Source organism: Oryx dammah, unplaced genomic scaffold (assembly GCF_014754425.2).
Source record: "Oryx dammah isolate SB20612 unplaced genomic scaffold, SCBI_Odam_1.1 HiC_scaffold_18, whole genome shotgun sequence".
Lineage (NCBI taxonomy): Eukaryota > Metazoa > Chordata > Mammalia > Artiodactyla > Bovidae > Oryx > Oryx dammah.
In genome coordinates, this window is record NW_024070202.1 from 94,202,502 (window position 1) to 94,263,449 (window position 60,948).

At 38.7% G+C, this 60,948-nt stretch overlaps 2 protein-coding genes across 4 annotated transcripts; one reads left to right on the forward strand and one right to left on the reverse strand.

Moving 5' to 3' along the window:
• Positions 1–9,179: 9,179 nt before the first annotated feature.
• Positions 9,180–37,382, reverse strand: TMEM209 (transmembrane protein 209). Of its 3 annotated transcripts, none has more exons than XM_040259630.1 (16): positions 37,308–37,358; positions 36,659–36,718; positions 36,202–36,338; positions 36,002–36,060; positions 35,039–35,170; positions 34,144–34,382; positions 32,884–33,085; positions 25,667–25,842; positions 24,779–24,850; positions 22,544–22,640; positions 19,740–19,865; positions 17,473–17,570; positions 16,312–16,426; positions 16,112–16,209; positions 14,415–14,488; positions 9,180–10,915 (listed from the first exon to the last, which is right to left on the reverse strand). In XM_040259630.1, the coding sequence occupies exons 3-16, from the start codon at positions 36,336–36,338 to the stop codon at positions 10,861–10,863; spliced, it is 1,680 nt and encodes a 559-aa protein (XP_040115564.1). In that variant the 5' UTR covers positions 36,659–36,718; positions 37,308–37,358; the 3' UTR covers positions 9,180–10,860. The 3 variants fall into 3 exon arrangements, with proteins under 3 accessions (XP_040115564.1, XP_040115565.1, XP_040115566.1); XM_040259631.1 differs by lacking the exon at positions 37,308–37,358 and adding an exon at positions 37,144–37,292; XM_040259632.1 differs by lacking the exon at positions 36,659–36,718 and having other exon boundaries at positions 37,308–37,382.
• A 2,524-nt stretch (positions 37,383–39,906) lies between these two features.
• SSMEM1 (serine rich single-pass membrane protein 1) lies at positions 39,907–47,179 on the forward strand. Its single transcript, XM_040259633.1, has 3 exons — positions 39,907–40,089; positions 44,373–44,427; positions 46,692–47,179. The coding sequence occupies exons 1-3, from the start codon at positions 39,907–39,909 to the stop codon at positions 47,177–47,179; spliced, it is 726 nt and encodes a 241-aa protein (XP_040115567.1).
• Positions 47,180–60,948: the final 13,769 nt, after the last annotated feature.

A 60,948-nucleotide genomic window follows, 5' to 3' on the forward strand; every position in this document is an offset into this window, starting at 1 on the left:
CTGTGCCCTGTGTATTGGAAGGACGGAGTCCCAACCACTGGGCCTCCAGGGAAGTCCTGTCCATGTGATTAAGTGCTGGTCAGTGGGATGTGTGTGCAACCACCCCACTGGTATGTGTTTTTACTTTTGTAACATCGCAGAAAAGTTTGAAACTTTTAGACTAGGATCTGAAGAAAAAACACATGCTATTAGTTGTTATCATTTCACAGTAGAAATTTATTTAGGAGTGAATTGATAAATGTGGTGTGTGCTCAGTTGCTCAGTCATGTCTAAATCTTCTCAACTCCAAGGACTGTAGTCTGTCAGACTCCTCTGTCCATGGGATTTCCCAGAGAAGAATACTGGAGTGGGTTGCCATTTCCTACTCCAGGGGATCTTCCTGACCCAGAGATCCAACTTGCATCTCCTGCATTGGCAGGCAGATTCTTTACCACTGTGCCACCTGGGAAGCCTAATTGATACATAGGTGCCCTTTAGTGTATAGTTCCTCAAACAGGAAGATGAGACTAGCATTCCATCTCTAAGAGGATGTTAGCCGGGGGAGCAGATAATAAGTAAAATCTCAGGTATATGCAATGAAGAAGAACTGAGCATGTGGGGTATGGGGATGGTAAGTGCCAGGGATGTAATTTCAAGGGTAACATGAAAGGGTCTGAGGAGGTGATTTTTGAGGAGAGGGCTTAGTGAAGACAGGGAGGAGCTGTTACAGATAGCTGGGGTAAGAACATTTGAGGGAAAGAGATACAGTCAAATTGTTCTGCCAAACGTGGAAGTCTCTTGAGAATCAGACTTGTATTTCCAACTATCGGTTGTCATCTCCATCTCGGTGTCCCATTAGCATCTCAAACTCAACATGTTTAAGATTTCTCTTCTGCTCCAAACCGGTTCCTCTTCCTCTGTTTCTGTTAGTGCCACTATCTCCATATCATAATAACCTAAACTGAAATGTTGGCATTGTGTGCATCAGATTACCAAGTTGTGACCATTTTTCTTCTACAAATGCTCTCCAGTCTTTTCTGCCACCCCTGTTATCCAGACCCTGGATTACTGTAGCAGCCTCCTCACAGGTCTCCATGCCTGTAGCTGCTCCAGCTTCTGTCCATCTTCAAGACTGTGTTCAGTCATCTTCCTGCAGTACCACTTTGCCTTCCTCTGCTCAGAAAGCTTCAGAGTCTCTACAAATAAAGTCTGCCATCCTTAGCCTAGTAACTAAGGTCCACCTTTCCTTCTGGTCCCATCTTCCCATGCTCTTCTAAGTACATCTTTATTTGGAGTCTTTGCAGTTTTCCAAAGACAGCTCTTCCTCTCCTGTCTTCATGTCTTGATTCCTTCTGCTTCTTCCTCCTCCTGGAATTCGATTGCCACCTTTCTCATGAAGCCTTTCCTCAGCTCCTTGCTCAGCAGAGCTTTTTCATCCTTTGACCTGCAGGATCCTTTTCGTGTCACTTTTTTTTTCAGGACTTTTGTGATTGTAAAAGGAATACAATATTGAGAAAAGTTCTGAAAATGGAAAAACAATCATCCATATTCCTATTTTGACAAGTTGATTTCACATTTGGCTATTTTTTCTAGTTCTGGTGATCTGCATGCATATTTTTACAAAATTGTAATCATAGTAGACATACAATTCTGATTTGTTTTCACTTCCATCCAGCATTCCCCCCATCTTTCCACAGTCTTTCCAAAGTTGTAGGAGTTTTAAAAAGAGGTCAAAATAAGTCTGTAAGTGTCTTGGAGAAGGGAATCGCAACCTACTCCAGTATTCTTGCCTGGAAAACCCCATGCCTGGTGGGCTACAGTCCATGGGGTTGCAAAAGTTGGACACAACTTAGTGACTAAACTACCATCTCCAAGTGTCTTACAGAGTTGATGTACTATAATTTGTAAGACCATCTATCACTGACGTTTGATGGGTTTTGTTATAGCCTAGCTAGTAATAGACTAGAAAGCTATTTCAAAGTAAAAAGGAAATCTTAAGGCTTCTATTCCTAGCACCTAGCTAACTACTTCAATCAGTATTTATTGGGTGGATGGATAAATAAACAAATGCACACAGTGAACATCCTTAGACATAACTTTTTTTCTGTTGAATATTTTCCCAGCCAAAGAGTGCTAAAAGAGCATTAACATCTTATATAAAATATTTTAATACAAAATTAACATTTTGGGGGGCTTTGCACATTGTGAAGTGAAAGTATTAGTTGCTCAGTCATGTTCAACTCTTTGCGACCCCATGGACTATAGCCCACCAGGCTTCTCTGTCCTTGGGATTTTCCAGGCAAGAATACTGGAGTGGGTTGCTATTCCCCTCTCCAGGGGATCTTCCTGACCCAGGTATCCTGCATTGCAGGCAGATTCTTTACCATTTGAGCTACCTGGGAAGCCCTTGCACATTGTGGCAGATTGTATTTTTCAAAAATGGTCACATCAATATATGTCCCATCCCACATGCTATGATGTGGGATATCCCTCCATTGAGAGGTAGAATCTATGTTCTCGCCCTTTAAAACCATTCATTTTTTTTTATATACCTGTGTTGATTAACAGAATCAGTTCATTTCAGTTGCTCAGTTATGTCAGACTCTTTGCAACCCCATGGACTACAGCACTCCAGACTTCCCTGTCCATCACCAACTCCTGGAGCCTACTCAAACTCATGTTCATCACGTCAGTGATGCCATCCAACCATCTCATCAACAGAATACAGTGGAAGAAACATGGAACTTTCAAGCCCAGGTTATAATGATAGGCTCTGTCTCTATCTCCCCCTCTTTCTTAAGACACTTGCTCTAGGAATTCAGCCAGTATGTTATAAGGAAGCCCAAGCCACATGTAGAGGCCACATGTGGGCTTTGTGCCTGCATTCCCAGTGATGTCCCCAGTCAATACCCAGAATCAACCACTGAACATGGGAGTGAACAGCCTTCAGATGATTCAGTCATCCAGCCCCATACACTGTGGAGAAGAGAGAAGCCATCCCCATTGTACCCTATCTGAATTCCTGATCCACAGAGAGAGATACCAATGATTATTGTTTGGGGGTAATTTGTTATGCAGCAGAAGTGGCTGAAACACACACATAGTTAATCCCATGTTGTGTTCCGAAAGATTTGTAGTAATTTGCATGTTCACCACAACCTCATGAGCCCCGATGTGTGGCCTCTTTGTGGGCATTGATCTTGAAGTCTGCAAATCTCATCTCTGTTTCTCATCTTTAGGCTCCTTGAGGGGATACCTCACTGCATTTTTATTCTCAGTTCTTAGCAGGCACTTGGTAAATGTTTATCCATTTGTACATTTGTTAGAAATATACGTAACTAGGGTATGCATTGTCCTGGCCAGGAAGCACAGAGTCTGACCGTGTAGTAGACTGAAGCTATCTTGGTTTCCTCATTAGAGAAAGCAGATTCCAGAGAAGCGGCTCAGAGAACACATGCTCTGGTCCAATTACACACAGGCTTGGAGGAAACTATACAGTGTGTCAGGGAACGGGAGAATGGTATCCACTCTGATAATGGATTGGAGTGTTCCCAGCCCTGAAACCTTACAGCCACTCCCAATACAGCTCCAGCTGTAAGAGATTGCACCATGCCACCAATTTTGCTTTCTAGTGAGAAACTACTATCTGTGTAACTAGATACATATCTAGATGGTATTTCTCCCACTGCCATGCCTACTCTTTACTACTGAATCAATTTTCATAGAGCCCAGCACGAAGGAATGCATGGAAATGTAGAGCAGGCCCTCCGCCTTTCCTTCTACAAGTTTAGATCCACTGCCAGTTGCCAGCTTTTTGCTTCCTTTCTTCTCTGCCACACTTCAACTCTCTGGCCAGAGAGCTCTCCCTACGTCCTCTCCCTTTGAAACTGTTCAGTTGTACCTATGTTGATCGACAGAATGCAGTGGAAGAAACACAGAACTTTCAAGCCCAGACTGTAAAAAGTAATATGCTCTGCCTCTACCTACTCCCCTTTTTCTCAGGATACTTGCCCTTGGAATTCAGCCACTGTGTTATGAGGAAGCCCAGGTCACATGTAGAGGCCACATGTGGGCCTTCTGCCTGCATTCCCAATGATGGTCTTTAGCATAGAAAGCACACTTATAAAAAAAATTCCAGTTAAAAAAAAAGAGATTGCTTTTCAAGTGAATTCTGTCTACTTAACCCAATTGTTAATTCAACAAATATTTACTGAACACCTGACATGCACCTGCCCTCAAGAATGATAAGAAAGTCACAGTCTAACAGAAGTTTCATCATTCATGAGTTCTGTCCAATCAACATTTTCCTTGGATACTTGTTCTAGCATAGCCCCACTATTACGGAGCCAGGTCAGGGTCAAGAGGTCAAGTCAGCCTGGGGTTGGTTGAGTGGAGAGGTAGGATGTGTGGGAAAATAAGAGTTGTGAGGTGGGAAAAAGAGGACAGTGAAAAAAACTGGATTAAAACTCAACATTCAAAAAGCTAAGATGGCATCTGGTCCCATCACTTCATTGCGAATAGACGGGGAAACAATGGAAACTGACAGGCTATTTTCTTGGGCTCCAAGATCTCTGTGGATGGGTGACTAGTCATGAGATTAAAAGACGCTTGCTCCTTGGAAGAAAAACAATGACAGACCTAGACAATGTATTAAAAAGCAGAGACATTACTTTGCCTACAAAGGTCCATATAGTCAAAGTTATGATTTTTTTCCAGTAGTCATGTATGGATATGAAAGCTGGAAATGAGCTCTTTGACGCATATGAGCAGCAAATAATTGATGCCTTCAAACTGTGGTGCTGGAGAAAACTGTTGAGAGTCCCTTGGACAGTGCAGAGATCAAACCAGTCAACCCTAAAGAAAATCAACCCTGAATATTCACTGGAAGGACTGATGATGAAGCCGAAGCTCTAGTACTTTGGCCACCTGATGCAAAGAGCTAACTCATTGGAAAAGACCCTGATGCTGGGAAAGATTGAAGGCAGGAGGAGAAGGGGAAAACAGAGGATGAGATGGCTGGATGGCATCACCGACTCAATGGACATGAGTTTGAGCAAGCTCCGGGAGATGGTGATGGACAGGGAAGCCAGGTGTGCTGGAGTCCCTGGGGTCACAAAGAGTTGGACACAACTGAGAGACTGAACAACAGTGAGGTGGGAAAAAGTAGCAACTTAGATACAGTAGTTTAAATGAAAAATCATTTCTCTGGCTACACAGAAAAAAAACCCTAGTGTTTTATTGAAGAGACACTGTATTTTAGGATGTGGACTTTGCCTCCAGGTTCTATCCAAGGCACTTGGTCTAAGTGGAGTCTAACCACCACTTTAAGGCAGTGAACTCCAGGAATTCTCAAGATGGCATAAAAAAACTTTAAAGAATTCATGCAGAGCATTTAACTGGAAGCAGAGCATTGTAGTGAATTTATTTTTAATGTTGGCTAACTAACTTGAGATGGAAGCCGTAAAACACCTTTTCAAACCACCAGGTCTGGGGACTGATGGCTTTAGTACAGACTCCCTTCTGCCAAGTCTCACTTTGACAAGTTAACGGGACTACTCCTCTGCCCCTCAGGGTGTCCAGTGGATGATACCCTCCCCATTAGGAACAAAAGGGGTCTTTCTTTGGAGTTGCAGCTCAGCCAGTTAATGCTTGTATTCCCGGCCAAAACTATCACAGAGCTCCTGGTTCCAGTCTACACTCCATGTATTTGAGGAAGAATCATGCCTGGCTTTGACTCCTGAAAAAACAAATTTTACCCCCAACAGAGCAGATTGCCACCTTCTGACTTTCCTCCTGTGGGATGCAGTTCATGAAAGCAGAGTCTGATTCAGGGTTGTTATTTTTTCCTTCTAGTTTAGAAATGGTAAAGGAGGGAGACAGTGTTTCCTTGGTAGACCAGAAACCCCAGCCTTCAAGATACAAGGGCAGTACTGTCTCTGATTGGGGAATGGCCAGGTCTGGGGTCAGGGAAGAAAATAGGAAGTGGGAGGCAGATATGGCTGGGCTAGGAGAGTAGGGGTGGTTGTGAGTGTGTCAAGGCATGAAGATCTATATACATCTCAGCACAGTCCAAGAATGAGAGGGTTGCTTTACAATGCCAAAGAGCCATTTCCTAGTTTTATATTAACGTTATTCTCTAAGACTTTTATAAAAAAAAAAAAAACTTATTTGGCCATGCCAGGTCTTAGTTGAGGAATGTGGGATCTTCTATCTTCATTGCAGCATGTGGGATCTAGTGCCCTGACTAGGGGCTGAACTCAGGTTCCCTGCATTGGGAACATGGAGTCTCAGCCACTGGACCACCAGGAAGTCCCCTGAAAGACTTTTTAAGTCCATTTCTTCCCTTACCCTAAAGCACACTGTCATCCATTATTTTAATTCAGCTTCTCAGTGATCACTGAGGTATGAATATCTTTCTTATGCCCAGAAATCAGTGTAAAAGGTGACAGTGACAGAGCTCAGTCCTCCCAAGTCTCAGCTGGTCAAGCCAGTGGCTCTTCTAGCCAGATGGACTGTGGAATATTCAATTTGCTTTGGGGGCATGAAAGGATTTAGTTATAACTACATTTCATCCTTAGCAGTGGCTGAGATTGTTTGCATGTTGATTTTGCTGTGGAATATCTCTGGGGTCACTGCTGTCTGGGGTAAACAGGATTCTGGGCACACATGAGGTTGTTCTCCATACCTATACTGCCATACTGGACTGTTCTTCCTAAGGCCGACTGAGGTGCCACCCTGCATAGAATCCATAACCTATTCCCCAGGCCAGTGCAGTTCATTCAGTGTGGAAATGGAATTACTGATAACCATTCAGGGATCAAATTAGAGACATGGCTCAGAGCTAATGCCTAACAATCCTGCAGTCTCAGCACAAAGCCACTGGCATACACAGTGAGACGTGGCAATGTCACTGGGGCCTAAGAAGCACAGGTGCTGATTGTGCAAACTGCTCTCACTCCAAGTGGCCAGACAACCACTGGTTCCCTCCGCCCCCTCCCAGATCCTTCCCAAAAGGCTTTTGGCTAGAGATCCCAGCCCTCTGCTGCTTGGCCGTCTCTATAACCTGAGGAGTGCTGTGACTGAAGCCACCTGGACAGATAGATGGTTGGGCCAGCTGACCTCTCCCAGCTCCTCACAGTGAACCCTTTAGCATCTGGTCCAATGTGCTGCTGTAAGCGCACTGACCTTGCCCCAGGTCGTTAAGGAAGATCCCCAAGAGTACAAGGAATTGGCTGTGTATTTTCCTAACGCCTACACTTTTTAGGCAGTGTCCCCACTGCAGCTCTTCAGGCCTGGGAAATGTTTCCTCCTTCTTAGTGTTACAGGCTTCCCTGGTGGCTGAAATGGTAAGAGTCCACCTGCAATGCAGGAGACTGTGGGTTTGACCCCTGGGTCAGGAAGATCCCTTGGAGAAGAAAATGGCAACTCACTCCAGTATTCTTGCCTGGAGAATTCCATGGACAAGAAGAGCCTAGCAGGCTACAGTCTAGCTGCAAAAGGAAAGCCAGTGATCCTTGCTGCTCAAAAGACATCCTTTAAAAAGAACTCAAGCCTTTCCCAAAAGGTAGCTTTAGCCATCGTCAAACTCTTCCTGAACAGCAGCACAGCTCAGACTAGTAGAACACTAGTCTTTCATGAGAATGAGACAAGCTATGAGAACCCACCAAGACTATAAGTCACTTCTGGATTCACTTACACGGCTGCTGAGTGCCAAAAAAGGGGGGGAAGACCTAATCACTTTGGAGGAGAAATTAATGCCAGCTGCAGTGGTCAGGATCAACTCCCCAAAATAGTGGGTTTAATTAGAGCAAAGTTTCAAGGGAAGGGCAGAGAGGGAGGAGACATCCCCAGAGATCAGGAAGAGGAGGTACATGTGCAGAGAGCCTAGCAAGGAGCAGCCTACGCTGGCTAAAGCCAAGGATCCAGGTGGATAAGGCTAGCCTGGGGCCATATTGTGGAGGGCTTTAAATGTCAGGCCAAACAATTTACCAGAACGAAACCGATCAAACAAGTGTTTTAGGAAGATGAATTTGAAGAGGGTGTACAGGATAAATTGGAAAATCTGGAAGCATGGCAACAATTAGGAAGCTGTGAGATTAATTAGGCTGTTGTAGTAGTCCTATGCGAGTTGATAAGGATATAAATGAGCATAGTGGCAGCAGAGATGGAAAGGGACAGCTACAAGAGACATTGTTAAGAAAGAATGGATGAGATTGCTGCCTGATTGGACCGGGGACCCAGGGAGCTCAAGGAATCAAGATGAAAGCAGAGTGTTGAGCATGGGCGACTGGTAGGACAATGACCAGAGAAAGGGATGTGAGAAGAGGGAGCTGTTTCAGTACATAGGAATTCAGTGCCACACATGAAGAATGCGCAGGATATCCAAGTGGAAATGTCTGACAGGTCACAGGAAATTTAACACGAGCTCAGGAGAGACAGTTATGGTTGGTGATGAACTTGGGAATCAAGTGCAGAGTAAGTCATAGAATGAATGAGACCTTTAAGGAAAAGCATAAACAGTGAGACAGAGGACCAAAGCCTGACCTTTAGGAATGCCCGCATTCAAAGGATTTATATATATATTTTACAAAGCTGAGTTTAGAAGTGTCAACTATATACATGCTGCTTGTCTTCACCACTAAAATATCAGCTCAAAGTGTGTATCCGTTTGAGAAAGCCAAGCAACACAGTATTTTTATGTCACAGTAGGAACTAAATTATAAACACCTAAACAAGCTTCTAAAACAAATCTGGCTGAAGAAAAGGCTGATATTCATAAAGAAGAAAGAATGATACAGTGGACATAATCTAAAAGATTAGTGTATTTGACCCCATAAGGATGCATCAAGTGAAGAAAAATGTGTGAGAAATATACTATAAATAACCATTAGAGAAAAGATTATTTAATCATTTTAACAGAAGTACCAAAAAATTTACCACATTTGCAGTGCAGTGTCTTCTTGAAATATGAAGTCAAACTAATTCATTAAAGTATTTTTAATAAAAGCTATAGTAAGTATATGTTGGCTGAAACATCTGTGAAGACAAATTAATATATGAAAGCTACCCAGAGTATAGTAACTCATACCACCCTTAGTAGGCAAACAAAATCTTTCCTTTTTTAACATGTACCGTTAAGACTTTATGTGAAATATTTACTGTATGTTGCATTTTTGACACATAAACTTTAATATAAGAAATGACATATTATCTTTTATTTTTTATAACTGTGAAGTAGATACACAAATTTTTGAAATGGTAGGCTTAGACTGTAAAATGTTCTTATATTTAACATGTTTAATTGGTATTTTATCCTAACAAATTTAGCACATATCAAAAGCAGTTATAAGATAGAAACCTCCTTTCTTTTGGACATCTGACTTTTTAAAAACAGGAACAAGATTTACAAATTATACAAAAGCAGCAGCATATATAACACCGACATGGAGTTTTTGAGAAGACACTGGTTTCCCAGGTAAAGCAGTCTCTAATAATACGTCAACCCAGAAAACATATACAGATGCTTCTAGCCTTAGATATACTACTTATACATTTAAAAAAATAGATGGAGAGTCAAGCAAAACTTACAAATTTGGTAATTTCCTACTTTTCAGATATTTTGAACACATCTAAGAAATTTAAACAGATAAGAGAGAATATGATCTTAAAGAAGGGAACTCAATATTAGGGAATAGTGAAACTGAGTTATTAAAACCAAGGCAATTGTTTTCTTGTCTTCAGTCTCTTGACTAAGACCTAAATAGTTTAATTCTATCAGCTAAATGTAACCCAAGTTGACTTTTTATTTTTCTGTTTAGTTTACGGTCTTTTATTCACATCAAGTCTTTGATGTAATTTTACACTCACAGCACATTACAATTCAGACAAGGTGTGTTTCAAGTGCTTAATAGCCTTAGGTGGCTGCTGTAATTGAACAGCTCAGGTGTAAAGAGACATAAAGAGATACACGTGCACACGTGATTTCAAACCACTTCTTGGTGATAAGAAGCTATAAGTTGAAAAGTACCAGGAGAGTTAACAGTCAGAGGGTGTGGGGGATTTGGGTGGCGGTGGTGGGAATGGAAAGGGGATGGGGAGGGGATAGTCCCCTGGGAAAGCAACGTTTAGGCAGAACTTAGAAGGGTGCTGAGGAGGGTCAGAAAGACCAAGAGTGGGGCAGGAATGTCTCAGGCAGTGGGAGTGCGTGGGGGCCACTGAGAGGGCCAGTCTGGCTGGGGCAGGGAAGGAGAGAGGCAAGGCAAGACTGGAGTGGAAGGGGTGAGGGCATCACAGAGAAGACCATGCAGCATTTTTCAAACCATGTTCAAAAACTGTGAACTTCATAGAGAGCTGACTTTTTAAACATTAATACCATCAAATCCCTTTCAATAATATTTTTAAAATACACATGAATTAACATTATTTAGAAGTTTATCTCATTTCTTTAAATCTGGGCCTTGGGCTGATTTGCCAAACATTGGGGAAATATAAGACATTTAAAAAAATGAGCAATTTGCTTGTTTCTTTTTAATTATTTATACTACATAACTCAATTGAAAAAACAATTTTGTGGGGAACAATACGGTGAATGATTCTTATTTGGCAGTTACAATGAAGAAGGACTCGAATTAATTAAGGGCTACCACACTGTTTTGTGTCAACAAAAATCTGAAGGGTTGTAGTTTTTTCTGAAATGATAAAAAATTGAAGGTAATTTTTCTTGGTGTAGAATATGTTTCACACTAGCTATTTTCTGTTACATCTAAAGAGTTTGTAACATACACATAGTATCTTATTTCAGAAGAGGCAGTGACTCAAATGCTTAGATTCAACTTCTGATTCAGTCAAATTAAGTCCAAATGTTTGGAATTAAATTATCCACTACTCTCCAAAAATCCACAAAATATTCACACCAGAGAGGCCAAGATTAACTCTCCTAAAAAAAGAAAAAAAAAAAAAAATTAGTGAAATTGATTGCCAAGCATTTAAGGTCTTCCCCACCCCCCACCCCCAAATAACAGGAGTCTTTACAAGGAATACAAGTTTAATTGACATTTAGTGCTTTTCTGCAATCAGTTATGTTATACATGGTTTATCAGATGAATTCTAGTAACAGTTATTACTTTCTTACCTGTGCTTAAAACCCAAATTTAGAACAAATTGTTTATGGAGTGTTGAAAATTAATTTTTCAGTGGAACTCAAGTACTACTACAACAGATGGAGTTAACAGGACAATTTTAGCAAGTAAGTAAAAGGGTCAATTAAATTTTTTTAAATGGAGATTTAGAGATGCTAGGCCTTTTAGAGAACTTTACATATTTGATTTCAATTAGGAGTTTTCTAATTATTTGGGATGCTTCAGTAAATACAGGTATTACTAATATAGCTTAAATTAAGCCTTACTGCACATAATATAAAGAAAAATCTACTCCCTAGAGTAATACAACTGTATTCAAAGTAAGAGGGAAGGAGAAGAGGGCCAAAAGAGAACAATGACTCATCTAACAGGATGACAGTCAAAGGAGAACTACACATCTCTACTATCTGGAGCTAGAAGAGTTTTAAGTGGTTGCTTTTGGGAAGTGGGCTTGGGGAATACTGGGAATGCCTTATTTCTGTCATGAAATTTTAGCACAGTGACTTTTAAAAGTATGAGTTTGTATTACTTTTAATAAAAAAATTTTAATATACCAAAAATGCTCTTCAAAAAGGGTAATTTCATCAACTGTGTTTTTTCTCCATACCCTCAACAACATGGCAAATGAGAAATTTCAGTATGATAGGGAAAAAAATTTTTTTTTAATTTTGGCTTGAGACTCAGCCTTTTTTCATGTTTGTTAACCATTGCACAACACTCTTCTATGAAAAAGTCTTTTGTTCATGTTTTTGACCATTTTTTTTTCTAATGTACATGCTCTTTATATATGATGGATATTACCTTAGCTTTGCTCTAAGCATTACAATTATAATGCTTTGTCTCAGTTTGTCACTTAAGTTTCAAACTTTATTTAGGACACTTTACTGTGCAGTCAATTCTGTCTAGATTTTTTTCCTTCTTGGAAGTAAAACATTCATATCATTCTAGTAACTGCACAAATACGTGGCACTGAATTGGTAATGTATTTGTATCAATCTGCTGTATTATGGGCATGATTCCAAGTGGACTATATTTGAGCCACTTGCTTATTTCCTTTATGACACAGGAGGGCAGTTTTTAACATTTGGTTGTTCTACAATGTATTAAAAAGATCAATCATATTTTAAAAGCTAGTAATTTCAGTTTTCTTCCCCTGGATTAAAAAAAATCAAATAAAAAACAGATTAATTTTAGTCTAAAATGTTTCACTTATGTTTCCACATATAAGGGGCTCATTCAGAGAAAATAAGCACTTTAAGAACTGTATCAATTCTTTTGGGCCTCTGAGTAAATCACTGTCCCACTAAGTACTTTAAACTATGGCACTCAATACAAGCTTGTATCAGTTATCAATTTAGATTTTTAGAGGAAAAGATAAATTTTCAATTAAAATATTCACTATTTAAAATACTGCTAAATTAATTCCCCACTTCAAAAGAGCCTTCCAGAAACACTTTTAAATGAAGAATTACAAAGCCATAGCACATTCCATCTTTCTAATATATGTGTATCTATAACCAAATGCTACTAGAAAATTTAGGGAAAAAAGTCTATTTATTGACACAGAAAAATATCCAAACTACACCATAAGATTAAAAGGCAGCTCACAAGGTAATATGTTTGGGTACAATATATTTTTAAACAATATGAAAAAGAAAAACAGAATCAACTTTCCCCATAAAGTAACTGGAAAAACATACACCTCAAACTGATAACCCAGTGGATACCTTGAAGGAGTGGCACTGAGAGAGAGTTGATCAGAGGGGAGTTTTCAATTTCTAGTTTATACACTGCTGTACTGTTTAAATATTTCTATATTGAGCATGCATTATTTTTGTAATTAAAAAATAAAAAAGAACCATGGTAGCAGAGATGCCTGACAAAAGTGAGTTTCCTATTTAATCTTTCTTACATTAAAAAAATACATGCTATAGGAAGCTGATAAATTTCTTAAAAAGCTGTTTATAAATTTCAGTTTATGTCCTAAAATCTTTGCATCTAATATGTTTAATTAAAGACAGAAAAAAAACCCAAAAAGATAGGAGTTTGTCTTTCTCCAGTGCAGTGCTGTCCAACAGAAAGATTAATATATAACCTTAAAAACTAAACAGTAAAAAGAAACAGGTGAGAATAATTTTATACTTCATTTAACTCAGTATATCCAACATATTATTTCAACATGTAACCAATACACAAAATTATTAAAGAGATATTTCACTTTATTATTTGATACTAGGTCTTTAAATGCTAGTCTACGTATTTCACACTCTAGTGGGTGTGTGCATGCTCAGTTGTGTCTGACTCTTCGCAACCCCATGGACTGCTGCCCTCCAGGCACTTCTGTCCATGAAATTTCCCAGCCAAGAATACTGGAATGGGTTGCCATTTCCTCCTCCAGGGGACCTTTTACATTGACAGCCCATCTCAGTCTAGACTAGTCATGTTTCAAATGCTCAATGCCACACACATGTGGCTGGTGGCTGCTGTGTGGGACAGTGCTGTTCTAAACCTGTTATTAAATAGGACACGTAAATAGAACTGAACAGAAACATGCAGATCAGAGCTGAACAGACTGATGCTTTCTACTCAGCTCTTTCCTTTTCATTTTTTTAGCCTCAGGTTACTTAGTGCAGGCAGAGATGCACCCAGAACCCAGATTCTCAGACTTCCAGCCAGTGCATTACTGGATTTACCCAGCATTAGCTGGGGTCCATTTACTTCACATACTGTTTTGAAGCACTGAAATTTCAAATCACCAAAATGACAAGACAGCTATTTTGAGTTTACTGTAACAGTATGTGAGCTTCATTACTAAGTATTTAAAAGACACAAAGTAAATAATTTCAACTGACCATTTTTCCATTCCGATTAACAGTATTATGGAATGGGTGCTGACTCAGTCTCTTTGGAAGTGTAAATATTTTGCAGAAGGCTCTGTGTCTGAAATGGGATAGCCTGAACAAACAGCACTCCAGTTGGTTTGTTTGTTCTTTTAATTTTAAAGTGGCGAGAGCCTGATATATCTGAATTGTCCCTCTGGGGAACACCACTGTAAAAGCCAATAATGTGGTCAAATTGCCTTTTTATCAATAGGGAAATGGAGGTTTTAAGGAATTAATGGACTTGCTCAAGATGGCAGAAATGGTTAGTGAAAGCGCTGAGCCAGTACTAGAAGCCATATCTGGTATTGTTTAGTCCACAAATCTTTTCACTATACGATGCTGCCTTCTGCAGAATCCGAACATAAGAAAAAGTGTATAAAATAAGTACTTGTATTTTTAAAGCATTAATACCTACCCAAGCATTCCTGACTCTTTGGTTTTTATAATGTAGAGGAACATCAACAGTGTGTGAAACATATTATTTCGGCCCTGGAACAAAGACAAAAAAACCCAGCAAGATTTAAACCAAACCAAGACAAAAATTCAGTCTGAGTGGTAAGTGTGGATCCTATCAATTTATATTCTACTAATTCAGAATTCCATGTAATTCAGGCTTTCATTCATTCATTAAACAAAGTACCTACTTTTGTGCTATAAGTGGGACTTCTGTGGTGAATAAAACAGAGAGGATCCATGTAATCAAGGAGTTTAAAGTCTAGCAGAAGGAAAAGGCAGACAGGAAACTCAGAACTAACGTGTAATGAATGTTACGAGAGAGGAGGAGGTGCAGGGTGCCATGGGAACAAACACATAAAAACTAGAGCAGTGAAGCAATGCCTCCCTGAGAAGAGATATTTTTAAGTTGAGACCTGAAAGATAAGCAGAAATAAACACACTGGGAAATTCCCACACAAGGGGAGCAGCATTTACGAAGGACTGGATGGGAGATACTCTGAAGCTGGTACCTCTATATCCTACACACAAAACACTACCCCCAAAATCAACAGTTTAAACAAAAGTGTTGAGATTAAAAAATCTTTAATCACACTTTAAAATACATTATGATATATAACAGTATAAGTAATATATTAAATGTAAATTTATTTTATCTACAAGGGACAAGGCAGTATTTTGCTAGCACTAAACTCAAACTATTGATAGCTCCTGATTGAGATTTTCAGTTTACTGATTAACTTATACCTGTCCACTCTGATTTAAGTGTTTTGTCTAAAATATCTTTAGGATATACGATTTTTAAAGACAGTGTTTCTTTAAATGGCCCAAATTATTTACACTTACAAAGCTGAAATATTAAACTAAAAAAAAAAAGAAATATTCTCTCCTGGGTATCTGACAGAATGAAGAATATAATTTATGATTTAGTCTATGTAAAATTTCTTTAGTAAAGATGCTGGTAACAAAATAACCACAAAGGTCATCAACAGAACTGATGTTTATAATTAAGAGTAAAATGCCTGGATAGAAGTATAAACTGGTACAATAAATTTTTTCATATAGTAATTTGATAATATATTTTAACAGCCTTGAAAATATTCTATTACCTAGAATTCCACTTTTTGACTTTGAGCTAAAAAATTACCCAAAATACAGACAGTTATATGCATAAAGGTATTTATGACAATGAAGAATTAGAAACATCCAAAATGTCCAACTGTAGGGAGTGGTTGCATAAATTATATCTTTATTATGAAGTTTTTAAATAGTCATTAAAAAGTGTTTTTATGAAGACTTTTAAAGTCATGGAAAATTATGTTATAATGTTAATTTTTTAAAGGATATAGAACTATACATAATATGATTTCAACCCATAAAAAAGTACAGAGAAAACCAAAAAGAAAAAAAAAAAAACAACCACCAAATAGTAACAGCTTCCTCTAAATAATGGAATGAATTTTTCTTCCTTTTCTTCATACTTTTCCAAATTAAGTATATATTACTTTCAGAATTTTAAAAAAAAAGGGATATAAAAATAGCACTTTCCCCCTAACTTAAGAAGTCTACCTATTTCATAAAGAGAATCTAATTTTAAAAGAAATATCAAAGTAAGTCATCCATGACATTAGTAACAGCAACTGCTATATTTAGAAGTACCTTTGGAAGATTGTGGACATGACGCTGGTAGATGAGCTCATAATGGGGAGGGTTGATAGCACTCTGATAAATGCAGAAAACGTTCTCATTTGTCACATCTGTAAAGGAAACAGGCTACATTAAAAAACAAACAAAAAGCCCCCACTACATTATTTTACATGAAAAGCTCAACTCATTCTTTTAGGAGAGGTTGTTTATACCTGGTTTATTTGGTGTCTGAACAAAGTGCTGAGAAGTAAATGTTTTTCCATCAGGATATTTAGGATGTGGAGGTAATCTGGAATCAAGGTAGGTGCAAAATACATGCATGACGATCTGAAGACAAGGAAATAATTTTTCAAAGTCAGCATGAAAACCTATGTGTGGTACTTTTCAAACATCTGTTTGTAACGATTGCAATTTTTAAACTGTTCCCCAGAGAAAGAATTAGCAAAAATGCTTTTAAGTGGTTATATTTGTAAGATGAAATCTATAAAATGAAAAGATAAAAGACATTCCTAATTTTGTGTTAAGTGGATTATTCACCCTCATATAGTTAATTAACAGCAAAATCAAGATAAAATACACATATATTTAATTCTTAAATATCAGCATTTAAAACTTCATTTTCACATGCAACAGTCATTTTAAAAAAACAAACATAATTCTGAGAAACTTTTAAATGCTCAAAACTTTACAGTCTTTGATCTCATAAATCTAATTCTAGGAATGTTTCTTAAAGTCATAACCCCAAATTAGAAGGAAACATGTATTATGTTACTCCTGACGGTATTTAAGATAGAAAAACAAAAATCCCGACCCCTGCCCCCGCCACTACATATTTCCAAAACTTTTAGGTCAGTTAAATGACAGTGAGTAATAATGCAAATACTTAAATGCTGAAAAGTGAAAGAAAGCAGGACACAAATTTTACAATTACATCTATGATAAAAAAAAACAAACATTAAAAATAGCACAATCTAAGTAAAGAAAAAAATAAGAAAGTACACCAAAATATTAACAGTGGTTGGGTTAAGATGCCAGTACAATTTTAATTTTTTATTTCTACTTAATTTCTAAAGTTTTTTTTATTTAAAAACGTTTTTTTTTTCTTTCTTTTTTTCTTTTTCAGCCATGGCATGCAGCTTGCAGGATCTTAGTTCCTTGACCAGGGATTGAACCTGGGCTTACAGCAGTGAAAGCAGTGAGTCCTAACCACTGGACCACCAGGGAATTCCCTCTATGTTCTTTTAATGCTTATTTTATAAGGGAAAAATAAACCCATAACAAAAATGTCAAACTGAGAAAAATAAAAATAAATAAAATAATAAAACAAAAATAAAATAAAATAAGTAGAAATAAAAATAAAACTGAGGACTTACAGCAGAATCCGTGGGCAGGTCTGTATCCCACTTGCGACCTTTAAAGTCTCCACCTCTATTCCATCGAAACGAGCTCATACAGCCTCCCTGAGAAAGTTCTGTAGCAACATAGGTGAAATTTAAAAAGCTAAGAATGTATAAGAAAGAAGGAGAAACAGGCTAAGGAGTTACAACAAGGAAAGTATGTCATCTTAAAAACCCAATCAAAACATTCCAACAAAGAAATACACGATATAAAAAATTAATTTAAATAGCACCATGAAGAAAGAATAAGATAAATCCAATGTAAGATGAGATTACTGTTCTGGATTCTTAAAAAAGGCAATGTCACATGGGGGAAAAAAAGTTGACAGAACTGTTTTAGACAGAAAAAAAAAAAGAAAGCAACACAATGTAATGTGTGAGCATAAACTATTCCACTCAGGGAGAAAAAGGGTATATAAGAGTCTCTGGACAAACGGGAAATCTGAATATAAACTGGATTATCAGATATAGAAATACTCATTCTTAAGGTCTGCTAATTGTATTACAGGTAGGTTACAGTCCATGGGGTCGCAGAGTCGGACACGACTGAGCGACTTCGCTTTCACTTTTCAGAATGTTCTTTCTTACTTTTAGGAACTCATGTGCTGAGAAGTAATGATGTCCACAATGTTAAGAGCAAAAAAATGTGTGTGTGTATATATAAAATGCATGTGTGTATGTATATAGAGAGATAATCAAATATGGTAAAAGGATGGTAATTGTTCAATCTAGAAGCCCCATATAAATGTTCACTGTGTTTTTTAAACATTTTTATACTTGACATATAAAACTTTATACATATATGTATACACACTCTGTATATATGTGCACACACACATCTTTTTTTTGATGTATAAATATCCTGTTAACTATGAGGCAAAGTGAAGAGTTAGTCACTCAGTTGTACCCAGCTCTTTGCAACCCCATGGACTGTAGCCTGTCAGACTTCATCCATGGGATTTTCCAGACAAGAATACTGGAGTGGGTTGCCATTTTCTCCTCCAGGGGATCTTCCCCTGAGGTGTGATCACTGTGTTTGTGGTTCTCTTTTTAAAAGGCCTTATCCTCTTCTACAGATACATATCAAGATCCTTGCAGATAATCTGATGATGACATACAGAACTGGCCTCAAAGAATGCAGGAAGGGAGGAGGCAGATGGGACTATGGGAAGGGTGAGGGCTGCACAGGGACTGACGGCTGCTAGAACTGGGTGCTAGGCAGAAGAAGGCTGAGCAGACTCTTGTGTCTAGTTTTAAGTATGTCTGAATTCTCCTTATACAGAACATCTTTGGGGAGGAGAGGGTGGGGTGAGTGAGAGAGTAGCACTGACATATACTACCACGTGTCAAGCAGCTAGCCAGCGGGAAGCCACGGCACAGCACAGGGAGCTCAGCTCGGAGCTCTGTGACGACCCAGGTGGGTGGCACTTGCAGGGAGTGGTGCGAGGGAGGCTCACGAGGGAAGGGAGGATATATGGATGGTGGAAACGTACACATTATAAAGCAATTATACTCAAAAAAAAAGTCAGGATACACGTTCATTCCTGAACACTAGTCTAAGCCTAGAATACAGAAGGGGCAACATAACACTTGCAAATTAAGATTTATGATAAATCTAAAAAGTGAAAGAATATTTCTAAAACTTGTTTTAGTGATGAGACCATTTTAGAGTCTATCCAAATAAATGTAGGGAGCCATAAACAGAGTATGTGGGGGTATCAGGGAGGCGAAACACCCTGATTCTCAAGTCAGTCTCCTGAGAAGATTGTGCACGAGTGTATACGCGCACACTCTCTGTCACTCAGTCATGTCTGACTCTTTTGAGACTTCACAGACTGCAGCCCGCCCAGGCTCCTTTGTCTATAGGATTTTACAGGCGAGAATACTGGAGTGGGTTGCCATTCTCTTCTCCAGAGGATCTTCCCAACCCAGGAAAATAACCAGGATTGTTTTCCCCAAATAATCAGGATATAACAGAAATATAAAGCAGCAACATATTACACATGACCTATCAAAACTGAAAGAAATAAGATCAGCATACTAAAATTATAAAGAATGTCACTGTGGCATCCATTCTTGGTGGTTTAAGAATAGAAAATGAATGAAATATTCACGTGAACCCATTTAGCTCATATTTAAGTTTCCCTATATAGGACAAAATTATTACTGTATTCAAGGATAACTACATTATTTTGACCATTTTTAAGAGCTCTCATTTTTTTCCCCTTCAAATCAATAATTACCTTTGATCCTGTCAAACAAGTATTCCTGATTTGGAGTGAGGTCTAGATACTGCACGATTGTATTCAGAGTTGGAATGAGTGGAGCTTTGACTAAAGCAGCCTGTTTCAAGCTAGTAATACTAGCCTCTGTTAAAATTAAAACACACAGGACACACAGGTTATTCTTCGTGTCGACCTTCAAAAAAACTTCAAATGCTCTTCCCTGAATAGATGTTGAAGGAATAAATAAAAGCAACGATAGTTTATCTTAACAACCCGCATTATCTATTTTACCTACAATTTACTTGACCATTTCTGGCAAGGTGGCAGCTATATAAACAACTAATACACAGGAGACTCTTGTGGGGTGTATATATTAACAAAAAGATACACAACAGCTTTCAAAATCAGATTGAATTAAAAGATGTCTATTATGCCACTGACAAGTGAAAACTTTATGACAGTGATTTCTCTCTTCATTTCATGAAAGACTACTATCCAAAGAAATTAATAAACCAACAGAAAGTTTCAAAATGTCCAACCTTATTATACAATGTTGGGAAAAGAGGCTTTCTTATAGGTGACATTATTAATAGAATATAAATTCATTTTAAGCTTTTTGAAGGATTATGTACAAAGGCTTAATACATTTATACCTACTGAACTTACAACTTCACCTCTCAGAAATTATTGTAAAGAGGTAATTATAAATGTACACAAATATTTAAGTAAAAGGACATTTACTTACAGCACTATTAGTAAGGGGAAAATCTTGTATTATATAACAAAGATCAGTTAAATACAATATATTACATCCATAGAAAAGAAATATAAACTAGCCATAAAAATAGTACTGGAGAATACTTAACAAAAGAAAAAGTGGAGGGAAAAAAGGAGGTATGACTTTAATTCAATTAAAAATATATACACATACATACAATTTGCTCAACTCCCAAATACATACTTTCCACATGTTAATGTTCTTAAATTATAACATACAACTGATATATACAGTATCACAGTATCTTTCTCCAAAAAATATGCAATTGTAACTAAAACTGACTGATTCTCCATTTTTTAAAATTTATTTTTAAATTGATGGACAATTGCTTTACAGAATTTTATTGCTTTTTGCCAAATAAAAACATGAATCAGCCATAGGTATACATATGTCCCCTCCTTCCTGAAAGATCTTTCTACGAAAACTAAAACTGAACAGCTTTCATGATTAAAGTAAAAAACAAAAAACCAACTGACCGATTGTGGTTATCTCCTGAAGTACAATCATAGGTAATATTCTTTGTGTATTTCTATGTTGTTGCTGTTTAGTTGCTGAGTTGTGTCCAACTCTTTTGTGACCCCATGAACTACAGCCCACCAGACTCCTCTGTCCATGGGATTTCCCAGGCAAGAATACTGGAGTGGGTTGCCATTTCCTTCTCCAGGGGATGTTCCCAAACCAGGGACTGAACCTACACTGGCAGGTGGATTCTTTACCACCAGGAAAGCCCACTTTCCAAATTTTCTACAATGAACATACACATGTTGTTTTTGCAGTGATAAAACAATGCTGTTCTTTTCTAAAAAGCACATCACACTGGTAAAATGTGAAAGATACTTATTTTTATAGCTTATAAAAAAAATCTCAAAAAAGATAACTGTAAGTTCAAATAATACTACCAAGACCTAGGAAGTAACCCTTCTAACTTTGGAATCAGAGAGCTCTGGCCTCGAATCACTGCTCTGTGACACTGGGCTAGTTACTTTACCTCTCTGAGTCTTAGCGGCCTGTTTCATAAAATAGGCACTAAAAGCTAGCTTTCAAGGTTAATGTGAACATTATATATAAAACATTATATATAACATTATATATAACATTATATATAAAACATCTGGGGACTTCCGCAACGCAGGGGGTCCAGGTTTGATCCCTGGTCAGGGAACGAGATCCCACATGCTGCAACTAAGTAAGACCCAGCACAGCCAAATGAATAAATAAACAACAAAATTGGGGTACTCAGTAAATGTTGTTGCTCAGTCGCTCAGTTGTGTCTGACTCTTTGTGACCCCTTGACTGCGGCACGTCAAGCTTTCCTGTCCTTCACTATCTCCCAGAGTTTGCTCAAACTCATGTCCACTGAGTCAATGATGCCAGTACTTTAGCAATGTACAATTCTATACCTAACCTAGAGAATAAAGACGGATGAAAAGATATCCAAAGCAAATGGAAAGTGTTAATATACAATCCAAAGCTTTTACATATTTCAAAGAGAAATCCGTTCTCTAGAAAGATCTGGTAGACTAAAATACTCCTTATATTTTTGAAACTTCACTACTTAGCACTAAGTAAGTTATAGTATATATACTTTAGGCAAATTATATTACACTAAACTTTTAACAGTTTTATTTTTAGCAGACAAATCGAAAATGGAGGATTTAAAATTAGCATTGTTAAACATTTTTTATGCTTTGTACAATTTTGTAATTAGTATCTAATAAGCTACTTGTATAAACAAAGAACTTGAATAAATAAAGAATATCTACAACTCAATAATAAAGACAACTCAATTTAAAAATGGGTAAAGGGGAAAAAAAAAATGGGGAAAAAAAAAATGGGTAAAAGATCTGAAAAGGTACTTCTCCTAAGACGATATACAAATGGCCCAGCACATGAATAGATGCTCAGTATTATTAGCCACCAGGAAAATGTTAAAAAAAAAAAAAAGGTAACAAAGGATGCTGTTAAATAGCCCATTACAAGAAGAAATTTTCCACTTGGCAGATTCACTGAAGGAACTCAAATGCTGGGCTCTGTTCTCACATACCTCCTATTTGCAGCTCTGGACAACCCATTCGCCTCATCTGCGTGCTGACAGACTCAATCTCTTGCACAAGCGGCACTAATATTGTCTCGTTGATCCACTAGGGAGAAATGAGATGAACAATTTTACACACAATTTTAAAGCATTTCTCAAAAGACTATTTTCATGAAAGTTCTTTTTACTGTCTTGTACTTGAATATTAATAGAGTACATAGTGAAAGAGAATGGAAGTAACAGCACCCAAAGTCTACAGAGTTAAGTAAATATGCTAACAGAATGTAAGTTAATGAAGTTATACTCTTAAATCAGATATGCCTGTTTGCCTGTTTTTTGAAGATATAAAATTTATAGTTACATGTTAAGTTTTTCTTAAATTCTTTCTATAATTATACATTAATACTTAGCTAAAAGGATCATCTTTAGTTTATATTTCTAGGGTAATCAGTCACATATTTACACATGTAGCATTTTTTACTGGTTTGTGATTAGTATAATAGTTTTTAAAACTAGCATAACTGATTCTCTCTCAGCAGGCTCCCTCAATTCCCTAACCATGTGGAAAACTGATATTATTATACTAAAACTAGTTTGTGAATATTGTACTATTCACTTTAGGACTAGGAATTTCAAATGCCACTTTGCATGGCTGATATCAAACTCATCCTGGTATGTGAAAAGACTGTTCAAAGAATCCACACCCAACCTGGTTTGTGTGTTATAGGTTTTGGGTGTGTGTTCAACACCAACTTCAACTACCCTTTCTGCTTCCACATTTCTGTTTAACCATAAAGCAGAAGGATGAGAAAAAGTTTCAGATCAAATACAAGTTATACAATTCTTAATAAAATTTTTGAATTAAAAAACCTCTGAAAATGATGTGTTTTTATAATTTAGTTAGCAAGAAAATTTGATATATTGGCAAGACCTGAATTGAATTCCTATGGAACTATTTTTAGACTTTATCTTACTCAGCATGATTGTTCATATGTTTTGCTGCAGAAGCAATAATGTGGTTGATTACTGAGTACTAAAAAGACCCTGCTAGTGTATTATAAAATATATGGTATATGTATACACTGCTTTTCAAAAGAAACTACACAAAATCCCCTAAATTTCAGACCATTGTAGCCTAAGGAATTCAGATCAAGGATTGTGTTTGCATTTCTTCCAAGCTAATACTCCTGACCAAGACTTTGTCTTTTAAATATATTAGCATTTTTAGATAAGCCTATAAGTGGAAATAAAAGGAAGTACAGTTCTAGGAAATCATTTCACTTGTTCATTCTTCCAGGATTTATTAAATGTATCCTACTTGCCAGCAGCATTTAGGCTGCAACAAAATTGTCTGAGATGCAAAAGGGAGATCCAGGCCTCACTCCTAGAAGGCCTCACTGAGTAGTTCTAGGGCTGGCTCTGGAATTTTTATTCAAAAAAGCCAACCAGGCTTCTGGTTCAATAAAGTAGCCTACTATTTTCAGCATACCCTCTCTTGACACCCTATGTAAACGATAACAAAACAAAAAATGAGTACAATGACTTCAATATATAGTATTTCCAGAAGATGGGGAGTCAGTGAGTAAATGGTGGAGGATGAAACAGTGTAAGAAGCTTCTACAGAGTCTAAGTGGAGCTTCCTGTAGTGGAGGAGGGGCCAGTTTGCCCCCTAGACCGGGGACATGTGGGTACCACAGAGAGTAATAGAATGAGGTAGGGTTGAAACCAGGAAACTCACTCACTCTGTATGTGGGAGAGCTGGCTTTTGCCAACCTCCAGGCCAAAGATTAGAAGGCTCTTCTCAGGAAAAACTGAAGAAAAGGATACAATCTGAAGTAGCTTCAGGTATATGTTATGGTCTTTAACACTGAAGTTTTCAGAGAATAATGACCTCATTTTTGCTTCCCTCACATGTCTAGACACACAACAGGCTCTGATAGGAAAGCTCTCTGAAAAGCAAAACTGAGATGTTGGGAAAGGGAAGATCTTAACAACTAAATATGCTGTTCCTTTATCCACTCAGAATACGGTGATTTGCTAAGTACTGAGGGGGAAAAAGTCCCAAGAATGCAGATACCATATGGTAAACGTCATGTTTATCCTTATGTGTGTCACCCATAGTGCAGTTTTAGTAACATTTTATTCTGATGGTCTAATAATTAACATCTCTAACTGATATGCTAATAACAGACTTTGTATATGAAGAGGCACCAATATGGTCCACAGAGTAATGCCAAAACTCACATTTCTGAACTTAGCTGTCCATGAATCCATATGATCAAGAAGTTGTCTATTCATAGTTACTCTTGCCCAAACCTGTTAAAAAAAAAAAATGTTTAGAATGAACAATCAGTGAGGAAAAGTCTTGCCAGGTTATCAGTCATCCCTTCCCCCACCCTCAGAAATATTTTGAATACTTTGGAAAAAACTTCATGATCATCAGTACTGACCTGATTAACATGCAGTAGTTGCTATTCATGCACAAACATTTAAAATTCCTTACATTGGTATGTTTAAATATTCTTTTTTTAAGAAGAAGAAAATTCAAAATCCTTTATTTCCTACTAAACTGATGAAACTACAAAATATTCTATATCAAATGTATATTCTAGTCAAATGTTCTAATCCAAATGTTATTTTAAGAGCAAGAATCTTGTATATGTTAAGTACAAATAGATACCTGAGATATCTTTTTATGAATGAGTGCCACAAAATTTGTTTTAGGTAGGACACTAATGTTAACTCTGTGTCATAAAGAGTAAAATGTAGAATATAATTCAATTTTCAGTACACAAGTTAGCTAGGGGTCTTTCCAGTGTTTGAGAAAGTTGACAGTGAAGTTGCTCAGTTGTGTCCGACTCTTTGAGACCCTATGGACTGTAGTGGTTTGCCATTCCCTTCTCCAGAGGATCTTGCGACCCAGGGATTGAACCCAGGTCTCCCACACTGCGGGTGGACTCTTTACCATCTGAGCCACCAGGAAAGCCCCTTTCTAGTGTATAACATGTGCCAGATTTACATTTCTAGCCAGTAAAAGCGGATGTTACAGAAAACAATTTCCAGAAGTAGAAAAGAAGACTTTCGAACAACCTGTAAATCACAAACATCAAGTCACTTTCATTTTCCACTTACCTCCTCTGCAGCTTGTTTAGAGCTGAGATCGGCTTCATCTTTGTTAGCACATGGCGCCTGAGACCTACAGGCAAGCTGATACTGAAACTTCTTCAAAGTCTGTGCATAATCCCCCACAGAACGATTGTAGTTCCAGAAAGTAGGACTGGTGGACGGCGACGTGGAATCTGGGCTTCCTACCACGATGCATGTAAGGAGTATCAGTGTGCTGTAGTGATTTTGATATCAGGGGCGGGTATATGAGCGCTGGGTATCTAGGAACCTATGCAATGGCAACCAAGACAAAGCCTTCTCTCCTCCCAACATTATCTTTAGAGAAATGGAGTGCTCGTGCTAAACATTAAAAAGAAGTATCACTTTAACAGCCATCAGATTTCTAAGTAGTTGCAAGTGTCTGCTTATTTTTGTTGTAAAATTAAGCTTGTTTCATTCTCTAAGACTTTCCAATGATTCAGAGAGAAACAAAAGACAAATTTCATCAGGAAATAAATAGGCTAAGTTCTTGCTTGAATTTTTAGAAGCTCTTTCTGAATGGGATAACTACAGCCTCCTATTAATATACTAGTCTTTTGGCTAGCAGCTAAACTCAACTCTTCCCAGCACTACACTGTGGTCTATTTATAGTCTCTAGTAATTCTTGTGTTGTATTAAAAGAGACCGTATGCCGATTACACTTCTAAGTTTATCATTTTACTTTTAGGAAACATAAACAGTCATAGTTAGGGACTTTACCACAGTACTTACCACACTTTAAGGTTTATCCCCTTTCCCAAACACAATCTGAGCTCCTTGAGGGCAGGGAGTGTTTTTTCCCTAGTATCTAGCACATGTGTGCTCAGTCGTGTCTGACTCTATAACCCCATGCACTGTAGCCCACCAGGCTCCTCTGTCCATGGAATTTTCCAGGCAAGAACACTAGAGTGGGTTGCCATTTCCTACTCCAGGGGAATCTTCCCAACCCAGGGACTGAACCCTCGTCTTTTGCATTAGCAGGCGGGTTCTTTACCTCTGCGCCACCTGGGAAGCCCAGCATCTAGCACAATTCCTTAGTAAACAGCAAAGTTTCAAGACAATCATATGATACTTTGTTGTTGTTCAGTCACTCAGTCGTGTCTGACTCAGTCATGTCCGACTCTTTGTGACCCCATGGACTGCAGCACCCCAGGTTTCCCTGTGCTTTACCATCTCCCAGAGCTTGGTCAAACTCACGTCCATTGATACTTAGGAAGAGTTTATTTTTTTCAAAGTTTAACTGATGTCAAAATATCAATTGATATTTCATACCCTCACAGAGAAATCACAAATAGAGACTAGTTTTTTTAATCTTAGCAGTATTTTTAAAAGGCATGACTATAAAATAATAAAACTGGTTTTCTTTTGATGTTTAGAGGCATGGAGGATGAGAAATCATGAAAGGGACATGTGGCAGTATTTCAAGTCACAGCATCAAAACCTTGGAGGCGAGCCAGTCTTGTGCTGGTAGCACTGGTGAAAGTATGCTCCATACTGGCATAAAAATATAGCTATGTATAATAAAGAAACATCACACTTGGTATGATATTTCCAAGTAGAACTTCTGGCAACATTGACTTAGAGGAATGAATTAATGTCAAGAAAAGTTTTAAACAAGTACAACGACTGAATAAATAGAGAATAAATAAGGAAGAGACATGGGGTCATGATAAGAGCAAACAGTTTATCCTATTTTGACTAATTATTTTGACTGTTAACTTTAAAAATAGTAATCAAGCTTTTTGAGGGCAAACCTGAACTTAAGGAAAATTTCAAAGAAGACTGGCTTTAGATGGCAAAAGTCTGTAGATGACAGAAATATATTTTTATATCTGTTGTACATGAGCTAAAGTACAAGGAAAATATATAGCAAGAAGTGACACAATAGGGCCTCTCTGTAATGACCATCACCACCAAAATAGCACAAAATCCATAGTTGGACAACCCCAAAGTCATAAGAATAATAAAATATATAATTTAAATGAATAATGGAGCTTGCAGATATGTAATGGGAATAGCCACTAAAAATGAAGAGGGAATTGAAAATCAGAGTGGCCAGTGGTCTGTGTGTGAAGTGATGCTGCGGTTGCTCTGGAGAATTTTGTAGGCTTTGGGAAACCTATCAGTGTGGATTTCAGTGCCTGGGAACTGGAAATGTGCATAAGGTATCAGGCTAGACTGAGACCTCCTTCCTACCTCTAGTCCCTGCACCTGGCACACAGCTGAGGACCTCAAGGGGCTTCGTTCTCAGTGGATAAGGAAGAGAACATCTGTTCACTGACACCAGGAGGTAACAAGGAAGCCTGTCTCTCTTAGGTTGTTTTTAAAAAGAAATCCCCAGAGATTTAAAAATTACAGATCCGCCTTCATGTGGGTTTACAGCACCCATTTACATTCCCTGTAAGGTCCAGGAACCTCCAAGCCCAGAAATTACTTAAATTAATTCAGGATCAATGATATTCCTCAATCACTAGAAAGAGGCAAATATGAAACCGCTAGGAGGAAACAAAAGGCTTCCATCCAGCCTGCCTAGGACAGAAAAAGCACAGATGAAACTCTAGCAAAGATGAGCTTACCAAAAATGAAAAATGCGTAAAACACAAAGAAACATATCTCCAAGCAAATGCATCAACAAGAAAAAAAATGTTAGTATGTAATCAAGAACTTTAGATAATGGAGCTATTGGACAGGAATTTTAAAGTATGCTTAAAGTGACTGAGATAAGAAAAAGAATGGAAAATATAACAACAAAGCAAGATACTCTAAAATAAATCAGGCATATATAAAAGAGAAGCAAATAAAATGTTGAAACCAGGAAAAATAAAAGACAAACTAAAAAACTCAATGAGTTAAACAGCAGTTTAAAGGTTAAATTAAAAAGACAGAACCATCGGTCCTAACTGGATAAAACAAATTGTGGGGTGAGGAGTAAAACAGAATGCTCTTCTTTATAGCAGAATGCCAAACTACTAAACGTACACTAAAGAAATGGAAATATTAGAAAGTCTCCATTTTGCAACTACTACAACTCACTGGGTCATCAATGCATGCTAAAACTGCTGGAGTGAAAGACTGCTTAAGGGAACAGGATAGTCCTAAGTCTCAAAAGCATCATACTATAGATTGTTTATAAATTACAGAAGGGAAAAGCTACTGTGAACAAACTGTGCCATCACTATGACCAGGAGATCCAATTTAACTTTGCCAATAGAGGGACAAATGATATCATGTATCCTCTGATGTGATGCATTGAAAGGAACATACCATCAGCTAAGTTTTATTCTTGCCAAAAATATTTATAATGAATCTAACAATGAGAAAACCATCACACAAATACAAATCTACAAAACTGGCCTTGTATCTTCAAAATGTAAATGTCATAAAAGACAAAGAAGAGAACAAACACTCATAAATGGTCCAGATGAAAAAAGACTAAAGAAGCCTGACAATTAAATGAAATACGTGGTCCCTGACTAGATCCTCCATCAATAAAAGAAAAGCGCTACCGAGGTCATTATTGGGTCCACTGGAGGAAATGTAAATGTGAAGAACAGTAGTAACTTAAATATGAAAATCATACGGTAGTCAGAAAGGAAAATGTCCTTGTTCTTAGGAGATGTATGTGAACTACCCTCTGAGAAACCTGTGTACAGGTCAAGAAGCGACAGTTTAGAACCAGATATGGAACAACAGATTGGTTCCAAACTGCAAAAGGAATCCGGCAAGGCTATATATTGTCACCCTGCTTATTTAACTTCTATGGAGAGTATATCATGTGAAATGATGGGCTGGATGAAGCACAAGCTGGAATCAAGATTGCCAGGAGAAATATCAACAACCTCATAAATGCTGATGACACCACTCTAATGGCAGAAAATGAAGAGAACTACAGAGCCTCTTGTTGAGGGTGAAAGAGGAAAGTGAAAATGTTAGCTGAAAACTCAACATTCAAAAAGTGAAGATCATGGCATCTGGTTCCATCACTTCATTGCAAACAGAAGTGGAAAAAGTGGAAGCAGTGACAGACTTTATTTTCTTGGGCTCCAAAATCACTGCAGATGGTGACTGCAGCCATGAAATTAAAAGATGCTCCTTGCAAGGAAGGCTATGACAAACCCAGACAGTGTATCAAAAGGCAGAGACATCACTTTGACAACAAAGGTGTGTATAAGTCAAAGCTGTGGTTTTTCCAGTAGTCAAGTATGGATGTGAGAGCTCAATGATAAAGCAAACTGAGCGCTAAAGAACAGATGCTTTTGAACTGTGGTGTTGGAGAGGACTCCTGAGAGGCCCCTAGACTGCAAGGAAATCAAACCAGTCAATCCTAAAGGAAATCAACCCTGAATATTCAGTGGAAGGACTGATGCTGAAGCTAAGGCTTCAATACCATGGTCACCTCATGCAAAGAATTATCTCAATGGAAAAGACTGATGCTGGGAAAGACAGAAGGCAAAAGGAGAAGGTGACGACAGAGGATGAGATGGTTAGATAGCATCACTGACTCAACAGACATGGCTTTGAGCAAGCTCTAGGAGATAGTGAAAGACAGAGGAGTCTGGCATGCTGCAGTCCATGGGGTCACAAAGAGTCGGACACGACTTAGCGACTGAACAACAAAGAGTATATGTGAGTGTCCATTTTCTCATTATTGGAGAAAGGAGTTATAAATATGTAAAGGAAGGAGGCTAAGACAAACCCTGTATAGTTGGACTGGAATTGGAGGTATCATAGGAATTCATGGTTTTTAATAGATATAGATGGATTCCCTGGTGGCTTAGACAGTAAAGAGTCTGCTTGCAATGTGGGAGAGCTGGGTTCGATCCCTGGGTCGGGAAGATCTCCTGGAGAAGGAAATGGCAACCCACTCCAATATTCTTGCCTGGAAAATCCCATGGACGGAGGACCCTGGTAGGCTACAGTCTGTATGGGGTGCAAGGAGTTGGACACAGCTGACCGACTTCACTTTCACTTTCATGGATGGATGGAGAAATACACAAGTGTGTGTGTGTGAGTGTGTGTCCATATCTGTTTCCTAACTGTCTTGCTCAGTGGACTTAAGATTAACCATGGCATATCCAGGGCACAGACATTAATTACGAGATATCTTTCTCCACTAGAAGCAAACATGACCCCCTGGAAAAACAGACTAATTCCAAAGCTAGTTACTAGAGAAAGAAGAACCTGGAATATCTTATGGGAGGTGGGCTAGGGGTAGGGTCGGGGGAGGGGGGAGGAGTATTCAAAGAATGATACCAGAAGAACACAGAAGCTAGACAATCACACTAGCCAAATCTGAGACAATCTAAGCATCAAAATAAATAGCCTAACTGGAGGAAAGAAGTTCTGCCTTACAGGAGAATACTAACAAATACGGATATTTAAGAAGTGGCTGCACAACCAACTGAATGTACACAATGCTAAATGATCCACTTAAGATGTTTACAATGGTAACTCTGTAAATTCAACCGCACACACAAAGTTTATAGAAAACAACAAAGGGATAAATAAAAAAAGGAATGGAAAAAGTTAGAGAAGTACCATGACAACCAGTAATAATTAACTCTGAAAATAATCTTAACAGGGTATTAAAGCTATTAAGTGAAAATCGGATAAGAAAAGGATATTTATAGTCTCGAAGTAGTTTTCCACAAAATATTAATACAGATTAATTCATACAAAATACTTAATTACCTAAAACCTATGGGCCCAGAAGGCTTAAAAGTATACAGATGGACATAGATACACAGGCAAATAATACCCAGAAGAAAATCAGTATAGCTGTTAATGTCAGACACAACAGACTCAAAGGCAAAAGGCCTAAGAGATAAAGATAAAAGGAGTAACTGACCAGAAGGATATTCTGAATTTACATGCACATAACATAATCTCAAAAATATTTAGCAAATTTGACAGTTACAGGGAGACATTTATTGGGAAACAATCAGTGGGTGCGTTTAGCACACTTTCTTAGTAACAAATTAAGCAGATAAAAATTAATAAAGAATTTAAGAATACCATTATGAAGCTTGACTCAATGAACAAACATGAAGCCCAATATTTATAGACTATGCATTCTTTTCAACACACTGAGATCCACGCACAAAAAGTGGTCATAAATAGCAGGCCTAGGTACAAGTTTCAAAAACTATGAAAAAATTAATAGGGTACAGACCAAAATCTCTAGTCACCGTACAATTAACTTAGGAGAGGGAAAAAAAAGATAACGAAGCCTTTCATTTCCCATATTTGGAAATTCAAAGCAACACCAATCACCAATCATACTTCCAAACAGTATTTCTAAATAACTTGTATAGGTCAAAGAAGAAATAAAAATGGAAGCCAGAAAACATCTGGCTGTGACAAAGGCAATGTAGAGGGTACACAGGGTTCTTTGTATTTTACTCTATAATTTTCGGTTTCCTTGAAATATTTCCAAATTTAAAATGAAGAAAAAGCATGTATCGACAAATAACAAGGTAATATTGATTTGTTTCTTTGACATCTGTGGCACTTTCAGGCAAAATTAAATTAAAAATCAATAGAGAGACTTCGAGTGACACAAAGAGCCATGGTCCAATAACTGGCTTCCTCATTGTGGCCGTGCTTTAGCACCGAAGGCGCTTTCTGTGAAAGTTCCTGAGGGGGAAAAATCATTACTCGGCTCGATAACCTAATTTGGTTTCAAATAATTGACTTTGTAATAATCAAATCCACCCCAAAGAGATTAAGATTTGCTAACATTGTTTCCCAAGGTAAACGAGAGACAAGTTAAAAAATGTTCTGAAGAACAGCAGCATGTCTGGTGTAAATCCATGCTCCCTCCATTCTCCCTGCTACACCGACCTTCGCAAGAACTACCCCAAAGAGACAACCCTCACTTCACCAGGCCCTGCCACACACCACTTCAAAAACATTTTATAACCTCAACTTTTAAACGAATTATAAATTACGTTATACGAAAAAGCTTTTAATCGTAAATGAAAGGTTTAAGATTTCTGTTAGCTCAGTTCTATTTTACGTCTTAAATTTTGGTGAACTTGATTCTAACAGCACAAAATACAAAAACAAAATAAGTTCCTCTGCTAAGCTACACAAGGTGTATTAGTAAAAAGACTTAAAACATGCATGGGAGCAAAGTAAGAAAAATAATAGATGAACAACAGCACAACACCCCAAATATGTATATTAGTAAAATATATACATACCCAGCTTAACTCTATGCTGTTTTTCTTCTTCACTTCTAAGGAAAGTATCCAAGGTTCGCAGGTCGGTCATGTAGTCTTCTTTGTCAGTAGGGGAGTTGTAGACGGTGGGTGAGGAACGGTAGCGAGATCTCAATCCACTGCTCTCCACTGGACCAACAGTGGTAGGATACGGAGAAGAAGGAGAGGGACTATAGCTTGCCAGCTGTACAAAGTAAAAGAACTTGATTTTATTTCTCTTTAATTGGTATTTCTTTGTTTTAGTTTTTGAACTTTCAAAAAGTAACACACCAACTAGAATGGTCAAAATCCAGAGCACTGACAACATCAAACGGTGGCAAGGATATAGAGTAACACGAACTTGGATTCATTGCTGGTAAGAATGCAAAACAGTAGGTCTGCAAAACAGTAGAACTGCAAAACAGTTTGGCACTTTCGTACAAACTAAACCATACAATAGCAAACATCCTGCTCCCTCGCGTTTACCCAAAAAAGCTGAAAATTTATATCCATACAAAGACTTGCACACCGGTCTTGTTTTCATTGCCAGACACTCCTCATTTAACAAGAGATATTAGGGAACCATCACCCCAAATGCCATGCTGTATACCCCAAAATAAAATTAAACAAATAAATAAATAAATAGTCTGCAAAAAAATCCTAGATGGTGACCCTCAGTACATCGTCTTTTGCAAAAGCTAAATCTTTTTTTTTTTTTGAGGATTCTTTTAAGATGTGATATAAAGAACTTCTAACTGGGTTCTATTCTTGACTCTCTCTTAAATTTTTGGCTGTGCTGGATCTTCACTGCTGTGCGAGCAGGTTTTTCTCTAGCTGTGGAGAGTGGGGGCTTCTCTCCTGTGTGGCCTTCCCATTGCAGTTGCTTCTCTTATTAAGCAGTGGCTGCAGATGGGCACAGTAGCTGTGCCCCCAGGTTCTGGAGGGCAGGCTCAGTAACTGCAGTGCAAGGTTTAGTTGTCTCATGGCAATCTTCCCAGACTAGGGATCAAACCCATGTCTCCTGTACTGGCTGGCAGATTCTTCACCACTGAGCCACCAGGGAAGCCCTATTCTTGGCTCTTAAATAGGCAAATTTGGGCAAGTCAATTACCTACTGGTTCTGGGTTTCTTCATCGATTAAAAAAAAAGGAGTTTTGACTCACTAGGAGATTTTCAATTCAAACCTCCCACTTCTAAAACAGTCATCAAAATAGTAGTAGTAAGAGAAACAGTAAGTAAAATAGTAGGAGATAAGAGTCCTACCTTGTTATAACCACTGATGGGTGAGTAGGTCACTCCGGGGCTGTAAGAGCCACTGCCACCTGACGACAGACCCTGCAGCTGAGGGCTATATCCAGTTATACAGCTGGTGGTGAACTTGGGGCTGGCACTGGGTGAGCGAGATGGGCTATAACTTAACACGCTCTGACCCTGAATTGAAGAAGGTGGAGAGGGAGGGATTTGGGCTGCTGCCAGATCACGTGGAGGAGTAGTCTGTACAACTAGAAGGAACAAACAAATAATTGTGTGTAAGTATACCGCCTGCCAAGGCAGGAGACACAAGAGACGAGAGTTCGACCCCTGGGTTAGGAAGATCCCCTGGAGGAGGAAATGGCAACCCACTCCCCAGAGGAGCCCCGAGTGCCACAGTCCATAGATCAAAAATTTTACCAGTGAGTTTCAAAGAGTTGGAAAGAATCCATCATGACTGAGCAACTGAGCACACATACAGTAAATAAAGTTTCTATGAAAACAAATGCAATGAACTGAATCTTTTTTTGGTCAGGGAAACGGCAAGTAAGTGTGACTTGGTTGTTAAATTACATAAAGTAGTATTACCAAAATATCACAAATGGTTGTGTACCATTTTCCATCAAGTTAAAAATAAGAAACTGGCTTTAATGCAGCAAAAATTAGTCATTTAATTTTAACTGTAATTAAACAATGGAACAAACTTCCATGAGGTTATGAATGTTATTTAATTTATATAAAGAGGAATATAATCATTGATCTTAAGACATTTTATTGTAAAACTGTTTAACAGAGTTGAATCAGATGGCATTAGAAATCCCTTCTAGCTGAGTTTATGAGAAAATTAAATTGAGAGATTTACTGCCAAACTTTCCCCTCACCTTTGCAAAAGGTATAAAACACTTACCAGCTGTTTTCAACCCTAAAAGTGTTTGCTGTCCAGGGCTAACCACCAGACTTGTTGGTGCCACAGTGTATTTGAAATACCTCCAAAAATCAAATAAGGCGTTTAGACTGAAGAGAGATGCAAGGGCAAGCTCTGGAAGAGAACAATTTATTTTTTAAAAGGGGACTGGAACATTTAAATGGGGGAAACAAAACCATGCATACTTTAGCAAATTAACAACAAAAAAATTAAAAACTATATTCTTATTTCTCATTAACAGTTAACATTTAATGAATGTCTATTATGTGTAGGGCATTTACCAGTGAGTTTCAAAATATTATCATTAATCCTTTTACAATAAACATTTTCACCTTTATTTTAAAATTCTGCCAACAGTTGTAAAGAAGTCAGGTGACTTTTGCAACAGCACACAGCTAGTTACCGAAGCCATGATTCTAACTCAGGTATACAGATTCCAAAACTCTCGCTCTTCCACTTGCCCCATCACTTCCCTATCACAGACTTTAATGTATCTATTAGACTTGGAATTTATTTTAATGGCCACAGAGATTCTTTATACCTAAGGACTACTGAAGAACAGAGAGAGGAAGGAATGAGGAAACTGAGGAAGGTATCAACGGGAAAAAAATCTGGTTGGTCTTGAAAGGTGAAAACGTAGAGAAGGAAGGAAGGCAATTCAGGGAGAATAACAAACACAAATCTTACCAGCTCCAAAGTTTATTTTTCTTCACAGAACTCATGATTACCTGAAATTGTACTGTTTATTAACTTGACTGTCTCTTCTACTAGAGTATTCCTCCCATGAGGGTACAGACCTTGTTCCCTGCCTGGTGTATTCCCAGTTTTGGGAACATAGCAGGCATTCAAATGTGTGTTGAATGAAGGAATGAATACTAAGTTGAATTCAACTTGAGTGCAATTTTTCATTGGGAGTAACTCTAAATCACAGTAAAAATTACTTACCTATATACCAGAGGGGCCAATATGTCACATTATAATAAGAACTAATCAATTTTCCAGTCCTGAAAAAAAATCAGAAAGGCTTTTTAATATTAAGACACAGATACACACACCCCAAAAATCAGAACACAAAACCTGTGGAACCAACTGTTGGCCTCTTCAATTTTTACTTTTTTCCCATTTTTTTTGGCTAATTAACTTACATTTCAGTATATATCATTCCAGCCATAGACACATTTAGGAGTCCCCAGGCTAAAACCACTTTCCTAGCTTCTGTTTCTCTTCTCATCTTGATGGTTCTGTCAATAAGGGAAGCACTTGGGTTTGGCTCCCCTTGCATCTGTTCAAAATCAAAAAGCTTAGGAATTAATCAAAAGGAACTCTGCTCCATGTAAGAAATCAAACTTGTGTCTATTATTGCTGTTCAGTGGCCCAGTGGGTAACTTAAAATTGCATACTTTTTCCTCATCTTTCAAATGTTTTTCCAAGTTGTTTTTACCCTTTAATGTTAGTTAATACTCTTTAATATTAATTAATACCCTTTAATATGAAAAACGAACCCTAAATGACAGCTTCATTACACTTCATCACAGTGTAATCAATAGAGAACTGGGTGGTCCCTTCAGAGAATAACATTTCCAATAAAGAAAATCGTCTTACTTTGCAATTCAAGGGTTAGTGTTGTATTTTTGGAATGTGTAACAAGGACAAGGCCAAGAGCTATAGGAAATCCAAAATACCAAGTTTGGTGAGAAAATATTCCAAATAAAATATGTCATTACTCTCCTGCTACATGCTTGTGCAGAAATCATTAACTGCCTACGATTTTTACCAACTCTGCACCCAGGCCATCTCCGTTTTGTGTTGCTAATAAAAGTATAAGGATTTAAGTTTTAGAAGGGCTAGTACTCGCATTGTGAAGGGAGTAAAGGTGAGTGGGGACAGTGAGCAGTTTTGGTCCACACTGGGATGTATACTTCCTGTTTCGCTAGGGCCAATCTTTTGCAGACAAGTGTTAAGGCCTGTTCCTGCTCTAGGGAGTCATATCCCATTAAGTACAGACCAGTACCCTTCCTGCCATCCTGACCAGGAGTCAATATTCCCCAGTGCAGAAAGCTTCCCTCCTTGGCTGTCCCAGTACAAACTTTAGGAACTCCTATGGCTTCTTTCCTCCCTTCCACTACGGGCAGTGGGTGGTCTGGCCACATTCCCCTTTGGCTGAACCCTCCCCAGGTCCGCAGGCGCGAAACTCTTACGGCCCGCGCGGACTCCTATTCCAGGAAGCACAAAGATGACCCCGAAGACGCACCGTGTTCTTCGGCCGGAAGCGGCGGGTTCGCGCCACTCTCCACTGCACATGCGCGAAACCAAGAGCGACAGCGAAATTGACCCGCTCGTGCGTCTACAGTTACCGGAAGGACGGGACTGTCTCTTCTCGCGGGAAGAGGAGGAGGGGCGGGAGAAAGGAGGCTAGGAGCGTTACCAGGGAAACAGCCTCCGGATCTGTGGCTCCCACTCTGGTGCGGGGAGAAAGCTGAGCAGCAAAAATTCAGTCCAGGTTCTGAACCCACAGTAAAAAGTAATAACTATAACAAGCTGATTTTCTATGTATTAATATCATTTTAGCTTCCTTTGGGCGTTTATGGACTCATATTTTTGAGCAGATTTTATTAAGCAATGTGGGTAATTTTAGGATACAGAGTACTTGGTAATGTGTCCAGACACCGTCAGCAATGAGAAAGTATTTTTCACACCTCTGTGTTAAAAAAAAATTATGTGTCCTGACCCCATGTAAAATTTTAAATATCCGCGTAATGAGGCTGCAGTAGTAACAAGAAAAACCAAATTGTGTTTTGTTAAAGTTGTTAGTGGTTTTGAGGTTTTAAAAAGAAACAGTCTTTACTTTTCATGCATATTCTTTGGAAGAACTTCTAATCCTGAGGAAAAGGTTCATCAGGGAGTTCAGTTTGCTTTTATTTAACAAATACAATGTGCCGCTGAACCGCACGCGGGATGATGTGTGAAAGTAAAACTTTCCCTGGTTTCTGCCTGGAGTAGCTCAGAAAGGGGATTGGGGCGGAATGGGGAGGCGGGAAGGTGCACTAGAAAGGTAGGTGAGGTGGAGTTCAGTGAGCCCCAGGGAAGCGTGGCGGGCCCAGCCAGAGCTTCCTGGAGGAGCGGGCGCGGGCCTGAAACAGTCAAGGTCCAGAATGCACAAGGTCTGGAGACTTGCTTGTGGGGATGCAGAGAAGCGTGCCTCTAATAAAAACATCACACTGTGTCCTGATAAGCTAGTGGATTGTCACAGCACGTCTCAATGGCCAGAAATTTTCCTAAAATGCTTCTAAGGTCCAACAGAAGAAAATGAAGTTTTCTTGTGGTATTGCATGTTAATGAAAATCTGCAGGTATGCTATGCTCTTAAAGATCTAACCGATTTTTTTTAAGTGGAGTTTTTATAATTTTTAGATTGCCTTAGCAGCAACCGTGGTTTGCTCTAGTTTTAGATTTAGGGATGAACTAACTTGAAAATTGTTCAAATGTTCAAAATTAGAATGGAGAAGGAAATGGCAACCCACTCCAGTATTCTTGCCCAGAGAATCCCATGGACAGAGGAGCTTGGTGGGCTATAGTCCATGGGATCTCGAAGAAGAGTCGGACACGACTGAAAAACTAACACACACACAAAATTGGAATACCAGTTTACTCCCCAACACATGTCTGAAAGAAACTGTACTTGTTTTATGTAACTCACAACAGACACATCTATGTTTTCCCTCTTAATGTAATCTGTGAATTACTGTGCATTTATTCAAGGCTTAGAAAGGAACACTGCTGCTAAGTCACTTCAGTTGTGTCTGACTCTGTGCGACCCCATAGACAGCAGCCCAACAGGCTCCCCTGTCCCTGGGATTCTCCAGGCAAGAACACTGGAGTGGGGTGCCATTTCCTTCTCCAATGCATGAAAGTGAAAAGTGAAAGTGAAGTAGCTCAGTCGTGTCCCACCCTCAGTGACCCCATGGACAGAAGCCTTCCAGGCTCCTCCCTCCATGGGATTTTCCAGGCAAGAGTACTGGAGTGGGGTGCCACTGCCTTCTCCAGAAAGGAACACTACTACTACCTAATTTAGATACATTGTTGGCATTATGTATTCGTTTTCCAGGGTTGCCATAGGAAAATACCACAGACTGCATAGCTTAAACAATAGGAATTAATTTTTTTCACAGTTGTAGAGATTGGAAATCTAAGACCAAGGTGCTAGCAGGATTGATTTCTCCTGAGCCTATGTCCTTTGGCTTGCAGATGGCCCTCTTCTGTGTCCTCACATAGCCTTTTCTTTTTTTTCCCCTGTGCTTGCACATTCTTAATGTCTCTTCCTTTTCTCATAAGAACACCAGTCATTTTGGACTAGGGCCCCGTCCTTATGACTTCATTTAACCGTAATTACCTCTTTTAAGGCTCTATCTACAATTATAGTCAAATCGGGGCTTGAGGTTTCAATATAGGCTTTTTGGGGACCAAAGTTCAGTCTACAACACATTAGAACTATGTATGTTAAATTACAATGGTATGATATACATCACAGAGACTGAAAAATGAAACTAGAAACTTAAGAGACTTAGATTAACGTAAAGAAAATACCATGTATACAAGTTTCAAGACACACAAAAAGATTAAGGCAGAACGCACCATATTGAGGTATGGGGGATTACCTTAAGTTTTCATAGATGTGACTTACACAAATCTTCCAAAAATTTAGCAATCCAAGAAATGTTTGTCAGTTCCTGTCACAATTACTGAAGTGTATATGTCATAATAGGTTGCCAAGGAAGTTGTCATACACCTCAAGAACTTCCCAGTCATCTTCATCCCTATGAGCATGCTTTATTTTCAAAGCAAGAAGTCATCATGGGAGATCTTTTTTCTTTATTTTGGGAGGTGGATCCTCCCGCCATTCCTATAAGTTTTACCATTCCAAATCAAGATTATGAATGCCGGAAGGATGACTCTTGTGGGGTAATAGGGAACTTCCTGCTTTGGTATTTTGTCATTATACTGGTCCTGATGTTCTTCTCTCGGGCTTCTGTCTGGGTAGGATATGATTTTTCATTTTAGATAATATATATTTAAATAGATTTACTGTATACTAGGGAATTTCCATAAAATAAATTTTACAGTGGTGAAACTAGTTTTTACAAGTTTGTTTTCTAGTTTTGAAAATAATGCAGTATCATTCCAGAGGATCCAAAAATATAGAAAAGGATGAAGAAAATTTATCTACTCATTCTTATTTCCTAGAGATAACCACTGTTAACATTTTTGGAGTATGTTCTTCTTGTTCTTTTTTTTTTTTTTGTATCATAGTATAATCTCTCTTCATCTCTATTTTTTATCTTAGATGGTTTGCATTACGTTGTATAGATTTTCATATCTTGCTTTTATAAACTTAACATTATGTTGTAATACTTGATCAAATTGTTTTCACACAGAAGAAGCACTCTTAATAACTGAATAATTTTGTCTTATGGTTGCACCATAGCAAATCTTCAATTTTGAGACATTTAGATTGTTCTCAGTTGCTAAGTTCTCCACGTGCTAAGTAAGCTGGGATTAAACTTCCCTACTGGTTAATGACCTCCAAATTCCCTTTGTTACCATGTAATTCTAATCAAAGATACCAAAGTTGTCATATTTATAGGATACATGTTGTGGGAATGAGGCAGTACATTATCCACACAGAATAAGATCTAGAACTAAACTAAACAGAGCTAAAGTCGCCCCTCTTCACTACTAGGAGAAGAAAATGCCATCTTGGCCTTCTCTGTGGCTCAGATGGTAATGAATCTTCCTACAATGTGGGAGACCTGGTTTTGATCCCCAGGTTGGGAAGATTGCCTGGAGATGGAAATGGCACCCCACTCCAGTACTCTTGCCTGGAAAACCCCATGGATGGAGGAGCCTGGTAGGCTACAGTTCATGGGGTTGCAAAGAGTCAGACACAACTGAGTAACTTATACTTTCTTTCTTTCTTTCTTTCATCCGCTCCAGTATTCTTACCTGAAGAATTCCATGGACAGAGGAGCCTGGCAGGCTATTGTCCATGGTGTCACAGAGAGCTGGACGTGACTGAACAACTTTCACACACACACAGAAGGAGTGAGATAGTCCACTTAATCAGAGCTCTGATGCTGCCATATATTATGAGTAACCAAGGTCTTATAAGTCACTGATATGGAATCCTTGCTGGCTATTATTACCAGGCTGATGATTAATAAACCCACTACCATTTAGCCTTACAGCCAGAGCACTGGTCTGGCAATGGTCAGCTAGACTGAGTGCTGTATCAGCTCTAGATGGATGGAGAGGAGGAGGCATATTTTGTCTGTGCCAGCTAGATTCCATTATAATAATCAAAGACTATTCTCCACCTCCTCCCTGTAAAAAGTTTTGTCTACAGTCTATATGCTTAAGGTAGATATTTTGCCAAAAGAATATTCAGAATACTGATAACTTATACAGGTCTTAGACTCCCTAGCTGAGTACATTGAATTTGTCTAGACTGGCAAGAAAAGCTACTTTAGAAAATTAATAAAAAATTGAAAATGACTCTTGACAATTTCATCATGAAGACCATTTGAGAGGTCTAAGCTATTTCTCTGCTCCCATCCTTGCACCAGCTTTTCGGAGTCATAGAGCAGTGAGCTTCAAGGACCTCAGATGAGCATATGGTCCAGCCTCCTCTTTGTAGGCAAGGAAGATATCAGTATCCTTCCTTTGTTTGTTTGTTGTTGTTGTTTTTTTCCATTGATAAAGCCCAAAGAGATTAAGTGACTTGTCCAATGTCATGAGTGGTTATGACAGGATAGACCCAGGTTTCCTGCCATATCATTTGTTTGTTTCATGGCATAGTTGAAATGTTGAATTATATCTATTCAGTGCTGATTAAAGTCCATGGGGTCGAAAAGAGTCGGATATGATTGAGCGATTGAACTGAACTGAAGTGCTGATTAAAACCTTAATTATCTTAGAGGTTTTGTCTTTCTCTTTATACCCTTATGGCAGCTATAATCCATTCAACTGCTTCTTTTAAAGGGTCCCAGATTTGAAATCTGAGAACCACATGCAAGCTAGTCAAAAAGGATGAAATTTTTCCTTCACTTTGAACTTAATTTTCTCTGCTAAATTATGAACCTTTATTTACAAACCTTGAAGTAATGGTAAAATCATGATGGAAATGTGGTGACAATTATCCTCCAGCATAAAGCACACTGATCTCCTCTGGATTTGCCACTTTTTAAGACACAGGGATGAGGGAGCCTGGTGGGCTGCCATCTATGGGGTTGTACAGAGTCGGACACGACTGAAGCGACTTAGCAGCAGCAAGACACATTTACCCTTTTGCTTTCATAGACTATATATGCTATATTTAGTTTATATGTTTAGTGTTTATTCAGACAGTGCTGGTATTTTTCCAAACAGTACCAGTCCCAGTCCAAGCTCCTCTTTTTGCATATGTGGAAGTGGAGCTTAGAAGGGGTTAAGTGGCTTGGTAAAATCCCAGTGGCGGAAAGGCAGAGCCATAGCCCAGAACTCCCCACCGTCCTACCCTCCCCTTTGGGGCAGGCACTTCTGCTATTTTCACTCAACTGAGTCACACCCAGAGACACTTAATAAAATACTTTTGGTAACCATAGTTCATATGATTCCACTTAGCCTGATGTAAAATCTTTCTTTTGATTTTGTGATTGTATTTTGATTTGACATCAACTCAAATATGGAAGCTTTCCATGAAAAGAATATAAACCTTTTTAAAGTTCATAAACTTCTAATATCTTTATAATCATCTCTAAACATTTTACATTTAAAATAAGCCCACCCAAAAACATTCTTCAAAAGATATCCTTAAAGAGGATTCCTCTCAAAATTCTCAGAAAATTATTTCAGTAACTCAAAAAACAAAGAGGTACCTCATTAGAGAAAGTTTTGAAGATGGAGTATTAAGAAAAGAATGGGCCAAAGATCTCAGACTACAGTTATAAATACCCAAGTATGGTACTTTTCAATCCAAAGGTAGTTTGGCTTTCTACATAAATTCATTTTTCCCTTAATTGTAGACAGTTAGAAGGATTAGATGGAAAAAAAAAATCAGTTTCAACTCTCAAAGCCACTATTGCTAACTCTTGTGTTCATTCCTTAGTATTTCTTCTTTTCATCTTTTTAGCTAAGTTGTGATCATACTGCATATACAAATTTGCATCTTGATTTTAAATTAATATTACAACATTTATTTCCTCATGTTATGACATAGCCTTATTATAATAATTTTTATAACTATATATGATATGATTATATCATAATTTAACTATTTCTACTTTTGAATTTTGTATTTATATTATCCTAATTACATTGGGAGAATATGTCTGTACACAAAACTTTCTTTTGGAGTTTATTTCTCAGTGATAGATTCCTAGAATTATTATGTGCCAAAAGTGTTATGAGTATTTCTAAAGTACTTGATATATTCTGAAAGAGTTGCTTTGTATGTGGTATTTTTTGGCAAAACAATTTTTAGCATCAAAAAGTGGAATATTGATCTGAAAAATGGGACAAATATATTTATGGAGTATTGGGGCAGAATATTTGAAATTGGAATTATTCAAAGAAATCAATTTCTTCTGGTTGCCATGTTCACAAGTAATATATTATGCTTGCATTTTGGAGGAATGTTTATGAAGGATTTAGGAGATAGTAAGCCTATAAATTCATATAAAGATCTTAAAGAATTATCATAATGTGACCTGATAAAATGTCCTTTAAAAAGTAATTTAAAACTAATCCTCGTACTATCATTTTTTTAAGATTGTGTTTTGAGTTAGTTGCTCAGTCATGTCTGACTGTTTGCAACCCCATAGACTGTAGCCTTCCAGTCTCCTCTGTCCATGGAATTCTCTAGATGAGAATACTGGAGTGGAGAGCCATTCCCTTCTCCAGGAGATCTTCCCAACCCAGGGACTGAACCCAAGTCTCCCACCTTGAAGGCAGATTCTTTACTGTCTGAGTCATTTTTAAATGACATTTAAACAGTATTTCTCTATAATGTCAGTGAGTTCAGGAAAACTTTATAACTTATAGGTTGTCATTGGTCTTATTCTCTCTCAATCTTTTTTCCATTTTGCTGTTCAAAACATTTTGGTAGATCCTGCTGTCAAAGCATGGTGTTCTTAATGGGCTGCAGAAGTAGGATCACTATAATAGGAACTCAATAAGTATTTATTGGACCGCACTGACTGCTTAAAATTAGACACTGTCAAAGTAAATATGAGTGAAAAACAATGAACTGAGATCACTATTACTAATCTGTATTTCTGAAATAGATGTCTGAGAAGAAAAAGGATGAAGACAATGGGACAAGTACTTCACCAAGTAAAGGTAAGAGCCAGTAATTATTTGATATTGGACTATGACGAAAAAAAAAATATGTGTTGGGTGTGGAAAGCAGACAACAGAGATAAACAGTCAAGAGCATTATAGAGCCTCCCCAGACCTCCGGTGGCCCATGAATGAGCACTTTGCTTTGGTGCAGAAGGACAGCTTAGCTACTTCAGCAGAGCTGCTAGAGGCTATACATTACTGGTAGGTAGAGCTCAAGCTGTCTTTTCATTTCTCAGCATTCTCCCATCACACAGCTTGCCTTTCACACATAATTATTGCTAGTGTTTCTGCAAGACTATGAGCTATACATGACATCTTTTTAAATAACTTATAAGCAATGGTGGAGAAGGAAATGGCAACCCACTCCAGTACTCTTGCCTGGAAAATCTCATGGACAGAGGAGCCTGGTAGGCTACAGTCCATGGGGTTGCAAAGAGTCAGGCACGACTGAATGACTTCACTTCACTCACTTCATACTTTCTCACTGGAGAAGGAAATGGCAACCCACTCCAGTGTTCTTGCCTGGAGAATCCCAAGGACAGAGGAGCCTGGCAGGCCACAGTCTGTGGGGTCAAAGAGAGTCAGACATGACTGGAGTGACTAAGCACGCACAAGCAATGGTGTGGTGATAAGTCTTTAACAAATGGCTCTCCAAAAATGTGTGTGGTATATATCATTTAAAATTTTACTAGTATAAAGTATGTATATCAGATAATTTACAAATAATAAAATATATAATATACTTTATGGTAAATTCCATATAGTCCACAGATTCTCACAAAGTACTTCTTTGATTTTGGCCACTTTCAGCCTTAGCCAACCTATAGTTACAATAGATAAGTGGGTTTAGTTCCAATATGACTGTTACTTTCCTTTAAGTTAAGGAATAGGACAAAAGAAACAAAAAGAGGTATGTTGGAACTTAACTTGGTTGTTAATGATGTGAGTGACTTCTTTGCTGAGCTGGATAATAGTTTTAGAATACTCTGGAAGAATATTTCCTCATTTTTGGGTGCTGTTCACATTATAGCAGCTGTAGGCATGATACCTTTAAATGTTCTCTGCATCAGTAACATGTTCTCCACTACTCTGGGTTGTGTGCCAAGTTGTTTCAGTCATGTCCGACTCTTTTGTGACCCCATAGACTGTAGCCTGCCAGGCTCCTCTATCCATTGGATTCTCCAGGCAAGAATACCAGAGTGGGTTGCCATTTCCTCCTCCAGGGGATCTTCCCAACCCAGGGATTGAACCTAGGTCTCTGATATCACCTGCTTTGGTAGGCAGTTCTTTACCACTAGTGCCACCTGGGAAGCCTGTCTAGACAAATCTACGTAAATGAAGACCTGATTCTTAGTGCTTGTTGATTTTTATCCCATCAACACTACTTTCAGGTTATCAGCGTAATGTCACTGAACATGGGAGTTAGGAAGAGATGTATACCAGCACATCATTGCATAGTATTTTCAATATCTAGAAAGAACAGACATAAATAGTAGCTTCAAGAGCAAGCCTCATAATGAAATGTAGTAAAATAATTAAGGAAGTGATGAGTTTTGAGTACTTATTATATTTATTTGTAGCAAACTGATTTAGTGGTAAGCATGTATAATTTAATTTTTACTCATGGCTACATTTAACAGCCGTCTTGCAAAGTTCTGGAAAGTTTATCATTTCGTGTGAGCTGGCTGGTATGAGCCAAGTCCAGTACACCAGTGTATACAGAGAAAATCCTTTTTCATTTTCTGCTACCCAAATCACATTCATATACACACTTGAATCTTTAAAACATCGAGGCAGGGACTTGCCTGGTGGTCCAGTGGCTAGGACTCTGATCTTTCAATGCTGGGGTCCTCGGTTTGATCCCTGGTTGGGGAACTAGATCCCACCCGCCACAACTAAGACCCTGTGCAGCCAAATAAGTACATAAAAATAAATATTTAAAAAAAAAACATCAAGGCAAAAGTTAAAAGAGTCCTCCTCAGAAAAGTTTGGAGACCTTTCCGTTGATATTATTTCAAGGGTCCATGAAACTTCAAAGGTAATATGTCAAGCATCTATTTGATCCTTTTGGTTTTTCGGAGTTTGGGTATGGCACTGGAAAGTGAAGTCAGCTGCCAACACTTGCAAATGAGTGGGGAAAAGTTGTGGCTTGGCAAATGGCAGCAAAGAGTAAGCCACACCATAGGCTTCCTTTTTAGGTAAGATGAGGTTATAGTAACCAAAAATGTGCCTAACTTGTTGATTTCTTTCATTGTTTTTAGAAAGCAAAGATATTTCCAATAAGCGACGAGGCAAAGAGGGTGCCTGGGATTCTTTGCAAATGATGAAAAAACCAAAGCAGAGCCAACTTACCCCTGTAACTGACTCAGAAGTGGCTTTGGTCAATGCCTGTCTTGAACAAAGACGAGCGAGGCGCTATTCTGAATTCAATCAAGTGAATCGGACCCAACATGACAGTGATACTACTGAGTGTGACAGTGAAGAATCTAACTCCGGAGCCTCCTCATGGAAGGAGAGTGAAAGTGAACACCACCCATCACCAGCCAGTGTTAAGAAGAGAAAAACAACTCAGAGGCAAAGGAATATAGGAGGTTACCAAATCAGGGAAAGGCCCTGCCTCCACTGCAAAGCCATGAGAACCAATGAATGGCTAACTCGCCATTTCCTTCAAAATGCTTCAGTAACAAGCTCAATGAAGGGAGATGAAAATTCTGGACCTGATATTAAGACAAAATTCAGTAAATTTTGAATTTTATCAAGTCCTTACCTCACTTGAAGCCAAATGAAAGAGATGAATAAAACATGAAAAATCACCAGAGGTCTAGATGAGGAGGCTTTTACAATAAAGTCTCTCTACTAACAATACAAACATTCTTGGAACCCAAGAGGTAAAATTTCAGATAATTCTTTGTCCAAAAACAGGCCAGTGAATTTATTTATGGCACCACTGAAGCATCAGGGATCTGTATCCACTATGATTTTTTTTATGCAAAAGAGCACAAGACAGATATTTTATGCCTTGAGTGTATGTATTTTGTTAATGTCTGTAATACAAATAAGGAAGGTCTTTGAAAATATATTTATGTTTAGAAACCACTTAAATTTATTCATATGTTTTGATTATCCAGTTGACTGAATGAATTAGGGAATGTTGGTTGGAATAGAATTGGCCCCAATTCCCCAGATCCATATTTACAGGTGAGTCTACCTGAGTTGTATATTTTTTTGGCTGCGCAGCTTGTAGATCTTAGTTCCCTGACTGGGGATTGAACCTGGGCCCTCAGCAGTGAGAGCATGGCATCCTAACCGTGGAGTCCTAACCACTGGACCACCAGGGAATTCCCTACATGAGCTGTATTGTTGCATATGTGTCAGCTTGGGGCTGGTGAGAAGGAGCTGGAATGAGGCCTGATTCCTACAGTAGACCAGGACAGCTGGGCCATGGGCTATCCATGGTTATTGCAACTGAGGAGAGAAATCAAGCTCAACTCCAAATCAGCAAATTCAAGTGGAGATTTGTAGCCAAGGGAAGGGTATCAGTGGATGGGATAGAAAATTCCTACAAGGAGCCACCAGAGGTAGGAGAATTTGTGCTAAAGTGACCTAGCATGATTCTTGCAAAAGGCAGACCAAGGACTCATACATCAAAAGTGGAGGATGAGGAACTTGATCAGATGTCAAGGGTGATCAGACATCAAGGGTGGGAAACACTAAAGTTACTTAGCAGAATTCTTGCAAAAACTGGTCTGGGCACCCAAAGGCAGGATGGGCACCAAGGGTGAGATCAGGGTAAGAAGAGGGCTCAGAGGAAACTAACTAGAATTTGTCAAAGAAAGAGTCTTTACTGAAAGTGAGTCTCAATCCAGATATACTTGGGCTAAGTTTTCCAGTTAGGTGGGGGCCCCAGTGTGGGGCTGGGAATTCAAGCAGAGATGGTAGATAGTTGGCCATTTGGGAGGATGGCAGAACTCCAACTGGGATACAAAACAAGACCCAGATCCCAGAGAAGAGTCTGGCAAAGACAAGCCACAAGGGCTCTGCTCACTTAAGAAGGGCTTAAGTGTTCAGGAAAGATTTGGATACCACATTGATAAAGACTGCAGCTTAATACTAAGAACTGAGCCTTTTATGGGGTATTGGGAGAGATACAGCAGAGCTATGACTGTGGACTTGGAGGTTACTCCTGATGACTTCAAGTTCCTTAACTGATGCCAACAAGGAGAGCAGGGAGGCAATGTGGGAGCCCCGGCCATTGGAACTAGGCCCCTGGAATCCAGGACATGGGGTGACATTTCTGAGCTTTTTCGTAGAGACTGTCTTAATCATATTTCCTCAGGGTTCGAATTGGTCAGAGGCTGCAAGTGAAAAGCAGGACAGCTTCAAGGTTTGACCTGGGCATCAACCTTTTCCACAAAGACTTCCTTTACTTCTTGATATCGTCCTCCACTTTGTCCCCTCAGGTGTAACCTGTGCCCTCCCTTATGCTCCAATGTACCTTGAAACGTTCTCCATCTCAGCACCTGTAACATTTTTTTTAAAGGGAAATTGGGGGCTCGTAGGTAATGAGGTTTTTAAATTTTTAAAATTTATTTTTGGCTATGCTGAGTCTTTGTTGCTGTGTGTGGGCTTTTCTCTAGTTGCAGCGAGTGGGGGCTACTCTCTAGTTGTGGTGCATGGGTTTCCCATGGTGGCTTCTCTTATTGCAGAGCACAGTCTCTAAGGCATGCAGGCTTTAGTAGTTGTGGCTCACAGGCTTAGTTGCCTTGTGGCACGTGGCATCTTTCCGGACCAGTGGTCGAATCTGTGTCCCCTGCATTGGTAGGTGGATTCTTAAGCAATGGACCACCAGGGAAGTTCATCACTCTTAGCATTTTAATGCCTGTATTTATTTGCAAGGCCCTCTGTCATTTATATATATGTCCCTGGGTTGGGAAGACAAATACATATATATATATTATCCAACTTTAAAGGTACAGTCCATGACTTATCATTGTATCTCTCTGACCCTGCACAGTGCCAAACAACATGATAGATAAATAATTTAGTTGAATTAATATGCAAAGGAATTCATGAATGCAAAAAAGAGAAACTGAGGAACGCAGAGGCAAAGAAAGCAGAGGAGCCAATACCTAAAATTTAGTGAATGATTCTGATATTTCTAACTTGATATGATCAAGATGCTTGTTACCTTGTTTATTCAAATAGCACCCAAATAAACAAAACCCAACTACCAAAAAACAAATGAAAAAATAAAAGGCTCAAAATACAGTAGTGAGCTTCGGGAGCAGGATTTAAATCTGAGTCATCTGACTTTGGAATTTGGGCTCTTAATTACTGTGGTCTTAACCACTATTCTCTGAAGCTGGAAAATCCTGATTTCAAGGTAAGTCAATTACCACCTCCTACACAGCCATAAGTGATTTAAAAAAAAGTGTTAGTCACTCAGTTGTGTCTGACTCTTAGCGACCCATAGACTATAGCCTGCCAGGCTCCTCTGTCCATGGGTTTCTTCAGGCAAGAATACTGGAGTGGGTTGCCATTCCCTTCTCCAGGGTATCTTCCCAACCCAAGGATCGAACCCAGATCTCCTGCATTGCAGGTGGGTTCTTTACCAATCCGTCTGAGTTTCCCTGATAGCCCAGTTGGTAAAGAATCTGCTTGCAATGCAGGAGACTCCAGGTTGATTCCTGGGTTGGGAAGATCCCCTAGAGAAGGGATAGGCTACCCACTCCAGTATTCTTGGGCTTCCCTGTGGCTCAGCTGGTAAAGAATCTGCCTGCAATACAGGAGACCTGGGTTCGATCCATGGGTTGGGAAAGGCTACTCACTCCAGTATTCTGGCCTGGAGAATTCATAGTCCATGGGGTCTCAAGGAGTCAGACACGATTGAGAGACTTTCACTTCACTTTCACTGGGCCACCAGGGAAGCCCCATATCCAAGCTGATATAATCTCATCAGGAAAAGGAGGACAATGACAATTTTCCAGATAATAGAGTAAGTGACCATGCCCCAGATGTTTTGCTTGTAGATCCAAAAATATAACTGATGAACTATTATCCAAAAAGTCATTTATATCAAAGATTGCTACTTTTCATGGTCTCAGGTCAAAGTTGGGGGTGAGTGATGGCTGTATATTGGAAGAAGGAATCATGGACAAGTTAAATCAGGGGTTATAAATATGAAGGAGTTAGTTAGGGTAGTTTGTAAGTACATTAAACCCAAAGCAGAGACCAAAAATAGCTGGAAGGACAGCCAAAGCCAAAGAGAGAAATACACTGAATCAAAGGAATAAGGCAAGGGCAAGGACATGGAAGGGTGAGGAGCAAAAAGCATGGCCAGGCTCACTGGAACTGTATTAATAAGTGAGGTACAGAACATGTGAAGTGGGAGAGAGTTCATGAAACTAAGGCTGCAAATACTTGTTTTGGCTTGGTGTTGATTGTACGCAGAGCCTGTGTGAACTGTCAGGGTGTCCCTTGGGCTCTGTAACAGTCCCTTCTTCAGTCTGTCCTTGCTAAATGGGATAAATTTGGCCACATCTGGTTTTTATGGTAGAAGGTTGTAACCTGTTTGGGTGGCTTGCTTGTGGGCAGGCATGGAATTCTTGGGCTTACTTCCTATGTATGGCCCATCATTGCAACTAAATGATCAGAACTGACCTTTGTAGGAATGTCCACCTACATCAAGCATCACAACTCTTGTTAGGAACCGTGAAGGAGGGAACTATGGGATTCATTGAAGATTCTAACTGGGATAGATATAGTAAAAAATGAGCATACACACAGGAGATGTTTGGAGAGAGGTTGGGAAGTAGGGAAACTGGAAAGTATGGCTACACTAGGTAGTCTCAAACTCTGAACCTCTCTGTCTTTCAAAGACTGGATGTTGTGGTTTGGGTGGGAGGGGAAACAAGCCAGTAGGTTAAACCAATAATAACAGCAACAGTAATAATACTGATCACAGATGACATTTAGAGAGTGTTTGCTATATGCCGGGCATTAAGTAAGCATTTTATAAGGATTAGTTTACCCTTCACAAGCTTGCATCCAGTTTTATGGATGATATAACTGAGGCTCAGGGAAATCAAATGATATACCCAAGATCATATAGCTGGTGAGTGTCTCGGATTTTGTTTGATCCCAAAGATTTTGTTTTTACGGTGGTGATAACATATTATCCATGTTCTTAATGGAGAGCAATTAGATAAGAACTTGAGAGACCAGACACCAAATAGCAAACTGAGTCCAGAGACTAGAGAAGGACCGTTCATGGAAAATGGAGCCAAGAGCCAGAAACTGAGCTGAGACAGGGGCGATTAAGTGAAGCAGGAAAGGGCTCACACTGTTGAGTGGAGAGGCCTGACAGCATCATCTTGTCTCACCTGCAGTGGGTAAGCCTGGATGACTATCAGTAGATCAGGCAGAAACTCAGGGTAGGCTTTTGAAAAAAGAAGGGAAATGGAAACTTAGCTGGAAGGCTAGATGAAGGTAAGAATGAGCTTTTTAGTGAATGTTGAGAAACAGGAGGCAGTAGTGACTAGAGCAGCGAGGTTGATGGGCAAGGATTTGAGAGAAGAATGGGGGGAGAAAATCAGATAGCTACAGTTCCTTCTGTTACTACTGACCCTCCTATCTCAGGTCCCCAAAAGGGTCCCCCTGCCTCGTGTCACTGGAACAAACAGAATGAGGCTGAACTGGGTTCAGAAGTAGAGGGACGCTGTGCTCTTCCGTCAAAGAATGGAGAGGTGGCAACTCGTGCCTCTCGAGTCCACACACTTCCCAAGAGGCCCTGGGCGGGGCTCCACAGAGGGATCTTGTCAGCAGTGATGGGGCGGAGATCTTGCAGTGTGGGTACAGCTGCTGTGCGCCAAGCTCCAGGTTGCACTGCCGGGAGCAGGGTGTCTGCACACGGCCCACTCTGCCGCCATCTTGAACTGCCGTGTTGGGCGCAGAGCTCCTGCACGGGGCCAGCCGAGCTGAGGTGTCCGAGCAGCCATTTTGCATAGAAACGCGGCTGAAGTGGTGGGTGCGAGGCAGCACTCCATGAGCAAGTGAAACTAGACAAAGCACAAAGGAAAGGAAAGACATGGGGGGAAAAAAAAGGTAGACTTTATTACCAAGATTTTATTTTTATTTTCTAGGAATTTTTAATGGGCTTTTCTGGTGACATCACTGCTTACCCTGTTCTCTCACAAAAGAATACCATCTCCCAACAGATTCTAGGGTGCATGCGAGCGTCCTAAGTCGCTTTGGTCGTGTCTGACTCTTTGCGCCCCTATGAACCATAGCCCACCAGGCTCCTCAGTCCATGGGATTCCCCCGGCAAGAATACTGGAGTCGGTTGCCATTTCCTCCTCCAGGGAATCTTCCCCACCCAGGGTTCGAACCCGTGTCTTTTATGTCTCCTGCATTGGCATGTGGGTTCTTTTCCACTAGCGCCACCAGATTCTAGGGTAGTGTTTCCAAAACAGCGACCCATTAATAGATTATGAAATTAATTTAGTGGGTAGTAACTAACATTTATTAAAAAATAAATAGAAAGTAACAGTGTCACACAAAATAAGGATAAGTATTGTTTTGGTTTCAGTGTGTGTACCAAGTTGCAATCACTGTAAAATGTGCTTCTTACTCTGGTAGGATAGAAAATAAAAGCCACTGCTCTGGAATAGTTTTCTTGGTCAATTTTCTGTATTTGCCAGCTATTCCACTAAGTCAGTGAAGGCAGGTGTCACTCTACGCATTCGTGGTTGTTGTATGCTAGTAATTAGTAAATCTTCATTTACCCTATAGGATGGACCAACTGTCTAGATTAGTGAAAAGCTTGAATTAAATTATACGACTTTGAAAGAACTTGAGATTTATTATTTTCAAATAGAGTAAGTGAAAGCAAGCTAACCCACTGTTGCTTGGTACACTGGGGTGGATTTTGCCTTGGTGAATAAACACGAGTAATTTGTAATTGACATTTCAAAGAAGCCTTAGAAACAGGCCAGCCTTTGTTTAAATCATAATTACCCTGTTTGTATGTAAAAGGATACTTCTAAAGCTTTTCAAAACAACTGGTTCTTTTAAGTTGATAATTATTCCCTTTCCAATCTTGTTTATACTATTCAGAAGTGCAGTGAACTTTTTTTTTTTCCATAGATAGTACAAAGGTTAACTTCAGCCAGCCCTTCCTCAAATTATCACAAATTCCCAATTAGTGAATTCTAAACAGGGTTTTCCCTGTAACAATATACCAAAGACTTGTATGATGTGTTCTTTATTGCTTTGAATAACATCTGACAAGTTTCCAAGTACCAGGCCACCTGGATATTCTCTATCTGTCAGGAACATGTGGTCACAGAGGTGCACTGGAGGGTAAGAGGAAATACAAATCAGACGCAAACATGCAGGGTAGTAAAGGAGACAAAAGGGAAAAAAGGCCCCCTTCTCTCTCTCTTTTTTTTTTTTTTCCAGTATCTAATATATACCAACTGAAGTGTTCATTTGTAGGCACTTTATAGTGTAAAGAAGTGTTGCAATTTATATCTAAATTTAACAAAGCTACAGATGGAAATAGAAAACTAAACCTTTTTGTATGCATTCCGGCAGTTATTAGAGGGGGTTCAAGAGAAGTTGGCAGAGAAAGTACATATTACAAAAAAATTAGCCTTTTCTTTTTTTGTATCACTTATCCCTCACTGCAGATTTCCACTTGGTGTGCAAAAGGAAATGCATGAAATACTTAAAAATGTTATAATCCCAGACAATCCGGTTTTCTAGTTCTTATCTTTTATCTTCTGAGCTTGGCCTCTTTCACAGGCAGATCCTCGGTCTGCCTGATTACAGGGGCCTGTTGTCTGTAATTGTCTTTGTTTATTAGGGCCCTCTGTCACCATGAAGTTTTCGTGTGTTCAAAATCTTGATTTAGCAGTGAGAACATCAGGCAGGGAGCCAACTCTGCTACTAATTAGTGTAAATCAAAAGGGGGAAGCAGGGAGATAAAAACCAGGTCCCCGTGGAAGGGGCTGCAGCCAGGGTTAGTAAGACTGATGTGGCAGGTCAGAGAGTTGAATGAGACAAAAGGGCTTAGAGAAATGCGACTTAGGGCCAGAGTCTTTTGTGTCTTTTCTTTGATTGCACCCCTTCAGATACAGCAAGAGTCTGTGGTAGCCTCCACTGATTGTTCTCCTTCTCCTTCTGTTAGCAGCTTCCCATTTTGTCCCTTTCTTCCCCTTCCCTCATAGGTCTTAGGTCCCAGCTGGTCTAAGTCAATTAAGGTGGTGCCATTCCACTTGTCACCGAGTGGCATGTGACCTAATTCTGGAAAGGGACACTTGCTAGTGGGGACATTCTGGGAAAAGCTTCTTTGGTCTTAAAAAAGAAAAGGCAAAATGGTCCCTTTCTGTTTAGCAGATGAAATTGTCACTTCAACTGTGACAGCTACCTGTTTCCATAAGGACATTAATCTAAACATATTGGAGTGAGACTATGGAAAACCTAGATCCTGAGCTGCTGAGTTACATTCTGGAAACATCCTACTTTTGGACTTCTTGTTGGGCAAGAAATTTTCCCTTAAACATTTTAAGTTGGCTTTTCTTGCAGCTGTTTTGGAGTCTTAGTCATCTTTTTCCTCTATAACTTTTAGAACAACTCCTTTTGCCTATTATAAAGTGCTCAGACATTAAATAAATGCTAAATAAGACATGTACTCCTTTGATGGAGCCTGTGGTGGTGTTAGTACGAGCAGTTAATAGCTGAGAAAAGATCTTTATAAATGTTGTGGGTTTTTTGAGTTGACTGTTTCATCCCTTTTCTTTTCCATCAGTTCTCCCCCCACCCCCCGATTCTCATGCATGTTGTTACAGTGTGATCCTGCCTGTTTCCACCCCTTCATCTTACCCAGGCATTGATTTCAGTAGAACTTTCTTCCAATCAAAATTCCTTCTTGAGAATTTGGAATAGGGAATAGGAAAGAGATCAGTCTCCTTAGGTGACTGGACTTAGAGCAAGTTTTCACATTTCCCTTTATGTAGATTGGAAACCAGAGAAAGTAGGTTGCAACAAGAACAAAAGAATGACACAGAGAAGGGCAGAGAGATGCAATGGAAAGTTCTGATGGTTTTCAAGTCTCTGGTTCCAGTTAATTCCCAAGGTTCATCTGTTTGCCCACTTAGAGGCATCATGACACTTCACTAGCTGAATCTTATAAGCTCCCCTTTTTGCTTATGTTAACTTGAGTGAATTTCTTTTACTAGAGACTAAAAGAATCCTTAAAATAGTGGTATGCTGGTAAATGTTTAACAATTGTCTTTGTTAAAAGCCTTGATTTTGTAGCACTTGCTGATTTCTATGATATAAATACTCCCACTGTAGCTTATTTCAAATTACCGAAGAGACATCACTGAATGTAGAGTTGGGAAGAGATGAGCACCTTGGTTCTGGTGAGCCGGTTTGAGAAGGCTCTAGTATGCCACTGCCTACCGAATACATCATAGGGCATGCTTTTCCGAAAATCCATGTTAAACAGGAGGTTCAGGGATATATACTAAAGGCTGCTAAGCTGGGAATTCTGGTATTAAAATCTTTTTATTAATTTTAAATGTGCAGAGTCTTAGGACTCAGGGAGTAGAGGAAGTAGGATTAAGTCTTTAAATATTGAAAAAAATACTTTTTAAAGTATTGTAATGATTTGAGTGTGTTGGCACTAGGCGGGAGGTAGGGAGCTTGGACTGAGGAAGGGGAAGAGGCTGGGAGTGTAGCTGGGAAGATGTGGAAGAGGGTGACCTGGGTAAGGGCAGGGTACAGGCCTTGACAAAAAAGAGAAAATCACCTCTGCAAGTGAGGACAGGGCTCCTAGGGGTGAAAAGTTAAGGCTACCTGGTACCCCTGGCCACCACTCCAACAAAAGACTAAATTAGGTCATTTGACAATCTGTAAAATCTTCTGACCTGCTTTGCTTTTGTCTGAAGTTCCTTTAAAGAGAAAAAAACCTTTTGTTATACAATTAAAGATAAGGTATAAAATGTATATGTAAGGTTGGAGTAATGACTTTATTGTGAATGAGGTCAAATAATCAGTAAGTCTGGCATCGGATCCTTTCCTCCTCTTGAAGATAGAAAGTTGGGAGGGATGGAGAAAGATGGGATCAGGACTTTTAAGAAGACCCTTCCAAGCCTAGCCACCTTCCCACACTTGATAGCTCTGCCTGAAACACCAGTCACCAAGTCTTCAAATATTGGACTCTTCAAATGTTGAACTGCTCCTCAATTTTAAGACCAATCTCAAAGCTCACTCCTCTAACATTTCCTGTGGATCTCCCAGGAAAGTTGGGTTCCCATAGTTGAGACCCCTATGTGTGTATGTATAGCCCATCTTGTTGTCATGAATCCCCAATCTTTCCTCTCATAGGTTTGATGTTCAAAAACTGGAATTTTTGGACAATATGCACTGACACTCCTAAACCCCAGAACTTGGATTTTTGTACTTGAGCTCATGAATGAACATTTCAGATGCATTGTTTAGGTTCAATGATTTCAATATCTTGGTGCACTGGTAATTTGTACACTTATTTGAATAGTTACTCCTTGACATTTATACATGAAAAAATGAATGTGTTGATGTTAGTGATAAGAAGAGTATATCATAAATTTAGTTCATGGGACAAAGCTGGAAATCACTGGACACATTTGAAGGGGTATGTTTTAGCATCACTTAGTCCAGTCTAGGGGTTAAGCCTATTGACTTTGCTCATTTGTGGGGAAAAAAGATCAGAATTAAAGAACACACATAACGTGCTGGAAAATATATTCTTGAAGAATATATTCTGAAAGGTGATGTGATCTAATTCCTTATATGAGAATTGAGTCCAGATGGAACAAAATTGAAAGACAAAACAAGAAAACTACAAAAGTACTAGAAAAACACACTAATAAAAAATTTCCTAATCTCAAGTAGGGAAGACTTTTCCAAGCACAATACAAAGTCTAGATGCCTTAAGGCAGAAGACAGATACTTGGACTGAATAAACCTATTTAAACTTGCATAGAGAGAGAGAATTGGAAAAAAAAAGAAAAAAAACTCAATAAATAAAATGAAAAGACAAACCGGGAAAATTTTTGTAAGAAAATTAGGGCAGATCTTAATATCCCAAATATATAAAGAGTTTTAAAAATAAGATAAAGTCAAACAAGCTAGTAGAAAAATGGTCAAAGTATATGAATAGAAAGTTCATAGATGAGGAATGCCAAATGACAAAAGAAAAGTACACAAAAAGTTTTTCAACCTCACAAATAACTAAAGAAATAAAAACTAAAACAGTGAAATATTTTTATTTCAGGTTTGCGTAGATCTAATGTGTGATGATACTAATATTGGGAAGCTGTGGAAAGCAGGCCCTTTCAAAGCAATGTTGGTGGGAAAGAAAATTGGTATAATTTGTTTGGAGGACAACCTGGAAATATAAAAAATGATCATACTCTGTGACCTAGCAGTTCCATGATTAAGAATTGGTAACATCCTTTCAGATGTGCAAAAAAAAAAAAAAAAAAAAGTAGATACATACTTAAGAATATTCACTGAAGTATTATATACTTGCTTAGGTTGCCAGATTCCCAAAATCTACTTTTTAGAAATGACATTTTTATTATGTGCTTTCTGATTAGAAATACTCATGTGCATTGTATGAAATTCAAATAATGCAATTTTGTTAAAGTGGAAAGAAAATTCTACCCTAAAGATGATAACTGCTAACAGTTCAATGCATATTATTTCCAGGCCATTTTTGAACATAAACATATGTAATAAGTTGAACCCTTGCTTTCTCTAAACTTAGGAATGGGTTGGATTCAGATAAATATTTTGAGATGTATTTCTCCTCATCCCAACTCTTATGAGCTATCTGAAACTTACAAGCTGAATACATTCAGAAAGCTTAATATCCTTCACTATCTGAGTTTACTAACCAAACTTTAATTCTTGCTGTCTAAATTCAGAAATAAATAAATTTAGATAGCCAGAGATAATTGTATGAATTTTTTTCCACAAAAGTTGAATTTTAATATATACTATTCAACAACTTGCTTTTTTTTTTGCTTATAAATATATTTTTGACATCATTCCATCTAAGTTCATAAAGACCTATCTCATATCTTTTTAATGGTCACATAGCAGTCCATTGTTTAGTCACTCACTTGTGTCTGACTCTTTTGTGATCCTGTGGGCTGTACCCCACCAGTCGCTTCTGTCCATGGGATTCTCCAGGCTAGAATACTGGAGTGGGTTGCCATTTCCTTCTTTAGGGGATCTTCCCCACTCAGGGATTGAACCTTCATCTCCTGCATTACAGGCAGATTCTTTATCACTAAGCCACGGGAGAAGCATTCTATTGCATAGCTATATCCCTTGGACTGCAAGGAGATCCAACCAGTCCATTCTGAAGGAGATCAGCCCTGGGATTTCTTTCGAAGGACTGATGCTAAAGCTGAAACTCCAGTACTTTGGCCACTTCATGCGAAGAGTTGACTCATTGGAAAAGACCCTGATGCTGGGAAGGATTGGGGGCAGGAGGAGAAGGGGATGACAGAGGATGAGATGGCTGGATGGCATCACTGACTCGATGGACGTGAATCTGAGTGAACTCCGGGAGTTGGGGATGGACAGGGAGGCCTGGTGTGCTGATATTCATGGGGTCGCAAAGAGTCAGACACGATTGAGCGACTGAACTGAACTGAACTGATCATTTATTGAATGAGTTTCTTATTGGTGAGCATTTTTTTGTTACCTTATTTTATTTACTGACATGGAAAAGTGTCCAAATGAGTTATACATGTGTATGTAGAATGTATATATTTATCTTTTGTCTTCCCTTCCAGCTCTAAGAATCCATAAATATTTGTATTGGGGTTTTTTTTGTTTGTTTTAAAATTTCAATCAGGTCCTATTTCTCTTAAACATGTGTGTGTGCCAAGTTGCTTCAGTAGTGTCAGATTCTGCAACCCTATAGGCAGTAACCCACTAGGCTCCTCTGTCCATGGGATTCCCCAGGCAAGAATCCTGGAGTGGTTGCTATGCCTTCTTCCAAGAGATCTTCCTGACCCAGGGATTGAACCCTCATCTCTTATGTCTCCTGTATTGGCAGGCAGGTTCTTTACCAGTAGTAGTACTACCTGGGAAGCTCAAGAATGTATAACTTTTAGAGTTGCATGGTTTGGTTCTTAAGTAGAAGATACATTATAATTATACTTTTAATGTGTCCATGTTAGTTGCATCTCTCCATCTACAGTAAACTGTAAGTCCTTTGAAATTGCAGGAATTGTCTTCACTTCTGTGTTTTCCAAAATGCCTATAAAAGTGTTCAGCACTCACTTTGGAAAACAGTTTGGCAGATCCTGAAAGAGTTAAACATAGAGTTACTCTCGGACCCAGAAATCCACTCTGTTACTTTTTTAAATTTAAATATGATTAAAAATTCTATGTCTCTTTTACATCAACTGTAGTTTTTTTTTTTAAACCTTTTGACCCCCCTTTGCCCAAATAATACATTTTTTGAGCAAATCAGGTTTTTTTATTCTTCAAAAAAAGTTTCTTGGCATTTAAAATATAATCTTGATGAAGATCTTGAAAGAAAATTACTAATTGAAATAATGTCACTGACATATTTTAAAAAATTTTAATTCTGTAAATGTTATATACAAATAAAGCAACTGCTAAATTCCACAGGTGTAAAAATTACATATCTGTTACCATTGTTTGACAATTTCATCAAGAGAGTATAGATGAGAGCTTAGCCTGAAAGTTAAAAACACATCTTTTTTTATTTGGATTTTCTCAGGGGAAATAGCCTACAACACTGCATCTTCTGTTTGAGCATGTTTCAGGCTCTCCCCTGAGCCTGATCTTCTCCATATATGACGGGAAGAAGTGTGGAAAAGTAAATGTAACAAGTGTTTGTTTTAGTGAAACCTTCAGAACCCATGTCTGAGCCTGGATTGGACACTAAGCCCAGGGATTTATAAAGGCCAAGCCTGCCCTCTGAGGTTTCAACCCTTGATATCCCCTATGAGTTGAGAAAAATAATGACTTCACCTTTGTGTGTGTGCAAATTTTTTTTTTATTATCATTTTTAATTGAAGTATAGTTGATTTACAATATTATGTTTATTTCATATGTACAGCATAGTGATTCAGTATTTTTGCAAATTATACTCCCTTATAAGTTATTACAACATAATGGGCATAATTCCCTATGTTATATAGTATATATTTGTTGCTTAATTTATTTTTAAGTTAAAAAGTTGGACAGTATGTATAGTCTGTCTAAAATTTTATAAAAGAAAAAATAATCTGGTTAATATATACATGGAAAATAATTCTGATAAAATGTATATAACCAACTGGTAAGATCCCTTGAATTAGGAAATGGCAACCCACTCCAATATTCTTCCTTGGGAAATCCCAAGGACAGAGAAGCCTGGTGGGCTGTAGTCCGTGGGGTTGCAAAGAGTTGGATGACTTAGCAACTAAACAACAACAACAA

Bases quoted from the DNA above. Each gene is read 5' to 3' on its own strand.
- SSMEM1 (XM_040259633.1), top strand. From the start codon at position 39,907: ATGGGAGATCTTTTTTCTTTATTTTGGGAGGTGGATCCTCCCGCCATT. The intron at 40,090-44,372 runs GTAGGATATGAT...TTTCTGAAATAG, and splicing joins TCTCTCGGGCTTCTGTCTGG to ATGTCTGAGAAGAAAAAGGA. The intron at 44,428-46,691 runs GTAAGAGCCAGT...CATTGTTTTTAG, and splicing joins AAGTACTTCACCAAGTAAAG to AAAGCAAAGATATTTCCAAT.
- TMEM209 (XM_040259632.1), bottom strand. From the start codon at position 36,338: ATGCAAGGGGAGCCAAACCCAAGTGCTTCCCTTATTGACAGAACCATC. The intron at 35,171-36,001 runs GTAAGTAATTTT...GTTCTCTTCCAG, and splicing joins TTGGCCCCTCTGGTATATAG to AGCTTGCCCTTGCATCTCTC. The intron at 33,086-34,143 runs GTAGGACTCTTA...TACTTTGTACAG, and splicing joins CCATCAGTGGTTATAACAAG to CTGGCAAGCTATAGTCCCTC.